Source organism: Neolamprologus brichardi, chromosome 5 (assembly GCF_056152115.1).
Source record: "Neolamprologus brichardi isolate AB-2024 chromosome 5, ASM5615211v1, whole genome shotgun sequence".
In the NCBI taxonomy this organism is placed as follows: Eukaryota; Metazoa; Chordata; class Actinopteri; order Cichliformes; family Cichlidae; genus Neolamprologus; species Neolamprologus brichardi.
In genome coordinates, this window is record NC_142108.1 from 5,987,165 (window position 1) to 6,051,362 (window position 64,198).

Genomic DNA, 64,198 nt, shown 5'->3' on the forward strand with positions numbered 1-64,198 from the left:
GCTGTCAAAATTATGTATGTCATGAACACGCAGATCACTTCTGATTCAGCCACCTCTGCCTCTGAATCATAAACCAGTTAAAACCAAGAAGCTGATCTACATGTTGGGAATTCAGCACCACTGACAACAAAAGGATGACCTATTACAATCTGATTGGACATTTCTGTGCTCCATTCTTTACAACACAATAGGGATGTGTTACTGTAGGGAATTATCTCCAAAGAGTCAAATCACATGACATAGCGCCAAGCTATGGCATCATTCAGTGGACTTTTCAGATGTGGAATTCGGCTCTGTCTTATCAGCGAGTCTCATCTGGTACTCTGCAGCTCAGAGGCAGGAGAGTCATTCTCTGGATAGCTCCCACAGTGAGAGCTGTCGGACAGTGCCTGCATTGTCAGGAAGGAAAAACCCAGAAGTGTGAGAGGCAGAAGTCTGGCACGAAACTGTGCTCTTGTTCACAAGCATCCTCCTGAGGATCAACGGAGCAGTATTAAAAACTAAGGCCAGTCTGTTCGAGATAGAGATGATGAACTGACAGCAATTTAAAGTCTCTTTCTGGGACTTGTCATAAACGTGTTAAAGAATTCACCTCTAAAAGTATCTGGCAGTTTTATTTTACACAGTATTTTGGCCTTTGTAAACTGTCAGCCGTCGTTTTGTCAGACCTTCGTATACGCTAAACACAAACAGAGGACGCTCAGGGGAAAGTGCGAAACAACCGCTGCAGACAAACAGCACCTGTCAAAGTAAAGCAGAGGAATGGGAGGGAGCACCACTGCTCTCTGCTGCATCTATGCAATCATAGCAGGGGTCCTGCTCACACATGCATTTCATGCTATCAGCCAGCAGGTGGCATGTTGTCATCAGTACTGTTCATGGGGGATCAACTTCTTAGAAAATAAGTAAAAACACATGACACCTATAACACTTTAACTTATTCTATGATTTTATGTTGCCTGCAACATTTACTGACTGTGGTACTCACACCAAATCCCCCAGTGCTACTTGAAGTGCTGGATTCCTAAACCCTATAATTAAATAAGGTATTATTGGCTAAATCTATTCAATAAAAAAGTATCAATGCTACTAATATAACGATAAACTGTTAAGGATGTTGGAGTGGTCAAGCTGAGCTACTGTTAGGCACCTTAGTTTATTCTTGGGGCTCTTTGGCGTAGTCCTCCCAAAAATTCAGAAGGACAACATAATTAAGTGTATATTTGTGTATAGAATAGTTTGTATTTAAGGAGGGAAACTGGATAGTTTTAACCTATTAGCCTCATTCACTCATTCACATATAAATAAAAATGAGTGGGAAACATAAAAGGAACATGTTGTTTAGATTTAGCTTTACTCTCTGTTTAAAATGCATTTTCATGAAATACTAATAGTTAAATAAGATAAATAAGAGTACACAGAGTGATTCACGGCTCCAGTTACATTCAGTCAGTTTATCTTTGAGTTTGTCTACTGACAAATATCAGTATTTCAAAATTAACTTAATTGAACTTTATGTTGCATCCTTATCACTGTTTAGCTCACACATGCATGTTTGTATGTTCAGGTAAGGAACTTCTATACTGCACTGTATTTTAATGTGAGCATATGTATTTAATGTTTGATTTGCAGGCATTTTGCTGTTCCTTCCACTGATGTGACTGCTGAGAGAAACAAACCTGGTCACCAGAGGGCAGTGTCAGCTTTTCTCTCATATACCGTACCAGCTCTCTACAGCATGACTGAAGTATTTGGAGTGAAGTGTGGAGACTGTTTTTCCACTCCAGGTATATTTGCATTTGTAAATGATTGCACTGTTCGTGCTCTCTTTCTTTCGACATCCAACATCATCTTTCTGTGATTAGACCATTGTTGAACATACCTGAAAATCCATATATTTTTAAGTCGGTACCTCAGATCTTGTGCTTCATGTAGATCAGTCAAGCACTGTGAAACAATAGAACCATAGATGTGAAACAGTACACTGGACAGCTCAGCAACACCGAAATGTCTGAAAGATCACAGAAGGCAAAGTTCATGGTGGCAGAGGAATTTTGTTGGTTAAGAAAAACAACCTTGCATCATCTAGCAAAGTCAAGAACACTGAGGTAGGCCGGTCATTGTCAAGATCTGCAGTCCAGAGATACCTTCATGAATGGAAATGCAGAGGATTTACAACAAGGTACAACTGGTTACACCCTAGAAAAAGAAGAATGAGATCAGGCTTTCCCAGAAAACTTAAAAACAACAGAAAACAAACAAAAAAAGATGTTATGTCATGAGCATGTGTAGCTGCCACTGGAACTGATGGTTACTGATCATGCGACTGCTCGTGTGAGCAGCAGGATGAACTGTGAAGTGTAGAGAGCTGTGCTCTCTGCACAGATTCAACCAAATTTTGCAAAACTGAGCAGACAGCACATCACAGTGTAAAAGTGATTGGTGCAAATAAAGTAGCAGTAAAATTCTGGAAAAGCATCTCAATGAAGGAAGCACAGCATTTGGTGACGTCCGTGGGTTACAGATTTCAGACAATCACTTACTGCAAACAATTTTCATCAAAGTATTAAAAGCAATCTTTGTATTTAAAACTAAACTAAATTTAATAGAGAGAAAATGTATGTGTAAATATGTGTAAAAACGGCTGTAACGCCAAAACTATCAGTGCAAACTGTGCAGTCTGTACTGATTTAAAGTCTACTGTGGTGGTGTACAGAGACAAAACTAAAACAAATAGGTCTTTGTTTAATAAGTTATGGACCTAATTTGTAAAACCATGTCTATAAGAAGTATAGCACTTAAGTGAAAGTGTCTATTTTTGACAATATTTAAATATGTATGCATCAATTATTATTTTTAAGATTGGGGAAACCTACAGTCAGCTGAGACTGAAGAAGTCACTTGGATGAGTGACGAAACGTTTCTCCCAGAAAACGCTACGTCCAGATGAACAGAATCAACTTTTGGAGATATTAATTATTATATATTGCCATTTGCCATTTTTTTTCAGTATATATTTGATTCATCTTGGAAAAATACCACAGATTATACTCAGCGTCCTTATTGCCCTAGAAATATTATATATAGACTGTAAAAACATATTACTATAATATTTCTTGGCATTAATTTAGATGCATTTATAAAAATTTAACATTATTCATTGTCAAAGTTACACTATTATAGACTGTTTACAGATAATAACAACTGAAACATACACGTGTATTCTGTAGGATTTTAGAGTGAGAGGGAGGTAAGCAAGTTCATATGGGAATGATTTGTTTTGATTTTCTTTTTAACCTGCATGCCAATAACTGTGTCTATCTGTTAATCACTACCAGATTGAGGAAGAGGTAGTAACATCGACAAAAAGACCATCGATAAAAAGAAGAGATTCATTCTTGCTTGTTGCTGTAATTGCACATTAATTGAGCAAAATTTAGTTCACAATGTGCAGTTATTGTCTTAGGTTTTAGCTTATATGTAAGCATTGCCCAGAGGAAGAACATTTTTTGTATTCCATATCAATTTCTCTTCTCCTCTCAGCAAGGACAGATTCTGATCACTGGCATTTCATCTCCGCGCAACTGCTTGAGAGAGTGAGGAAAAAGACGCTTCTCTCATCCTACCATTCTTAATGAAGTCATCCAATGACAAAAAGACAGAGTTAGGATCCCCTTGAGCCCCGATGGCTCAATCAATGGCTGCATACTATTGCAGAATGGGCATTAAAAGGAGAAAGTCTCACTAGAGGAAGCCTATTTAAACCCCGGAGGGCCTGGAGAGTGAGCTCTCTGCATTATTATTCCAGTGCGATGCAATTCAAGTGTCTTGGAAAGTGTCACCAAATGGCACTGCTGGGATTTTTCGAAACACGAGTTCACACCCCACGAGGATGGGTGCTAAGCTGGTGCTAATTGAGCGCGTGTAACACAGATGCTCTCCTCCGGGTTAGGGGGAAAGCAGAGTGTAATGACGCAGGCTCTTTCCCACATTTTCTCAAAATAATCTTCACTGGTTTGAAAGATGCTGTACACAATCTTTGCGCTTGGATGAGAAATAAGAGCTGATCGCACATGGATAAACAGATGAATCCAATTTTATTACCATCAAAGTCATCAACTCAGTCAAGGAGTACAGTACAGAGCTCACAAATGCAGGACAGGACCTACAGATGATCACTGGTCCTGGCAACATCACATCTACGAATACACCTGGAAGTGCTCGGCAAAATGAACAGACATGGGTTATTAAATACAGGGTTTATGAGTATGTATTGGAAAAAAGCATTGCTTCAAACTGTGCAACAGTATATGAACAGTATTTATTTGCCATCTAAACAAAGAGAACACACTACATGAAATAATCTATTCACATTAAAAAAAATCTGATATCTTTCTGACTAAGCATCTTCTTAAAGATGAAATATTCATCCTAAACAATGTAAGAAAGATGGTGATGCAATCTGAACGATGCTTCGACTAATCTACTTTAAACACATTCAAAGAGATACTTTTATGAGTAAACGACTGTAACAAAAAAAGGTCGAACTTGAGATTCTATAGTAAACCTTTTCTTTTTTCTTCCCATTTAGTTTCAAATGGAGAAATATATATTTTTATTATATAATTTGACAGGTGTGGACAGTAAATATTCTTGACAACAGAGTGGGGAAATCAGACAAGCTGGCTGTGCATAAGCCATGACATACTACACTTGAATTAAGTCATAGCACTGGCAGAGTGGCTACTGTCTTCATGTGGCCCGTGTTTCGGGCTCAGGGGAACTTACAGTCCACCCATCGAGACACATATGAATTTGACAGCAGCCATATGTCAGTGTCTATGTAGGTCAGTGGCCCTCATGGGCCTGACAGCTGAGAAAGGACTACAGACTTCTTCTTACAGGTATGTGGACTGTATCGAAAGGACACCAGGAATCACAGTTTCTGCAGCCAGTCAAATATTGCTCTAACTCCACTAGAGTGATTACAGAGGTTTCCTTCTGTAGCTCATTATTAAAACTCAAGGGGATCAGTGATAAGAAAAGATGAGATTGTTATTACTGTTTATCAAGTATAAGCTGAAAAATCTATGAAATAAAAAGAGAGAGTAAGAGCCAAATAAATAAAAAGAAACATAGAAAAAAGCAAAATGATCATGTACATGATCAAAGTTTTAAATAAATAGATAATAGAAATAGTAAAAAAAAAAACACAGTGTAAATATGTGGTTGCACATCTCAGTACAATACAGGTCAACAAAGAGTAAGTGATGGTGCCCTAATTACAGCAAAGTCACCACAGTGCATGAAGTATTTTGAGTCGGTATCTGAACGCAAATGTTTTGAACAAGTCAAAGATGGCGGGATGTCACGAGGGCGTCTAAAAAAGAAAAGCTACAAAAAAATTTGGATGCATAGAACTGCTATGTAAAAATGGGAGGAAAAGAGTGGTGGGGTTGTTTCACATTAACAGCGGGGGCGCCAAAGGAACAGCAGCAGTTGATAGCGTAATGTACAGTATGCTTTTGAAAAGAACATTAGCCTTCACATGGCTTGTGGCAAGAGACGACAACGCTGTGGCCTGTGATAAGACGAAGCTGGCTGTAGCACATCTTTATCCACCAAGTGGGTGTAAAATGAACAGCAAAAGTGAGAAAGCATGCTGTTTTGGCTACTTCTACAAAGGTCTCTATGTACAGAATCTTTACACTTACAGCTATGAGGTTCTTTCCTGAGCAGGAACTTAGCAAAGAAACATAGTGTCTGTGTGTGCTTATGTGTGCAGCTGCCTCGTTCTAAACACAACACTGGCTTAAAAACTCCCAGTCGCTGATTAAAAGCCCATTAACTGGTAAGTGGAGAATACAACAAACGGTAAAGATAGCCATATGTGTCAAGTGAGAGAAGTGCTCATGATCTTATTCAGGTGCGAATATTAAGAAGCAAAACTTTTCTACCGATTCTACAAACAAATACTGGAATTGCAAGGATAACTGCAGGGAGAAGTTTCCCAAGTCGGCTCATTAAAGAGGAATCAAAGCTGTTTTCAGCACAATTATGTCTTCCATTATTCTCTTATCACTATGAGAAGAAATGGAAAGAAAAGGTTAGCTGCAAGCCACAGCTTGACAGCAAATTGTTTCAGCCCTAACACTAAAGATTTTGAAGTTAGTGTTTATATAATCTGATGCACACTGGGGGAGGTCAGGGGAAAAAAGCACCGTACATGGGTAAAAAAAAAAACAGAAAAAGCCAAGGCAACGTAGCAGTCAGGCTCAGGAAAGGTAGCACACAGCTTCCATGAGATGATACTAATGCTGCAAGTGAAAGAGAAGCAGAGTCAGTGTCACCATGCTAGCAGCTAATGTACAGTGTGCAGGAGTTGGTGGGGACTGCAGAAGTCAAACAGGGGGCGGGGGTGGGAGGTTGGCTTTTAACCCTGCTCATCACCAGCTTCAGCAGGTGTGTGAAGGGCAGCTGAAGCTTCACCGTTGCAACGCGATGTGGGCTCGTCCCCATGTGGAGCCGGGCTGGGCTGCCGTTGGTCTTCGGCTGAGGGCGCCACCCCGGCCGAGGCCTCTGGTGCCGGTTGACTTTTCTCCGCTCCGGCGGGGAGCTGTGTGACCGGAGCGGTTGAACCCTCAGGTGCTGTGGCAGATGAAGGAGCAGGAGGGTCGGCAGCAGCCTGGGGAGCTGTGGAGTCTGCTGGGGCCCCGGCTGCAGGGTTCGCCGGCTTTGCGTCACTGTGCTCAGGTGCTCTCAGTCTCTTCATGATGGTGGTGACCCGAACAGCTTTCTGTGGGAGAATTAAGATCAAACTGAACTCAAATTGGTGCTATAACTCCCCTAAAAAATGTAACTCACAGTTACACAACACTGTACCCTGCTGCTGTATATACTTGTTCAAAGACAGTAGAACTATTGTCGAACTTTTTGAAAAAGAAAAAAAAAGCTTCCGGAAAGAGAGAACAAAAGGGCTCACCTTCCATTTAGCTCTGGCAAAGTTCTTTTCTATTTGTGCGCAGACGTTTTCCTTGATGTTTTTATCTGAGGCTGCACCACCAGAGATCCTGTTGCACAAAACAGGAGAAATACAACTTCACAACAGAGATTCACATTATCCATACCTTCGTGTGCCACGGGCTGCTACACACAGTATAACTCAATTTGCTGTTTGTTTTATCGATTGGCAAACTCTTCTAAGGACAAACTAACCTTTAAGGATCATTTTTATCTTGGCTATTTTTCTTCAGGAGTTTGGCATTGACAGTCTATTTGTGTTCATAGGTTAGACGTGTGAAATATAAATAAGCAGTGGTAACTGGGAAGCTAAAAAAAATGCTGTATACAGGTAATGAAATCAAGTTGATAACATGAGATTATATTTATAGAGAAATGTTACAGGTAACTCCAATTAAAGCACATTTAGACATGCAAATGGGATTCAGAAGAATGTTAATCAATGTATTTTCAGGGAACCAAGTTTTAAGACTGTTTGTGCCTGATCTTTGTCTCAGACGCAGCCAATAATAATTGGCTAACTGCTAATAATCCTACTATAATGATCGTAGTATATATATCTGTCTGTACCCTATCTGCTCCCTAATGGGTGGGCTAATCTGAATCAAACTTTGCACAAATATTGTTGCACCTATAGTGAACATCTATATGCTTAAAAAACATTTATAATAAATATTTTTGCTTGATGTGTCGCTGTCACCTGTGCAGAATTTGACTGTCAGAGACTGCACTGAGAAAGTGCAATTAATGCTCAGGACAGTAACAATCCTGGAAATGTTAACTGTTTCTTTGCATGATTCTACCAAAAAACAAAATGAACTTCTGAGAAGCCTTTCAGGTCAAATTAATATGGTCGGATCGGAGTCCTCTAATTTAAATGCACAATTTATCAAAGCTCCGTTGCCTACCATTCATGGTTTATAGCCTCCTGGGCTGTCAGTCTCTGGTCTTGATCCACCTCCATCAAACGAGCAACCAAACTCTTTGCTGTCAAAGAAAAATATCGTACAGAAGAAACTCAACAAAGAACAGGTATATTCCCCCGACAGACGAGAACATAAATATGACATATGTTTGAACACTCTAGCGGAAAGAAGAGGAGAAAACTCTCCAAATCTGAAATGTTTACCGAGCAAGCTGTCAGTGTGTCGCTTCACAATGTTATCTTTATCCTAAAAGTACCTGAATCAGAGATTTCATCCCAGTACGGAGAGTCAAACTCATAATCTCCTGCTAGGATCTTTCTGAACAAGTTCTTGTCATGGTTTTCATAATCATCATCATCAGTTTCGTCGTAGAAAGGTGGGTTGCCTGACAGCCTGATGTAGGATAGAGTGAAAAAGGAGTGAATGTGTGGAGTCCAAAAAAAGCCTTCATCCCATATTTAAACAAGCTTATGCTGTAACAGAGCATTACAGATCAATCAAATTTCCACATGTGACTGTGAATAAGCCTTTAAGTCTCATAAACATAACTTACAAAATATACGTGATGACGCCTGTTGCCCAGCAGTCCACAGGTCTGCCGTATCGCTGTCTGCCAACTACCTCTGGAGCTGCACCAGAAAAAAAAGACATTCACTAAATTTCTACACGTCTGTAAACCAGAACAAGCACTGCCTCATTTGCATGTTGTGAAATTTAATATTCTCACCCAGATACTCTGGCGTCCCACAGGGCTCTTTGATTAGTCCGTTCTCCAGCTTGGCAAGATGGAAGTCACTGATGACTATTTTTGAGTTCTTCAGGCGGTTGTAGTAAACCAGGTTCTCCAACTGTGAAAAGTGACGTTTTGCAGCTGATGTAATATTCATATTTAAGGCATTAAAAAAAGCGAGTTTAAATTTCCAGTGGGTTTCAAAACAAAAATAAAGAGAAGACTTGAATGATGTAAATGTTTAATTATGTATTACGAAGTGGAATTTCAACAGTTTTCACAGCATTTGTCACTGACACACATTTAAAAGTCCAAAATCATACAACACCTACCGTTCTCTAATTGTCTCAAATTTGCATACTAATAAGTTGCAAGACAGTGGTTTTTAGCTACATGCTAATGCTATCCCTCTCACTGCTCATAATGATAACACTGGCTAATGTTTGCCATGGTTACTATATTGTAGTGTCTTAGTTTTATGAAGCCTATAATCATTGTTTTTGGAGGTATTTGGTGAGAAATTAAGGTGCTGCTATCTTGCTATCATGGTGCAATGATGCTATCTTGTAGAAAAATGCTAACTTTATCAACAAGAGGTTACAAAGACTACACATTATCTCATATGGTCTGAGATTTATGATAAGTAAGACAACACAATTAAACTAGTGAGTTAAGATGAAGAAGAAAAAGTTGCAATGCTTAAAAGTGAAATTAAAACAAACAAACAAAAAATTCAAATAAAAGAATAAAGACAACAAAAGCTTTAATAACAATAAAAGACGACCAAAAAGCAACATTACAGAAAAACAATAAAATAAAAAGGCGTTATTGATCCTGAAAGCCTTGTTTCCTTAGTGTTATCTACAAATGAACACATTTGTACCAGCATCACATGGAGGTGGCCTATGTGAATTTGAAAACTAGTCAAACATAGCATTGGTGGGAAAATAATACTAGATGTTTGTGCCTGCTCTCTGCTTTCTATGCTGTGAAGGACATACATAACCCATGAGATGCTCTCTTAAGAAAACAAACCTGAAACTCATCATTTTTCAGTGTAATGAGATTAAATACGTCATTTTTAAGAAGTGGTGTGTGCAACATCCCGCTGCAGGAGGCAGCTGTCAGAGGGTGGAACAATTTTCGACTATGCACAGTAGGCAGGTAGCCTGGCAGAAAGGGAAATTAATTCCAAGAAGCAGATGTTTTGGATTGCACATCTTTTCTCTAAGCTGAGGTTTGTTGTTGAGAAAACTGATAACGGTGCAGAAATGTCTTTCGATTTGGTTTTTCAGGGAAAAGTCATTTAGCCATTTAGTAAAACTGGACTGAAAGTTGCTGGAAACCTTTTTACATCGTACTCTTTATTTCAATGTGATGAAAACAGCTTTTAATTGATTAACTGAGGACATTTAGATGTGTTTAAAAATTATATTCTTTGTATATTCTTGTCTCATTTAATGAACTCCAGTACAGTCATGTTGTTTTGAATACTTCTGATTTGATGATGCGACTTGATATCCTGAAGCATATTACCTTGAGATTTCTGTGAACAATGTGGAGTGAGTGGAGGTAGGCAACCGCCTCCAACACTTGGCGTACCACATTGCTGGTGTCCCGCTCTGAATAGTAGCCTTGATCCAGGATCCAGTCAAACACCTCTCTGCCTGTTGCACTGTGGAAGTTGTTGGAAATTAGGAATGCAATTTCATTTCAGTAGTAAAAGCTTTAACGAACAGTTTAAATTTAAGATTTACTAAAAACTTTTCTGTCTTGGCCTATTCTTTTTCTTCCTTTGCTCTCTACTATTAACAGTTTAGGAAAAAGAAAAAAAAATACATCTGTAATTTAAACTGAAATAAAGGCATCCTAATTTGATTATTATTTAACAAGATTGCATAAAAGATTTCCGTATAACCAAAAGCTTTTTAAATCACAAAAAAAGAATCCCATGTTCTGGAATTCCATGGAAAACAGTACATAAGATTACAAAATCATGGAACAGCTAATTTCACAATGAATGCCAAGTGACTGGAAGTCCGAGCTGTTCTTGTATCTACAGGACCTTGGGCTCATTCACCACAAGTATCAACAATGTAAACAGATACATTTCAAGTTTAAGTTACAGTCAAGACAAGCAGAAAGCTTTTCCCTTTTCCCTTGGCTCATCAGACATCGGAACTCACAGTTCAAGGAAGAGGAAGTACTCTTTTTTGGTCTCAAAGACATCCACCAGTTGGAGAATATTGGGATGCTTTACCCTGGAAAGATGTGTCAAAAAACATAAGAAGAGAATCAAGTCAAATATCAGATAAGATCTGAGTCATTCATTCTTTTAGAAGGCTAATGTAAATACCTTTTAATTTTAATGCACATAAACAACATGCATTCTGAAATCTGAGAGAGGGAACAATTAGAAAGGAAAAGACAAAAACTGCAAGACATATTTAAATTCCCATAGATACGCAGATTTGTGTAATCTGATGTATCCATATGGGCATATATCTCAAACATTTATATCATGAGCATTGACTATGCCTTCAACAACCACAGCAACATGCAAGAAACTCTGAAGGACATTCACGAGCCTACTGGTTATTTTCATGATCATTTTTCCACAGTGCTGACTGTGGAAGTCTGCTAAAAAGCTCTGTCTTTAATTGCTTCCCTATTCAATCACTCCAAGCACAAAGTAAATTTTGTGAATGGAAAATTGAGATTTGGGACATTTATGAATGATTTTCATCGTGCATCACAGGTGTTGTGTTTCGTAACCATAATTTACATGTCTGAATCAGAATCCAGACACGAGCTGTGAAGTACTGGAGAATCTTTAAAGAGCACATACTCATTATGTGTTATATAAATGTTCTTGTTCAAACCTGCCATGAAATAAATGGCAGAAAGTAGATGCAGTCCAGCATATTACAGACCAGCTATTAGCTACTGTAACAACTTATGAAAGCAGATAAACACTATTTTTTCTGTTGTTGTTTAGGACCGGAATATTTCGTTTAGTTTTAAAATAATCAATGATGCCTAAAAACTGCACTTCCTGGAAGGGCTACCTGAGGTTGGTTCCAAAAGTGAGTCAATCCTCAAACACTCCCAAATGAACAATGTCCAGCTTCATAGTGACAGTTTATGTTTTACAGTATGATACAAAAATATTTCCAGTAGATACTAAGGTGTATGCTGTTTAGCATTTCTGGTAAGGAATTTTAAGGCTACAATTCAGTGGCAAAAAATAGTATATAATATTTAAAAATGATATTGGATCATGCAAATCTAGGTAGCTATACCCAATGTCTTGATGCAAACTCAATCATCCAAGTAAGAGAAAAAGAGAATTCTGTTTAACTGGATTTAGCTTTTTCAGTGGGAGAAACATTTCATCACTCGTCCAAGTCCAACCTTATAAACAGTACCTGAAACTAGCACCACAGAATGAACAATGGCCTGTGAGGTCAGTTCTTTGATCATTAATACCTCTTTAATGTTTCCATACCAAACCAATTAGATGTGTACTAGATCTACTACTAGATCTGTTACTTTGCCCGTGTTAAACTACGGCTGCGTTAAACTGAGATTTAAATCTCAAATCCAGGATATTTACAGGGGCACCAAAACATGAAACTAAACAAGAAGAAGCTAAACTGACAGAACATACAACTGAACGTTATCTTGAGTAACAACAAAACAAATGGAAGAAGGTAACTTGAAAGAGTAATCTTTTTTTTCCCATTTTCATTCTTTTCTTTTGTAATGTCAGCCCGAATTTGTCTCTTCAAAATGTAATTTGATGTTTTGCCAGCGATTATTCACAGGCTTTGACACTGTCGTCTTACTGCTCAACCCCCTTCATTGATGACTACAACATGAAATGTGGATGCAGTGCACATCCCTGTTATTAAAGTCTAATTTTGAATGGAATAATCGGCGTTTTCAAAGGCTCCTTGTAAAAAAAAAAAACACTTTTATGGTAATCTCACTCTACTGCTTTGCTTGCTGACAGCAACAAATTGTTTGATAAGGCTCAGGTTAAATTAATGTGAGCTTTACCAGAAAGTCAGATCATCAAAGAGAAGCTGAAGGAAAATCTCTGATAATAAAGGCTTTAATAAGTGACTGCATATGATCACTCAGCAGAATGAAGTTCACTTTTCTGCTTTCTTAAAGAGCACTGAACTGTTTCTTCTTCTTCACAAAAAGATGTTTTCTGTGAAATCATTTTCAGTAAAATTACATATAAAGCAAGAGTCACACAGCAAGATGAATCAGATGAAAAACTCACATCTTCAATATGGCAATCTCGTTTTTTGCAGCCTTACGGACTTTCCTCCCATCCTTTTTCAGGAATTTTTTACATGTGTACATCTTCATTGTAGTTCTGTCCTTGGCCCTGAATATCTCACAGAACTCTTCCCTGAAAAGATTTTCACAGCACTTCAGTTTTTCTTAAACAACAAAATGGAATTAAGCATAATTCAAGTTCAAAAGCAAAAACCTTCCGAGATACTTACGATTTAACGATCTGACCCAGGTCATATTTATCTGTCACGTCTGAAGGACTGTGGTAATCCTTCTTTTCCCCGATTGTTAAACAGCCAAATGGCATGGCCACTCCTGACCTGTGATATAAAAAAAAGACAGAGCGAAATAAATAAGAATAAAGATTAAAATCATTTCAATCTGTCAGGTCATTCCAACTACTGCTGATTTATTCCCTCCCTCTTACACTGGATGATGACTCGGCTGCAACATATCCCTCCCTCAGCCATAAAATAATTATTCCAGTAATGCTGAGAGAGCATTTCCAAAGTGTGAGCACTAAAGAGTCACCAGAGGCAGTATGAGTGCAACAGATTGTTTTAAACTTGCTAAACAGAGCTTTCATGATGCAGCATTAATAAGAATAAAGGCATAGGCATAACTGCTACACAGTCCTACCTTTATGTTACATCTTATAATTTTGAAAAGTCTGCACTGAATATACCAGCACTTTTCCGTGGGCAGAAACTTACATAACACAGGGGTCAGGGAGCAGCAGGAGTAACGGTTAATTCAAACACAGAGCCCAGTAAGGTGAATCCCGCAACAACTGAAGCATTTCCAATCAAGCAAGGGAACCAGCAATTACCGGCAGAGCACCCAGAGAGGGTGTTGAGGGAATTCAAGTATTTTCTAAGCTCTAAATCAGCACTTTAATATCTAATTGCATTACAGTATTTCTGGGACTCTCTTTAACAGTTTCAATTTCAAACTCGTGTGTTTGGTTTTTTTTTTGTCTTTTTTGTTTTGTTTTGGGGGTTTTTTGAGGGGGGGGGGGGGGGCGTGCATAACATAATTCTATGTTAGCGAGTTTTCACAGTTTTCTATTGCTATTTTTAGTAAAGGATTCTGTGATTTAAAAAATCCTCCAGCACTCATTGTCAGCTAATGATACATATTTTGATGATATCTATTGAAGTAATAATATTTTATAATTCCTCTGCCAGGAAGGAACACAGAAAGATGCAAGGCAGGCATCAGAAAATCATGCACTTTTTAAATGTGGTCCACTTTCTTAATAAAAAGTGATGGAAGACTTTATTTTATTTTGTTTATTTGTATTTCTCTCTGCTTGCTTTATTACAAAAGTCACAACACATCACTGCTACACATTAAAGGTTTTATTTGCGGCTGAGGTGTTATAATTATTGTAGAGTTCAAAGGAGAAATGACTTTTTTCTTTGTAATCTTCTCTCCGCACAGTAAAGTCAGAAGCAGCGAACCCAAGACCAAGACCATGACAAGCTGTTTCTGAATTTTCATGGTTCGCTGCGGTTAGCATGTGTATTTTTGTTTATGGCCAAATGCAAAATTGTGTCTGAAGTCAAAAATTCCCAATCCATCTTCAAACTTCAAAGCTTTTTACGTGTCTTTAATTATCTCAAACCTCAACTCTAACTCTTCTCAGTAATCTTCATAGCAAATCAGACACAAATCAAACAGATCAAACACAAAAGAGAAAGCTGTTACACACAATTAATAAATTCACTAGTTTAACAAGAAATGTATCTCTGCGTCGTATGAAACTGGTAATGAAAAAGAGATTAGTCACAAATATAACAGTGTATCAAGCACATGACTCAGAGTTTTAGAATCTAAGGCCAGGCATCTAATAACCTCAGTCTAGTCCCTCCTATCACTCAACTCATTCAAAAAGACATCAATAACCAGACAACAACAGCATTCATTCCACAAGGACCTAAACTCAAGCAAACTAAAAGCCATACATGATGCTCAGTGGCAACACACTAAAAAGTCTTCTAACTGTTGTACTTTTTAAATAAAGTTATGCAGCAGTAAATGCTTATCAATATTCCTATCAATCTGGGAACACATTCACTAGTTTTGGGGTGCCAGAGAATTTGGGCTAAAAAAGCTAAATTAAAACTAAATTATTCCAAACAAACCCAACGGTTTCCAGACTTCGTCAGACTAGTTTCCTCATTTGCTCTCCATGCATAATGCTTAACACAACCAGAACTTGCTCAAAACGACTCAACACTAGAATTGGGGCAAAAAGTGGACCACTTAAAAACCATCGTATACACACAACCGTGTTGTTATTCATTCAGAAAAGCCTTTAATCTTACTGAGTTGTGACTTGGTGCTCCAATAAGGAAAAACCACCTGTTTACACCCTCGGTTATGGACGAAGCATTTCACGGCTGGCTGGAGTGTGGGATGCGGTCTTTCAACAATTTGTATAAAGATAAGAGGTTTGTTCCTTTTGAAGCGCTGTCTCAAAAAGTTTACGTTGATTTCAGTTTTTTAGATATTTTCAAATTAGATGTTTTGTCTCATCTAATTCTGAGTGTTTCCCTATGCACCCTTCCACTTCTCTGCTGGACCTGATAATTAAAAACAAAATGGACTCGAAAACGATTGGTAATTGGTAAAATGTATACAGTGTTTAATGACCACAAGCTGACTAGCTTAGAGGGCCTTAAGCATAGATGGGAAGGGGAACTAGGAGAAACAATACCAGAGACAACTTGGCTACAGGTTTCAATGAATATCTCCAACTCATCAGTGTCTCTTAGACGATCTGTTATACATTTTAAGGTTGTACATCATCTCCACTGATTTGGACCCCACATGCGGCCTGGGTAAGACAGCTCATCCCACTCTGCTGCACGTGTTTTACATGTTTTACACAAGTTACGTGGATGGAGCTCAACCTTTGAGACTAACTCCAAAATAACAGGACAAACGATCGACCCAACCCCTCTGATTTAAATGTTTGGTGTGTTTCCCTCTGAATCATCCCTGAATAAACTTGCTCTATCACCTCTCTGCTGGCCAGAAGAGTTATTCTCACCAAGTGGAAGGACCCTCGGCCCCCAACATTTGGCCTGTGGATTAGAGACGTGATGTTCATCTAAGGAAGATTAAGTCCACCATCAGAGGGTGTGCTGAAAAATTTCATCCTTCCTGGCAACCAGTCATTAGTTACATTGACAAAATGTCATCCTGTGATATGGAATCATGATTCTGTTATGTTGAATGTATATAGCCCAGTGGCCCATTGTCTTACATGCCTATAGTTTTGTGTATACTCTGAGTATATATATCACTATTTTATTTTTCACTTGAGATCTGTTATTGAGAGGTGGGAGCAATGTTGTACATTTATCGGTATATGCTTATGTGTTTAACTGTTGGAAAAATAATTTTAATAAACTACCTGGATCAAAAAAAAGTGGACCACAAATGGAAACTTCTTTTATCATTATTTTCCCCATTCCCTATAGACTCTATAGATTTATGTGACGGTATCTGCCTGAGTAATACCCTCTATATCACATAATAGTAAATCTTGTGAAAACATAAGTAGTGTTGTGTTTCGCACTTTATTTAGCACCTTTAATACCCGAGAAATGAAGACGCTTAAAGGACTGTGCTCATTGATTGGCAACACTGCCTCCAGTGGTTAAAAACAGTGTTAAAGAATAGCTCTCTGCATCAACTTAAGTCATGAGGATGCCTATGGTATGAGAATCCTAACATATTGAGAAATGTGATTTTATTGTGTTTTTAACAACCAATGCGAAGAAAAATGCCCGTCCAAAACCCAAAAGAAATGGAATCAGCAAGACTGTGGATCAAATCCCTTGATATATTCAGGAAGTCCTGAGAGAAAACAGTGGCTCTCTCTGTGTCTACTAGTGTTTTTAAAAAGGAATCATACTACTTATTAATCCAGTGCAGATACCTTGGGGCCAGCAACCACAACACTGCATGCTTGCTGACTGGACTCACATAAATATTCTCTTTGCAAAACTAGGAATGTAAAGCAGTAGTGGAAAATGCCTGAACAGCATTTTCTAGAGATGAACATACGGTATAAAATATATATTTCCTATCCATGAAGCAACCATTTGTATTGTCACTTTGTGACGCAGGGTAGTAGGGAAAATGAGAACCTTTTTACTATGTAAGAAGGAAATATCTTCTGCAGCTTCTGATATCCAATCTAAATGAACAAGGCGCAGCTGAGAAAACTGTGAAGAGAAAACTTTGTGCTCACTTCACTTCCTTTTCTTAACTGAAGCACAACACTGACTTGTGCAGTCAGTGAGAGGAGCTGACCTTTTTTGGCTCCCTCTCTTTCTCTCACTCTCAGTACATTGTATATCAATGCTGTGGCTCAGTAAAATTGCGCTGCAAAGATGAAAGGAACGTTCTGCGGGGATGGTAGTTTAAATGGAGGACATTCTGAGTAGGTTTAGCAGACAGAAAAAGGCCAAAACATGTCCGAAAAATACATTATGCTAGGAAATATTTACGTTCAGCAAGTAGCCACAGTCGTGACATTCTAGGAAAAATGCACATGAGAGAGTGGGCACACAATTTTGAGAAATGAATTGCATGAAGTAATCCAGAAAATTAACCTTTGCGGTTTTTGAAAATCTTTATCTTGAGCCTGCAAAGCCATAAGAAGCACAAGGGGAGAACATACGCAAAAAACACCAGATAATGTAAATTTTCAAAGAACTCATGAAGCAATGTAATGGAAGCAGAACTTGTCAAGCACTTGAAGCAGAAATAGCAGGATGCTTGCTATATCAAATAACAGAGGCTGCATAATGGGTCCATTTCAATCGACCGGCATCAGCAACATTCAAGCATTATCGCCCAGTGTTCTGACTGTTATCTGCCTCTGGGGAGCACTACTCAATGGCTCTTAATGCTTTATGTGCCACTGTGTGCTGTGACACTGCTGTGGGCCCACCTTGGGACACAGTGCCATATCACCAAGGAATTTCTGCTAGTGCTGTGAGGATTTACAGGACAAAAGATGGATAGTGAAAAAAGATGGAGGCTTATTAAGTGCAATACCTCCTTCAGCCAGGCAAGGCCATCAGGAAATGAGTCGTTTTAGTTCTTTGTGCTTGATGAAACTCTTGCAGTGCCTGGAAAAGCCAGGGATTAGACTAAAGGCAGTGCTGAAAGTGCTTTTTGAAGCACGTAAGGGGGGGATTATTTTAGCTGCTATTGGGATATAATGCAGGGTTACTCCACAGGGAAGTAGGTGGTATAGTTAGCTTACTTAAGTGAGCCATTTTTTCCTTGTTTTTAAGAAATGTTTCACTTCTTGTTTAGTTGTTGACTCTCTGTGCGGCGTTCTTTCACACCCTTACCCCCCCTCTGCCTCAGTAGCTACTAAATGAGGATGCACAGTAAAGATCAGATCCCATACATTACGCTTGTGCTGACTGTAGGCCATTACATACTTCACTGAAGCGAACCCGAGCAGTGCTAAGCTGCAACAGTTATGCACAAACCACATTTTACACACATAACTGCTCATCTTATATAAGAATAACAGCATAACACATGATTGAAAACCGTGTCATATCTTTTTAATATCACACATTTCTCATTTGAAAACATTTTTCAGGATCAAGAAATATAAAAAGCTTTTATGTCGCACCTAAGACAAAAGAATTAGACTAATATACTAATACTAATACCTTTGGACAAACAGAGAGGTTTCACTCAAACAGCAGGAAAGTTCCCATTCTCCATTTAGCCTTCTTCTACAGCTGAGAGATCACAGGCACGCTTTGAGGGTAACCCAGAGTTAGCCACCAAAACGTGGCAGAAGGAAACCAAAGGATAAACCGTTACATGCAGTTAGCTGCGTTTGACTGGTTAAATGTGACATAGTTGAACACTGGTGTGCCAGCGTATTAAGCCAAAGCGCAGCCAGTGTGGCATATCAGACCTTGAACGAAACACACTGTAGCTTTATAATGTTTCACTGAAGCTCTGCAGTCACAGTCCAATCATTTACTATTAATGCTCTTCTGAAGATTTTAGATAGCAAACATAAGCAGGAGATCACATGAATAAGTGGTCAAAATTCATCTTTCACACAAATACCATCCATGCTGAGTCCCTCAAGCACACTACTTGAGTGTTTTGGGCAAACTACTGATTCTGTTTTGACAAGGCTAAGATAAAATATCATCTCTCGCTGTGTTCCTAAAGACTGGTTGGAGCCTGAGTCTAAAAAGACTTTGGAAATAAACATTCCTGACCTTCGTTGTCTTTCATCCTCACTGATCTCCTCCTGGGATTGCCCAAAAGACTGCGAGAGCACTTTGCTTTCAGCTAAAAAGAGACAATAAGGGCAGCACAGATGGGCACAGTGACAATTGTGTAAGTCTTAATAAAGCCTCCTTCTGAGCAGAAAGGTTCTATTGCACGCACAGAGTGCAAGGAAACTATTCTTTTTGCAGTGAAAGCTAATAGAAAGCACATCTGTTGGATTGCAGCAAGTCAGGTCTGAAAGCCCTCGACTTTAGCTGTGCCAAAACAATGGAAAACTAATGGGCTTATAAATAACACTCTGGCTACAGTTAACTTTGAGTTTCAGTAAGAATTTATCGACTCCCTCATGTTTTCACGACTTTCAAACAATGATTTCAAGATTCTTTTCAAATCCTACCTTCACTGAGATTCACACAGACTGTCAGCGACAGGCGATGGGATTGGTTACTATGGGGGACATAATACGCAGAACCTCTGTAGCTTCTGTTGTGTAATTGTTGCATGTGTACTACAAAGACCATGGTGCTCTTCTATTCATTCCTGACTGACAGTAGAACAATATAAAGCACTGAAACAGAGAGCACATTTTCCAGTCCTAAGCAGTGTCTACAGACATTCAATTCAGCATTTAACAACCTGTCTTTGCAACTCACATCGATAACTGTATCAACATTTTTACTAACCCAGGTGTTGTCTAATCTTATGCTCCTTGTTATGCCGACCTGTGGCATACACTGTATTCTGTTTCTGTTTATGATGACATCATATACATGTCACATGTTAAACACAATCTCAGAGGTCAGACGAGTGCTATATTAAAAAAATGACCAAGAATTGCTTTGTAAATCTCACCTGTCACGTCTGCTTTCTAAGTGAAACGTTACTAATTCAAAAAAGAAACCTGACTTTACTTGCAGGTGTGAAGTTTTGAAGGTGCAATAATAATTTTAAGCAACACCAAGACTGTGAAGCAGCTACTTTTCAAGTCGGGTGTAGACACATAAAACAAAAGGAAGTGTCGGCTGTGAAGGGTGAGCAGGTGTATGAAAGCTACAGGAAGTAAATCGTTAAAATGACATGAAGGCAGTCCAGCCGTGGTACTCTAACTCAAAACCTATGTGCAATTTTACCCTCGTAGCTATTATGAATTAAAGATACAGGCAAATATAGATACTGCGCTGAAATCATTTGCTATCCATTAATGTAAAGCTGCCCAACTCTAAGTGAACTTTTATAAACAGTTTCAGCTAAGAGCCGACACAATCCATTAGTGTGGAGAGTAACTGAGAGGCCAGCAGACGCGGTGGAATACTGATGGTTGCAATAAATCTACATCGGCAGTAAGTGACCCCAGCAGTGCCTCTGTTATAGAGGCCAGAATAATAGCTGCTACTATTCCCAGAAAAAAAGCCAACCAAGATGGAAACCAGTTCAAAGGTATTTTACAGTATACAGTTCAAGCCGCATTAATTGAGTGGCATATGAGTGCATTCATAAAAGAACTTCTCCAAAACTCACTTGGAAGAGCATCAGCAACATCATCGCTCTGCCTCATTACTGCACTGCACAAGAATTACATCTTCTTTTTTTCATTTTGATTAAGGGAAATGAATTCTTAGAAATGTTGACCAAAAAAAAAATTTGCATGCTATGTCTCTGGGGCTTTTTACTGCACTAATTAAAATTGCAAGGCGGCGTATAAATCTTGCTGTTTCAACCTTTAGAGAGCTAGCTGAAGAACATGGACGAGAGAGCTCTATAACAAGAGGAGGGAGGCAGGGTAATAACAGCAGACAGGGAACACACGGAGGGACTGGAAGTTGCATTAATCCGCAGCATGTGTAGAGCAGGGTTAGAATAAAAAGATAGTGGCAAAGGTTTTAAAAAGCCGGCAAATTCACAATTGAATTAATTATTCATGGCTGGCAGTATCATTTTCCACAGTGTGTCTCACTGGGCCTGTGATCCGTGTGTTTCTTGTATCGAGGAATCTCTGTGTCCTGGGGCACTTGCTAAACAGTGTGCTAGGAGCAGAAGCATGGCAGGTCTGGCAGTACAGTAATAATTACAAGCCTTCTCTACTCAGCCCTCTTTTAATCCTAGTTCAGTACACAATACTGCTCACGGTGTCTGCATCAGTCTCACACAGGGCCAGTCTCTCCACTACATCTCTCGTTTGTTTGCGTAGCATCACAGAGGAATGAAAAGTTTTTGAGGGTTTATTGAAGGCCCTGGATCCTAATCACTCCGTCACCTTTAAAGTAGAGATGGACCGATCCGATATTACGTATCGGTATCGGTCCGATACTGACGTAAATTACTGGATCGGATATCGGAGAGAAATAAAAAATGTAATCCGATCGATTAAATATCACAAAAGTATGGAGGACCACAAGAGCCACGCGCATCGAAATAAAAAATCCTGTGCTTAATTAATGAATTGTAGAATAAAATCTGCATTTGTAAATTCATTTTTGAATTCCAATTTAATAAACTGATTTTTAAAATGCTTTTTAAGTCTTCATTTCAAAAAACATTTTCGAATTGCACTTTAATAAACTTCATTTCAAAAACCTTTTTCGAATTGCACTTTAATAAACTTCATTTCAAAAATCTTTTTCGAATTGCACTTTAATAAACTTCATTTCAAAAACCTTTTTTGAATTGCACTTTAATAAACTTCATTTCAAAAATCTTTTTCGAATTGCACTTTAATAAACTGCATTTCAAAAACCTTTTTCGAATTGCACTTTAATAAACTTCATTTCAAAAATCTTTTTCGAATTGCACTTTAATAAACTTCATTTCAAAAATCTTTTTCGAATTGCACTTTAATAAACTGCATTTCAAAAACCTTTTTCGAATTGCACTTTAATAAACTTCATTTCAAAAATCTTTTTCGAATTGCACTTTAATAAACTGCATTTCAAAAACCTTTTTCGAATTGCACTTTAATAAACTTCATTTCAAAAACCTTTTTCAAATTGCACTTTAATAAACTTCATTTCAAAAACCTTTTTTGAATTGCACTTTAATAAACTGCATTTCAAAATCCATTTCCCTTTCCTGTTCGCTCAGGGATTAACATGTGGATTAGCATTTGGATTAACAACTTCATTTTAAAAATCCTGCTGCTATTCAAATGAGCCACACCGTGGGATGTAAGGAGCTCTCTGATTGGTTGGTCAGACACAGGCTGTCTACCAGCCTGGATGTTTCTAGCTCATAGCTTCGCCCTGCTAAGAAGCCTGTGTGCTTGTACAAAGGCCGTTCCACCTCGGGATTTACACTCGGTTCGACAAGGATATGTGAAGAATGAAGGGACCCTGCAGCGAAACGGAGAGCCCAACCTCTGGCTGAGTGCCTGTTTACAAAGTCTGACCACCTGTGAAGGTAACGTGCTAACGTGGCTAACGCTAGCATCACCGCACGTAGCCCCGTTATTTTAAGGTCATCTTAGCTTATGAAAGTTTTACGTCGCAGCAGTACAAGCTAGCTACGTGTTTTGTAAGCTGCTGTGCTCTTCACAAATAAAGCTGGAAGCAGCTCAAACTATTAGAACCAGCACTGAGGCCTGTTACATTTATACAGTGTTAGAGCAACGGCTGCAGCCTACAGCCTTTAAACTAGCGATTAAAATGCTGACAGTAAACTCGTCAGTCCAGATGTTACCACATTACTTTGTGATACTTGTGAGTTAAAACAACTGAGACAGGCTGATTAAAATAACAGCTTTCAGTTCTCTCATTCAGCATATAAAGACTGGAGATCACACTACTGATTTCAGCTCATTTAATATGTGAGTGCACAGATTCATTCTCAACTGGACATAAACGATGATCAAAGGTTGTATATATGATGAAGTCATCAAACCCCAGCCTGTAACACAGTGCGCTGAATCTTAGCTTTGAATGTCCAGTATATTCTAATCAGTGCAATCTAAGCATTCACTGAACCTACAGTATCTACACCTGTGTGGTAAATGTGTGGTAAAGATACAGATAATGAAATTTAATTATTAATACAATATACGTCATGAGAAGCGAAAGCTGAAATTGATTCAGTTTAGTACTTTTCTCTGTATGCTCTGTGATCATAAAGGCCTTAAATTCTGTGATATATACTGTAAATGATTTTCACAGAGGTCTTAAAGTACTTAAATCACTGCTGATAGTCTGGTTGTTTATATTTTCACATTTTTGTGTCTGTAGGGCTGTTTGATGACGATTTGGACTCCTCTGGGAGATGAGGACACACCCACACCTGTTCCATACTGCAGCCATTGATGGTACAGCTCTGAGTCAGCTTTGGGCCATCAGACGCACACACTGGAAAACCAGCACCTGGACTTCATGCAGGAGAGATGGCCTCAGTGATTTAGGTTCATAAGCAAGTTCAAACATTTCTGGCCTATTATCACTTAGATTTCTTAATCTTAAAAGCGAATGCATTTAAAGCAGGAACTGCACACCTAGCCATCAGAAGTGTGGCAGCATGAGTACTGTAAAGTTTTGTAGGGTCCTTGTTAAAAATTCCACAAGCACCACATATTTGTCATATAAAGTTCCATTTTTTACAGTACAATGTTGAAATTATAAACTATATATTCTAGTTGTCCACTTGTCAGTAATTTTTGAGTAAATGGATGTCATTGATAAATCAGTGTTGATTCACCTGCAAATGTTTTTAACAAACTTTGTTTTTTGTAGAATTCATCAGCAGCTGTGGAGAGATGCATTTGAATATCTTCTGGTTCCACTTCTCCTTACCTGGAAGCTGAGCATTGCTCATTTCTGACAAGGACATACACCTCAGTGCTTATCATGGGTGTTACATCCTTCGTGCAGCAATTCCAGAGAAAACAAGAGAGCAACGACCACTCATTAAGACCAGCCAGAAATCTGTCCCTTTCTGGCAGCTGTGGAAACTTCCAATAAGAAAGTTTGCAATCTTAGAACAATGCTGTGATGTGTCATATGAGGATATTACATTTTGACTTAATTCTGCTCAATGTGTTTTGATCGTTGATCCAGTATTTCAGCTTTGTGTTGTGCTGCAAGTTTAAAACCCATTGTCCTCATGAGCACAGCATCTAACAACTCTCCTTGAAAAAGTCGATTGACTTTAACTGGACACAATGGTTTCCAGTGGGAGATATTTTCATCACTTATCCGTGACACTGGAGAAGTCACCTGAGTGAGTGATAAAACAATTTTCCATGGAAAATCCAGAGGGACTAAACTTTGTTGTTTCTTTGGGCTCTATTTCAGCTCTAGCAGCATCTCTCAGAAGAAAACTGTTTTCCCAATAATCAGATGAAAAAATTGAACCAGGTGGTATTCTCTGGAGTTTAAGACCAAGACTGAACTCAAACAGTGAATTGACATTAGACTGGAATTCATAAGATGATTAGAAATACTGCTGAAGCTGAATGATTCATTCATATATGATTTTTTTTTCTCCAATTCACCAGGTCTGTATAGTTCAGTATGACTGTGGTACATGATACAAAAGAATAAATACAGAAGAATAAAAACTTTGTGAATAACTTTACTCTTCTTAAAAATAACTAATAAAACAAGTAAAAGTACAAATGTGTACAAGTTAGAGACTTCCTCACTAAGATTTTAATTGTGTGTTAAAGAGAAAGAGATTAGGAGGTAAAATAGACGATGCAGAGTCCATCATCACTGAGGCCGTCTCTCCTGCATGAAGTCCAGGTGCTGGTTTTCCAGTGTGTGCGTCTGATGGCCCAAAGCTGACTCAGAGCCGTAACACCATCATTGGCTGCAGTATGGAACAGGTGTGGGTGTGTCCTCATCTCCCAGAGGAGTCCAAATCGTCATCAAACAGCCCTACAGACACAAAAATGTGAAAATATAAACAACCAGACTATCAGCAGTGATTTAAGTACTTTAAGACCTCTGTGAAAATCATTTACAGTATATATCACAGAATTTAAGGCCTTTATGATCACAGAGCATACAGAGAAAAGTACTAAACTGAATCAATTTCAGCTTTCGTTTCTCATGACGTATATTGTATTAATAATTAAATTTCATTATCTGTATCTTTACCACACATTTGCCACACAGGTGTAGATACTGTAGGTTCAGTGAATGCTTAGATTGCACTGATTAGAATATACTGGACATTCAAAGCTAAGATTCAGCGCACTGTGTTACAGGCTGGGGTTTGATGACTTCATCATATATACAACCTTTGATCATCGTTTATGTCCAGTTGAGAATGAATCTGTGCACTCACATATTAAATGAGCTGAAATCAGTAGTGTGATCTCCAGTCTTTATATGCTGAATGAGAGAACTGAAAGCTGTTATTTTAATCAGCCTGTCTTAGTTGTTTTAACTCACAAGTATCACAAAGTAATGTGGTAACATCTGGACTGACGAGTTTACTGTCAGCATTTTAATCGCTAGTTTAAAGGCTGTAGGCTGCAGCCGTTGCTCTAACACTGTATAAATGTAACAGGCCTCAGTGCTGGTTCTAATAGTTTGAGCTGCTTCCAGCTTTATTTGTGAAGAGCACAGCAGCTTACAAAACACGTAGCTAGCTTGTACTGCTGCGACGTAAAACTTTCATAAGCTAAAATGACCTTAAAATAACGGGGCTACGTGCGGTGATGCTAGCGTTAGCCACATTAGCACGTTACCTTCACAGGTGGTCAGACTTTGTAAACAGGCACTCAGCCAGAGGTTGGGCTCTCCGTTTCGCTGCAGGGTCCCTTCATTCTTCACATATCCTTGTCGAACCGAGTGTAAATCCCGAGGTGGAACGGCCTTTGTACAAGCACACAGGCTTCTTAGCAGGGCGAAGCTATGAGCTAGAAACATCCAGGCTGGCAGACAGCCTGTGTCTGACCAACCAATCAGAGAGCTCCTTACATCCCACGGTGTGGCTCATTTGAATAGCAGCAGGATTTTTAAAATGAAGTTGTTAATCCAACTGCTAATCCAAATGCTAATCCACATGTTAATCCCTGAGCGAACAGGAAAGGGAAATGGATTTTGAAATGCAGTTTATTAAAGTGCAATTCAAAAAAGGTTTTTGAAATGAACTTTATTAAAGTGCAATTCGAAAAAGGTTTTTGAAATGAAGTTTATTAAAGTGCAATTCGAAAAAGGTTTTTGAAATGAAGTTTATTAAAGTGCAATTCGAAAAAGATTTTTGAAATGAAGTTTATTAAAGTGCAATTCGAAAAAGGTTTTTGAAATGCAGTTTATTAAAGTGCAATTCGAAAAAGATTTTTGAAATGAAGTTTATTAAAGTGCAATTCGAAAAAGATTTTTGAAATGAAGTTTATTAAAGTGCAATTCGAAAAAGGTTTTTGAAATGCAGTTTATTAAAGTGCAATTCGAAAAAGGTTTTTGAAATGCAGTTTATTAAAGTGCAATTCGAAAAAGATTTTTGAAATGAAGTTTATTAAAGTGCAATTCAAAAAAGGTTTTTGAAATGAAGTTTATTAAAGTGCAATTCGAAAAAGGTTTTTGAAATGAAGTTTATTAAAGTGCAATTCGAAAAAGGTTTTTGAAATGCAGTTTATTAAAGTGCAATTCGAAAAAGGTTTTTGAAATGCAGTTTATTAAAGTGCAATTCGAAAAAGGTTTTTGAAATGAAGTTTATTAAAGTGCAATTCGAAAAAGGTTTTTGAAATGCAGTTTATTAAAGTGCAATTCGAAAAAGGTTTTTGAAATGCAGTTTATTAAAGTGCAATTCGAAAAAGGTTTTTGAAATGCAGTTTATTAAAGTGCAATTCGAAAAAGGTTTTTGAAATGAAGTTTATTAAAGTGCAATTCGAAAAAGGTTTTTGAAATGAAGTTTATTAAAGTGCAATTCGAAAAAGGTTTTTGAAATGCAGTTTATTAAAGTGCAATTCGAAAAAGATTTTTGAAATGAAGTTTATTAAAGTGCAATTCAAAAAAGGTTTTTGAAATGAAGTTTATTAAAGTGCAATTCGAAAAAGATTTTTGAAATGAAGTTTATTAAAGTGCAATTCGAAAATGTTTTTTGAAATGAAGACTTAAAAAGCATTTTAAAAATCAGTTTATTAAATTGGAATTCAAAAATGAATTTACAAATGCAGATTTTATTCTACAATTCATTAATTAAGCACAGGATTTTTTATTTCGATGCGCGTGGCTCTTGTGGTCCTCCATACAAAAGCACCTCACAAAACTTGCGACACGGCGTAACTGGGCTCATATCCGTAGCACGTTGGAGCAGTGTGGTCACGTGATAGAGCGGCTGTGTGTATTTGGAGCCTGGCTACCAAACCAGCATTTCATCTCCGAGGAAGTTATCCCAGAGAGAAGCCACAGTAAAGCAAGTGTGTAAGTTCATCTCTGAATGTTTGTAAAGCATTCCCATGTTAAACTTAACAACCGATATATGTTGCGACTGCCTCTTCTCTCTCTCTCTCTCTCCTGCTGCTACTTCAATCATGAAACTGATTAATGATCAGCTGATCGGCTTTTCTGTTGCGAGTCCGTCTCTCTTCTTAGTTTTTGGCCCACTTTGCACCAGAAAGAGGAAACCAGCGGCTGAACAACAGCAGCACTTTTAAGCTTGATAAGCTGTTGTTAGAATTTATTTAATATTACTTTCTACACCAGGATCTTTTTCTATGCAGCTGACAGCTGGTAACTGTGCAGGGGCGGATCTAGCAAAGTTTAGCCAGGGGGGCCGATAGGGCATGAACAGGGAAAAGGGGGCACAAAGACATACTTTTCTTTCTTATTCTTATTTAAAATGTCTGGCTTTTAAAAAATAATTATCTGAATCTTACACCCAAAGTTTTAATCTGATGTAAAATGTATAGAAGTCCATTACTGTATATAGTAACTGTTAAGTCTAATATAACCTAGTAAGCTGTAGTACTTTTTCCTTTGGGAAGATACCATCTGTGCAGTCTGCAGTTCTGTAGAAGAAAGATGTTGAATCTATTTAATTATTCTTGAAAAATTATTTATTTCTGTGCAATTTTTTTCACACTGCATCAAATTAAATTTGATTACATCGGTTAAGCATCACGAGGAAGAGGGTGGTTCCCTATTTTTTTTTTTTTGCTGGGAGTTTGCAACCCTATTAGTTAGGTTGCTTAATATTTCTGCTAAGTACTCTTTAAAATACCAGAATAGGGAGGATGGAGTAAGTTTAAGTTTATTAGATTGATCAGTATGAGTGGGTGCAGTGTATTTTTTACATACTGGTATATAAATTTAAGATATCGGTATCGGTATCGGACATAAAAAAGTGGTATCGTGCCATCTCTACTTTAAAGAATAGGTGACGATGTGCTTTCATTCATTCAAAACAAAAGCTGTGCATCTGACTCACACTGCTGCACTCTTCTCTGAATGAGAACACTTTGCAGCGGCTTCATCAGCACAAGAGTAAGCGCACTTTTGCACTTCACTTCCTTCCCACTTCCTTCTGTCATCCCGTGCCATCTCTCGCAGCCACGCTTCACGGCGAAACACTTTAAGCAAACAACAGCACGAGCTTAACTTTGCACCTTACGAGAGTCACATGACAAATCAGAGTACAGTTGCTTCTTATGGAAGCTTCTAGAGAGGAAGTGAGACAACAGGACTGTGTCACATACAGCAAAGAGTCACAGTTATATGGTCAATGTATTTCCAACCCTTCCAGGACCGGCAAACAACCCTTTTTACATCTGATGCCCACCATGTACAAAAGAAGCACATCCATCATTACACAGTATAGACCATTTTGTTGTTTTTTGTCAATAATCTGTATATTTATATTGTACAGCAAATAGACCTCTGAGCCGCAATGCTAATTTAAATGGCTAATTAATTAAAATTTCTCCTGTATCTCTGTCATGAAGACGGTGAATATGAGATACTGTGGTTTGGTCACAACAATTATTTAAAGGATTCAAGTGAGTAGATGCTGACTTTGCTACTAGTGCTTGAATAGTAATTGTTGGCTCTATTAGTTTGCCAGAGGGGCGGGTTCCTTTCCTGCATTTTTATTTGGTGATTTCTAGAATACAAGACAAACTGTTATACTCACGATACATGTTCATTTACAAGTGTGATAAACTTTTGAAGTGTTTTAATACTCAGTGAAAACTATAAAGAATTTTTAAATAGGCCAGCTTTGAATTAAAAGTAATTTAACCATATTTCCCTAAAAAGTGGGAACCTGTTTAGAATGTACTTAGAACGCAATACCTGTTTTACTATATTTACAGTCTGTACAGTGATGTGCATACTTCAGTAAGGTTTGAGCCAGCCCTCATTTCTTTATTTTTTGTTAGGACAATGGGAAATAGGTGGAGCACTTCATTAAAATGTGTAAACATTCAAGGAAATGCAGCATATAGGCCAAAAACAGCTTGGACAGTTCTAAAAAGCTTGAAAGTCAATATTAGGCATGACCACTTTTATTCTTCAGCAGAGCCTGAACTCTCTAAGACAGTTTTCTTGTCAGTGCATTAAGTAGCTTTCAGGAATAGTTCTTCGAGCCTCTTGAAGAACACACAAAGCTCTTCTTTGGATGCTGACTTCAATAATGATCAGGTTCAGGTTCTGGGGAGGCCATCCATGATTGATAGTGTTTTATTGTATGTTTTTCTTACATTGGCAGTGTGTTTGAGATCATTCAAGAATGTTAAATGAATTAGTTGCATATCAGATGCTTTCCACATGGTAAATCAAAAGATTCTGTGTTCATAATTTCATCAATTTCGATCTCCAACACCACCCGGGTGAAATGCCTCCCCAAACCATGACAGAACCTCCAACACGTTTTGTTGAAGGCTGTAGACACTCAATGTGGTAACTCTCTCCAGACCTCCTCCGTACATATTTACAACAAGTTGAACCAAAAACTTCAAATTTGGATGTGTTGCTGCCACAACTTTTCAGTCAAGTTCTTGTGTAATTTGGCATATCTCACTTTTCCCCCTTGTTCACCTCATTTGAATGGTTCTTTGCAGCCACCTTTTGCAGGCCATTTCAGTAGCCTTAATCTTGACCTATAAAAAATGGACAGGTAAAAAAGAGCCAAAGACAAACAAGCTTCAGAAACCCTGAAAAACTGTTGCTCAAGACCACTTTTTAAAAATGATAAGAAAGTCTGACTCCTTTGGAACAAATTATAATGAAATGAGGGGGTGGCTCAAGACTTTTGTACAATGTTATATATTCTACTAGAAAATGTAGAACTGTCCCTTGCAGGTGCAGTTTCTCTAGTGAAACTAGCTCAATGAAACTGCAAAGTAGTGAGAGTTGTGTTGATGGCAGCTGTTCCAGTAAAGCATACAGCTAAAAATGCTGATAAAAGCTGATAAAACTGATTATATCTCTATGATGCGTAGGTAAAGGACAAAGAGTTAGATATCATACATAAAAAAATTAACTTCTATATCTACGTCCTACTGAGAGGATCAAACTGTATTATTAGAAATGCAAATGGCCACTTTTGACGTCCAATATGAGTGTACGGTATGCACAATAGTCTTCAGGTAACATGGCTCATAAGCACATTCCCCATGGACAGAGTGCGTGAGAAACAATGTTAGCTTGTTTTTTATGAAACAGCTGCAGACAATCCAACCTGAAGGAGAATAGTTTGTTTGTATACATATGAGTTCATACCTGAATACACGCCTGCCATTGTGCAATGCACGGTGAAACCATATAGTGCAATGCTCTATGAGAATTTGTGTCCTTTCGGATTTCCATTGGAGACAGCCACAATTTCTAATTTTATCCCAAGAAATGTCTCTGCTGTCAACATTCCTGTACCTTTATGTCACTTGTAATTCAATACACAAAAGTATTGTGATTGTAACAAATCACAACATATTGTATGTGTTCTCCGGCTGTACTCTTTGTAAATACACATCAAAGATTATATGAAGAATACAAGTTTGAGGAGAATTTAAGGTTGGAAGGCTAATGAAAGAGTCTTAGCAATACTATCACAAATAATTGGTGATGTCTAACACTGGTGCAGGAAACAGATGTGCCTGAGTATGCACACAAATCTGCACAAAGTAGATTCACAAGAAGATGCGACAGTCAGGGACAGTTTTGACTACCAATTCATTTCCAAAATAACTATAAAGATACTGGCTGTCGCCCATGCTAGCCCTCAGCCTTCTAGTAAATGCACTTATGGTATACATTATGAAATCTTAGGTGCCATCTTTCTTGAGTTATCGTGTTCATAAGGTTTTCAGAAAACATGACTTTTGACCTTGATCATCAAGATTTGGACTCGTCCAAGATTTTTAGTAGATGTTCCCATGGCATCATTTTGAAACTCGGTGTCCATGCCTGGTGATGTGACAGCAATACCCCATTAGACTTTTATGGCTGACGGGTCACAGCGGAAGGAATTAAGAACCCTAACGTGATTTGTCTCGGGGGGCAACAGCCTATTTTTGAAAGGGTTTCCAGTCCAGCCACTTGGTATCTGATGCAAAACCTCTAGCAAGATTTTCATTGAACCAAAACCTGCTTAAACATCAGTCGTCAGTAAAACTAAAGTCATTAATAGGACAGCGAATGTAAACCACAACACTCCCAGTACCAAAGATGTTGCCTGCAGATGTCAGCATATTCATATATATTTAAACACACATTCATGTAAGCACTTTTTTCTACCTACCTAAGCACTTTCTAACATTCCCGACACTCACTAACACTCCGATGGATTCACTGAGGGCAACTTGTCTTGCCTTGACAAGGATACTTGTCTTGTCCAAACATACTTCACGATCCAGACTGGAGTAAACAAGGAACTGATCCACCGACCTTCTGACTGGCAGAAGCTGTACTCTACCTCCTGACTCCTGCACCCTTAAAGATATCATAAGCTATGATTGCTGTATGATTTCCATTAAAACAAAAGTTATACCACTTAAATTATTTATTGGAGGATAATCATCCATCAATCCATCCATCCATAATCATGCAAAAGATAATTACATGAGATTAATAATCATGACTGCCAATTCCAAACAAATTAACTTTAATAAAGCTGTAGTGCCTTTTGGAGACTCATTGGGAGATTTTTCCTCTCCTCAACTTCTCCTCTACAACACCCAAGTCTTTACTAAGCCAACCTCATTAACTGCTTTGCTCCTGCAAGCTGCTTCATGGGACAGACACTTTAATTGCTACCCATAAAATCGACATTACATGAAAAATATCATCTAGAAGCAGTGATAAATAAAGTGGACTTGTTTTTAATGCCGAGCTAACACTAATTGAAAGTCCCTTTAGAGTGCTGACTGTGAAATTAACAGAGCAAAAGAGACACAAATTGTGAACAGTAAATTTATGATAGGACATGAATAAAACTGACCGGACGAGACTGTAAATTGGTCACATTTAGAGCAAACAACTGTTAAAAAAGAAGAAGAAGAAGAAAGAAAAGAAAGAAAACAGTGGAAAAAAATAACTTTCTATGACAAACACAGCAAAAAATCAACCTCAGGCTGATATTCATGACATTTCTTTTTCTACATAATATTGTTTTGTTTGGCAACATAAAATGTAGATTAAAGTCACAATGAAGCCACAATTAAATAGCATTTTATTAACACAGCCAGGTAGTCAGTTATATGTTTCATAACGCTGCTCCTGCTACCTGGCTTCCTTCAAAAAAAGGAGAATGTTGATCAGTTATGAGAGACTTCTTAAAAACCTGAAATAGCAGTTCCTTTTCTTGAAGTTGGATATGTAACAGATCAAATTAGCTGAATGAAAAACTGCTATTTCTTTGGCCCAGCACCCAACACACTGTATGCCCCGTCTTACTCTCATAGTCTCAAGATCCATCAAGTCATCACCAGGAGCGACAGCCGCCCCTGACTCTAATCTCATCCTTTTGCTAAATCTACTTTCACCTGTCTTCAGGAAGAAGAAATGCTAAAACCAAGAATGTCAGTACTTTATGAACTCTAGGAGTTCCAGCAGCTGATTTGTTTTTCCATCAAAACTGAAGCTTTTTATAAAAAAATAAAAATAAAACTTCAGTTTTAGCCTGTATACAGTATAACAAGATGGTGCATACAGTCCATGGAAAGACAGTAAAGACATGCATATATAAGCACCCCGCCTGGGGCAGCACAGACAGAAGTGAAGATACATCTGCAGGAATTAAAAAATGCTTCTAAATGACTGGATAATTTTCTCTTAACCTGAGGCTTAATGAATCTGCCTGATAAATTGACAAGAGGGGGGAAATAAAGAGAAGTGTGGGGAGAAATATGAGCAGCTGAATCGGTGCAGCCCTGAGCAGCCCTGAGTTTATTCAAAGGCGAGACTTAAAGCTAATGCCTGTACAGTTCCACATTAAAGACATAGGCAAAATCTTTTTGTCCTACTTTACTAACAGCTCTTCAAGGCTAACCACCAGAAATCTATTTAATATCTGCTGAGACATTTCACTAAAGACTCAAACCATCAATCTCATCATAGTACAAAAGGAAGAGTAAGGGGATCACCAAAGTCATTAAGGGTGATCTTTTAGGAACCAAGCCTTCCAGTTCAAGACAAATGTGCAAACGCAAATTAGCCTGGAGCCCTCCAGTTCAGTTTCAATTTCCAAGGGGTTTTCATCAACGGACAAAGACTAAAATACTCCTACATACAACTTTATTAATGCACTGTGCTACAATCCTGGACTGTACTGCTGGCATGTCTCTGTGACTGATATCATGGTCTTGATAAAAAGGGGGAAAAGCCCAATATTTCTTTTTGTCTTATTTTTTTTTCAATCCAATTCTTTCCTGCACCACCCCGTGTCCTCTCACAATCTGCTGTTTCCTCTACTGAGTGTAAGGCGAGTAGTTTGGGTCTAATGCTCTCATTAGTTCCTGCTCTATCTCTGCATAGCATTGCATGCTGGCTTCATCTTTTATTCTCTGTTCTCATTCAGTTTGAACAGCCCTGTTCTCCCATCTGGGAGCAGAGGATTCTTTTCCTCCCATTATATCATCCTTTCACTGAACTGGATAAACTGTAAATAGGAAGTTTAGAGCCTCTGACGGGGGATGGGGAGTACTGATGCTCCTCCTGCTACACCCAGAGCCTGATGGTTAAAACAAGGATGATCTGGAGGCTTTTGTGTGAAGTCCTGCACATCTGAAACTGAATGCCACATGACAGCGTGTTGCTCAAAGGCAACACGTGTGATGAGGATATGGGAATCTGCATGATTTAGAGTCATTATTATGAATTTGATGACAAAATAGCATCAATCCACAGAGAGTGCAGACACTGACATTAAAATATGCTCCTTAAAAATACATAAAGATCACATACCATCGTGATAATATATAGATATATAGATATATGGCAACATGATATATAGAAGCATGCTAAAAATAATACTGTATACAGCTGCAAAACAGGGCTAGGCTGCGAAGTGTTTGAATGCATCTGAGCAGTATGGATTTGCGTCTAACTGCCATAAATCAGCTCTGCTGAAATAGATTTAGGTATTCAGCTAAAAAAAAGTGAGTCAGCAAAAACAGGAATGCTGCAGTGGGAAGTTTAACACTGTTGTGTAAAAGGAAAGCAATCTCATAGGTGTGAAATCGACGTGGCTCACTCATTTTCAGCAGGAAACCATCATCAAATCAGCACACACTGCAGTATAACGGATGAAAACCAACCCAGCGATAATGATTCAGTCTCATAAACAGGCCTCCCTCATTCTTCTAGAATTAACCAGTTTTAGATTTTGTTAGCTCTCCCTCCAAGTCCAGCCTTAAAAGCCATCCACGTCTTCATTTAAATTCTCTTTAATTTGGAGAGAGCAAATAAAACTCAACAGCATAAAGAGACTTTGTGGTCAGGGCACCATGCCGCTGCTTGTTAGAAGTGTGCTACTAGGTTCTTGGAGGGAATAGAAACTGATGGGGATGAGTGTTACAGAACTGTTGTTTTCTGAGGCTTTGGTGTGAAATCAAAGAGAAGCTTCTAACGCTCGCTGCTTTGGAGAAAAGCCTAGAAATGGAACGGGGATATTATATCAGTTAATGATGACTATCTACAGCAAAACTCCTGCAGGGAGATGTTAAGTACAGTAAGGACAGTCAGAGCATATCATTACATGAACTCTAAATGTTTACCACCTGAAATGGAATACACACAGCCTTCTAGTTAAGGTTTGAGGTTTTATTTCAGTCACGAACCATAAACTTTTTTCCCTTTATTGTCACACAGATGAACCTGCCAAATTTTTAAAAAGCATCTGGTTACAAAAGAAATAACTGTTCCAGTTTTCCTTCATTATTTAGGCTCAGAGTCAGTGAGCAGAGCACACTAGCTTTCACTAGTTTGACATTGCTTTTATTTGAGACAAAAAAACAAGAGGACAGGAAGACAGATTTTGGCAGGGTGCTGTTGCTTTGATGATTCAGCTCAAAATGAACTCTTTGCCAAATTGTCTGCTTGCTTTGTAACAATGTTTAGCTGGGTTGTGCATGTCATCCACGTGGATGCCAGGACCCAAGCAGTATTTTGCATTGTGACAACAATAAATGAATGCTGTCACGGTCCTGGGTTGGTGACCCAGTGTTTTGAGTTTTTTGTGTCTCTGAGTTTTTGTATTATGCTCTTAGTTCTTTGTTGCCCCAGTTTATTCTATAGTCTAGTGTCTTAATTTGGCCTTCTTGTATTCTGTTTAGTTCTCCGAGTATTTAGTAGCTGCCCTCTGTGTCTCTTTGTTATTGTTCTCTGTGTTTCTTAGTTGCTCTGTCTCCCCTAGTCTAGTTTGCGTCTGTGCTACTTCCTGTTTTACTTTGAAGGTCTGTGTCTCATGTGAGTGTATCCTACTTTGCTCCCTTGTCTCGTCAGTTCTGATTTCTCCCAGCTGTGCTCCCCTCCTGTGTCTCATTCCCCTCATTATTTCCCAGTGTATCTGAGCCCTGTGTTTCTCTGTGTCAGTGTCATGATCTCCCTCATGCTGTGTGTGAGTCTCCCCATGTCTCCTGGTGTACATTATAATTAGCTTTTCCCAGTTTAGTTTTGTATTGTTTGTGATCTGTTTTCCAGCAATAAATCTGTGCTTTTGAGTTCAAGTTGAGTTTGCGTCTGGGTCTAATTCCTGCCTGCCACACAGCCGAAACATGACAAATGCATTCCCTTGCTGCATGTTCTAAGGGTACTGTTGTTGTCTGGCATCCACATCCAGAGAATCTATAGCAAACGATTGATTTAGGAATGATCACTGATGTTTTTGAAGACTTGTGAATCAAGTACAAAACGTGTGCACCAAAAGGAAACAATATTGATCAGTATCAGTCACAGTATCAGTTCCACTGTTCATACATAATTTGGTTAAAAATGGTTCATAGCCTAAACATTTTCAGCATTTATGGTTTACAGCTAAAAAGATAATAGGGGGCTGGTGATTTCATGATGATATCTTGTAAGAAATTATATGCCATCCAGTATAGGTACATGTAAATGTACCTATAAATGTATAAATTATGAGTGCAAGAATTTTAACAATGCATAAATTCCACAGTCAGTGCTATAAGGATATGTGGTTAATTAGCCAAAGAAATGAGAAACGCTGTGTGGGAGTGTGTAGCTCAACTCACAGTTTAAAGAAGTGTAGGTTTCAACAGATGCTGATACATTTTCTTAGGGTAATTAAGGTAATGTTAACCCTCTACAGTCTGAACCATGAAATAATTGCTAGAGAATTCAAATTTTTTGAAAATGAGTGTTTAGTTCTTCTAATGAAATAATTACGATTCATATGTTATTGCTTGCAAGAAGACAAATGAGACCTTCACCTGGAGCACAACACGAATGGATGGACAACAGACGCCATTTAATAATGATTAAAATCAACATACCTGGCAGCTACGATAGTTTTGTGCACAGACAGGCAAAACTGTTATAACAAAAATGAAATAGGATCATTATTGTCCAGATAGCAAAAACTGTTTCTTAAAATTTTCTTTTGAAAAATGATTTACATCTGGAATCCAGGAATCATCCAGGCAGCTCAAGGCAGAGGCCTTATTAGTTTGCATGTACAGTACTTTGTTCTGACAGTCACACCCAACAAAACTATGCACAAAGGAAAGCATGACTTTTTCAAACAGGCTGGTGTACTTTCTGGTGGACAGTAGATTTATCAGAATGGAGCTTGTGAGGATAATTTATCTCTACTGAAGATAAAAAGCGGGAAAGTTGCTCAGCAGTTATAAAAAAAAAAAATGGCACGATGGCCTAAGTGGCAAATTTGTTAAAGAGAGTTAGTAAATTACCACAAATTCAATAATTAGATCCGACATTGCTGCAGTCATAAATATGCAGAATGTCTGCCGAGGTCTTTAAAACATTGCCACAGAGCAGATTAATTCAACCTTCATGTCCTATTTGAGAGAAATCGCCTTTATGCTTGTGCAAAGACTGTTTGTTAAAAAGCTTTTCTGCAGAGTCAGTAATCACTAGTGCAATGTAAACTAGGGATAATAACATTTTTGTCTTTGTCTGTAAAATATCAAAGATCCAGTTCGTAACACAGAAACCTACATACAGTGTAGTGTCTAAGTAGGTCGTTTTTGCAATGTACACCACGGCGTCATCATATTTACCAGCTATTCTCTCTGGGGGGGCAGCAGGATGAGGAATGCATAATCTCCCTTGACAGAATGTTCATGAAAATTAGGATGGTGTCACTGCTGTATGCTTTTGGATGCTTAAAAAGAGAAGCAGACTCGCACTGAACTTGTAGCTGCTTTACAAATGGCAGCTGAGTGGAGCAGCTACATTTCTCACTGTGCGCAGGTAAGCAGATGTTTGAGACACCGACTTTAAGAGAATTCAGTTGCAAACAGAATCACAGTGCTGTGGCTTACAAGTTCCACAAGAGCTTAAGTGCAGTCTCCATGGTTACATAGTACTCACATGGGTGAAATGGAACAAGAGCTCGATCTGTAAGAGATGACATATTCACGGTGGAGAAAGAACTTTGCCTTCTGGAGGGAACACACTCTAACACCTCAGACTGGGTGTTGAGACCCACCATATGGACCCAGTGAGGGATGATGAGCTGTGTCTCATATGGCCTTGATAGCCCCGGTGGAGTCGCGCCTGCCCACCAGCCCAGGCCCACCTGGTCCTTGGCAGAGCCAAAAGCAAAACTCATTCTCTGCTGGCGATACTTCCTGTTGCACACAGACAAGCGCTGAGCCACCCAAGAAACGTCATTCAGTTTGCATTTCCGCCAATGCTTAAATTGTTCTAGGCATTCATGCATGTTTCACACCCACAGTGTGATCACATTTGTCCTTCTGAAAGGAGACGAGAGTGCACTCCAACCACGTCAGATCCAGCACAGCACTCCAACTTAGCCTTACTTATTTTATTGTATGTACCAACGGATGACCCAAAAAAGGAAGTTCATTAGATCAAACATATCTGGAAAAACCTTGTTAATTTAAGCAGATTCCTCTTCCATTCTGTGTACACAAAAGTCTGCAGGTCTTGAAATGTGGAATTTCCGCACAGCATATTGATACAAAGCAACACAATGAGCAGTTAATTCACACCACGTTTTATTCATTTAACCTTTTATTCATTGTTGTTAAGTATTTGCTTCAATTTAACAATTCATAAAGTAAATGATCGCATTCCTTTTATTAGCAAAAACCCATTCTTAAAATTTTCATTCATGAAGTGAGGCAGAGACTGAGCGAATAGCTGCTAAGAAACCACTACTAAGGAAAAGCAGCAAGCAGAAGAGATTTGTTTGGGCCAAGAAACACAAGACATGAACATTAGATCAGTGGAAATCTGTGCTTTGGTCTGATGAATCTGAATTTGAGGTGTTAGGTTCCATCCGCCGTGTTTTTGTGTGACACAGAAAAGGTGGACGGATGGCCTCTACATGCATGGATGTGTGATGGTGTGGTAGAAAGGCTGGCTAGCACAGCATCCTGCAACAATATGCCATCCCATCTGGTTTTTGTTTAGTTGGATCATCATTTATTTTTTTAACAGGAAAATGACCCCAAAGACACCTGCAGCTGTGTAAGGGCTATTTGACCAAGAAGGATAGTGATGGATCGTCACATGACTTGGCCTCCACAGTCACCTGACCTAAACCCAACCGAGATGGTTTGGGATGAGACGGATTGCAGAGTGAAGGCAAAAGGACCAACAAGTGCTCAGCATCTCTGGGAACTCCTTCAAGGATGTTGGAAAACCATTTCAGGTGACGACCTCATGAAGCTCATCGAGAGAATGCCGAGAGTGTGCAAAGCAGTAATCAAAGCAAAGGTTGGTTATTCTGAAGAATCTAAAATATAAAACATGTTTAGAGTTATTTCACACTTTTTTGTTTACTACATAATCCCATATGTGTTCATTCATAGTTTTGATGCCTTCAGTGAGAATCAATGTAAATAGTCATACAAATAAAAATAAAGAAAAACCATTAAATGAGAATGTGTGTCCAAACCTTTGACTAGTAGTGTATATATATCGATAGGCTCATTATAGTAAGATAATAACTTAACTTGGTTAAAGCCTTGTTTACCCAACACTGTCACTAACAATGTCTTCATTGTACTTAATGTTAAATGAAAAGAGATTTTTGCCAAATACGCTGAACACATATGCGCACACAGACGGAGTAAATCTGTAACCTATGAGCTGATGATACAGTAACATAGTGCAACACACTTACTGGCTCAGAGGAGGCCTTTGTAAATGACTGGAAAAGCACTACTTCTACATGTGCTGGTTAAAAAAACCTCCTGTCTATTGCATTTGAAATTGACACAGGCACAATGTTAATTATAAGCAGATATAAACACATAACACCAACTATGGGAAAGCAGCAGCACACTAATGCTTTGTTACATTGTATTGCAATTGTAATAACTTGCCCACTGAAATAGAGCAGACTCGATAACGCTCATGTAATGTGACTAAAAGCTTCTGAAGAGTTGCAAAGAGGCCCTTGAGGTTAAAACACTTCTTCATCCGGTGGCACTTTTTTGAACATGTACGGCAGATTTAAGTATTCCCGTTGCTGTTGCTATGTATCAGAGTCCTTTAAAAGGATGCATGCTTCTTGACATGTGGCTCTCTTTTAATAATGCTCTCATGACGACAATGTTCCTGGCAGAAACAACATGCAACTGTTGAGGCACAACAAAGCCAGTCTGAAGGGACTGACTCATTTAACTCTATGATGGTTGGTGGCAAGTGAATGTATACGAATGTGTGCTGGGAAAACAGGAGCGGGTACACTAAAAACCCATGGGGTCGGTCCTCCTATGCTTGCTTGGCCTTTTTTGGTATAAGTTAAGAACAGGCTAACTGCAAAAAAAACCCCTAGAAATGGTGCTTCTTTACCTCCCACGTGAATGAAGAAAGCCTACCTCTGAGGCCTTTCTCCAGTCAGTAGTAGCTGTCTGTACCTAAATATACTTTCCTCTCTTTTCTTGCTCGGTCCAGGCAGTGATACAGTTAATCTCCTCTCTGTGTGCTGCGGCGCTCTATAAGAAGAGAATGAAAGGGAGAGAAGCGTATATACACGCTGAGAAAACAAGTAGGGAGGAGTGGCGAGGGGCCAGGTGACTCAGAACATGTGACAGGGGGGTCATTGCGGTGGGAGGCAGTGAGATGAATGACTGAGGTGTGAATCCGAATCGCTAATGGAGGCATCCACCCCCACCAACCCCTCTTTTCCTGAAGTCTGCGATTAGCTCATCTCCAGCCTAATGTCAGGCTATGGGGCTTCATCTTTTGAGCCAGGCGTTTGAATATTCCTGTTTTAATGTGAGAATCTGCAAAATTTCCAGATCTTCTCTGTGGTATTTGTTTATGCAACAGAGAAAACGAGATAAAGTGCACACATGGAAATTGTTCATTTCTGCTTTTCACGGGCTGTTTTGATGTACGACCATTTTGCTTTATGTAAAATCTGAAACGCTTCCTTTTCACACTTCAGCAGCTAATCTGACCATTCACTCTGCCTGTTGTTAGTTGCCTTGGTTACACAGTCAGTGTGGCATCATAGTACAGTACCGATCCTGCTCAATGCAGAGAAGCGCACTGAGCAGAAGGGTGTGTGTTGCACGCTGCATATTACTAAAATTGGAAGACTTTTTTTTTTCATCGTTTGGATGTCCAAGACGTTTGTTTTATGTCACCAAACAGCGAGTAGAGATAAAATATTCATGTACATTACAGCGCAGATAAGTGCTTCTGTTGTTGCCTTTCGTGCAAGAAGAGCAGGAACAGTTGTTTTGAATGATTTTTTTTTATTAGATCTGCTCATTCAAGTCTACCACCTGCTCCCTCGGCTCAGTTTCCCTCCTCCCTTATCTGTAGTCGAGTGGGATTCATTCAATGTGAGACTTCTACTTCTTATTAAAGAAGAAGGTTGTCAAATTAGCAAAGGATACAAATTTGCTCAGATATGGGGCAGAGTGAGACAAAACTACTGTCTGAAATCTTGGAATATGGCTGAATCCATCAGGATGTTATTATACAACAACATGTATGAAGGATAGATGGGTCTTTTGCAGTGATGATCTTAGAACTATCACCTAAATGTGCAGTCCTGTTTGGCATATCAAAACTTATTGTTGAGTTCGGTTCATTGTTTACCTAAACACACTGTTTTGGGCCATTGTTAGCAGTCCTACTGTTCCACTGTTCACGAACATCTAAATTTAGATTTACTTTAAACTTTTAAATGGAAAAACAAATATCGAATTGTAGCGGGAAATAAACATAAGCACAAGACCACAAGATCAACCCAAACCAATCTAATACCAGAGAAAGAGAGCTGACTCCAGCTGGGATATGTGCTGCAAAGCCAGCAAGTTCGGGATATCCTGGGTTTTACTCAACCCAAAATTCACAGTCCCATTAAGCGGTGTCATGAGGGTGTTGTCAACTCTGTTTGTGAACCCAGGTGTTCTGAATCTAACTGTGAGAGGTGAAAGAGGCAAGTGTAGCTGTGTATTTCTCTCAAGAACTCAAAGCTATATGCTGCATACAAAGCAACGAGAGAAAACTGGCAAACTGTTCCATCAATAGGGCACAAGGGGAGCATCTAACAATAATTACACACGTGTATTCCAGTGATTAAATATGTTGCTTTGATATATTCTTGTAGTGCGTAAGTCAGTTTTAGCCTCATTCTTTGTGCTGGAATCCTGACAGTATTAAATGATCCTGGGAGCATAATATATAGTCATAATTCAAAACAGTATGAAGGCTTACTTGCAGGTCTTATAGTGTCAACAAATGCAAGGCTTTAAAGCCCTAATCGCTCTGTCTTTTAGGATTATATCACCATACAAAGACCTTTAGAGCAATGAAATGGCAGCTGCCAATGCTGAGAATTTCTTTCTTTTATATAAGATAAGTAGGCGCTCATCTGGGAAGGACATTTTTTTTTGTATTTTTTGTAAGAGCCCCTCTCACAAGCTGTCCACCGTGCTTCACTGGATCTTCTATGCAAGGCGGTGCTTTTATATGCATTGATATAAATCACTGCATGATATAAATCATCTCGAAGATAACTTTTCTTGAGAAGGTTGTGTCGTCTTAAACACTCTGAGAATAAGGATAACAAGGTTAATAAGGATATCAGCCATTAAATGACTTTCTGCTTTGCTTCTAAAAGTAAAAAGCTTGACTCCACCCACACAAGATAGGCAAACATGTACATTTAGCACCTAAAAAGAGTGCTAATTTCCTCAAGAAATCAGAGGTAAGAGAGGGAATAGTGGCCTTTTTTAGTGGTTTTAGGTTTCTGTTCTGTAACCTCCTTTTATAGTCCTGAACTATCACTTGAGCATCACCCCAAGCTTTTGGCTTTGGCCCTCTGCTTCTGGGGTCCTGTTTTTCAGGCCCTCCTCTCCTGTGGTTCATTATACAGCTTTTTATGAAGTTGCGTAACAGCTCGGTGTCAACTGTTTGCTTTAGCTTTCTCTCTCAAGGTGACATCTGGTCAGTGTTGTGTTCACAACCAGTTTCCAGGGCCCCCTAAGTGGTCAACAACCCCTCAGATAACCCAGGTTTAATGCTCTGTTTTATTGAGGCAATAAAGATAATGGCAGCTGCATACAACTAGCCAATGCCAAGCTATTTGAACAACAATTACGAATCAGAATCCTACTTCCATTTGGAAATTACTGATTTGAGAATATACAATGAGACAATAGTGATTAAGCCTGCAGTTCACGTATGATTGAAGTTTCCTCCTTTAGAAAAAACAAAATCCTTGCCCTCCTTTAACATTTCTGATTTAATTGCACACTGTCTTAAAAGCTGCCAGCTCTATCACCGAGCCTTTCCTCCCCATTCTCCTCTTTTCTGCCAGAAGCCAAAGCCGCAGTGTTGCTCTTCTGAAAACTGCAAACTGACAAATCTGAGCTTGTCATCTCGCTTGAAATCCAGAGCGAAGTCAGAAAACACACACAGACAATACAGCCTGCTCGAGCTGAAATACGCCTCCGTTTGAAGGTGTCTAAAAAATACTTTCTATCCCTCAGGCTGAATTCAGACTCTCATTAAGTCCTGATTCAGGGGGCAAGTCAAGGCACATCTCTGCCCACGTGACCATGGTGACAAACGACCAGAGCGCCATTGATTGTAGTCATGCAACAGCCCCGATGTATTCAGGTCCTGTCATACAACTTTAATGAAAACAGATTGCCCCTGTCCTTCAACTGTGCAACATGCAACAGGGACCAGAGCCACACGTAAGACAGTATTAAAAGAGACAGAAAAACCAATAACATTCCTCATGCGCAGAACACAACAAACATGAAAGTGCTTCATTTTTTTTGTCCCAGATAATAATCTTGTTACATCGACAGTAGTTTTTTTATTTAACTGATTTCGGAAATTAAAAGGAAATATTGCTAGAAATTTCAACACATTTCATCAGCGTTTTGTTCTATAGGGCAGAAACATACTGCAGACATGCACTGATGTGCAAAAATGTCAATGTCTAAATTTTCTTTAGACCCTCAAATATTAATGGAAACAACACTTTGTTTCAAGATGCAACACCACAAATCCACATCGCTTTAACCTCCCTTTTTCTTCTCACTACTGTGAATGAGAAAATAACAGAGCAGGCAAAGTAGGGTGACAAACTGCCAATGACAGCAATAGGTAGCCTGTTACTTCTAATGCAGTGTGAAAAAGAGGAGATGTGCCAGATCAGGACCACACCAACGTCACTGCCTGACTTTTGCATAAGCAACTCACTTGCGGATGAATATGTCGGACAACGGCAGAGCGAATCAATCCTGAGGTGAAATATTAATCTGCTTCAATTTAAAATTCCCCTTTAAATTTTCTATTTGTGGATGGCCTGGCAGGGTGGCTCTTTGAAGCTTCGTGGTGCTGTGGTAACCCTTTCTCTAAAGATGAGGTTTGAGGATAGAAACAACTCCTTCCTGCGTGATTTCCACATGGACACACTCTCTCAATTTATAAAACCCTTAATTGTTTCCTCTCCGTAAACAGAGCCGGCAGCGTGACATGTTACAACACAACCACGCTCCGTGTCTTCCCCTGGTACGACCCATAATGACTCATGTCAACAACTTGTCCCAAGTGCCTGCAGAGAAGAAACCAGCCTAATAAGAAAGCAGCGGCGAGAGACTGACAATCCACAGCTGATCTGCTCTGCAGAGCGTGCACTGGCATCTTTCTTTTTTTTCTTTTCCCGTCAGCTTCCGCCTCCCTCACAACACCAAATTACAAAACACGTTGCAGTAAATAAGCGGAGCTGCAATACTAAGGAGAGAAACAAACAAAGCATCTTAAAAAAGTAAAGGTGAGAGTAAACAATGATCCATGGGAGGCACTGCACAGTCAGTGGTGTGTGGAAGTTGAAACATGGACAAAAATAGTTTCCTGATACATATTGCATGTGCAACTACAGTCTGTAGCTAAGTGCTGTGGAGGTATCATTATACTGAACAACTCTTGAGGCGTGCAGATGTCAGAGCCTATTTTACAGCCTCTGAAAACTTGATCTCTGATATTAGGCTAGGATCTCACAAGTAAAAAGACATTAGCTGAGGCAGATTTCACAAAATATTTTAAGTTCCATTTATTTATTTATTTTTAAATAAACTCATCTAATGTATATCATTAGAGCTCTGTGGGTGTGGATTCATTGGATTTCACTGATTGTATATGAAAGATGGACGTAACTACTGTGACTTTTAAAGCCTTGGTCAGAGTAACTTGTAATCGTTGCATCTTAGTTTCTGAAGCCAGTCAAACCAGTCTGGACTCCAACATCATGTCATGTAGTAAGACTTGAAGAGATCAGGGAAGAGGTCTTTTGTGAGGAGTTTCTCACTGATTAGTAAGAATGTACTGAGTTCACTTTTCACAGAAGCTATGTCCATCTTTCATACAGAGTCTATGTGAAAAAGAAAAAGAACATAATTAGATTCTAAATACTGGATTGATGCACAAAGAGGTTTTTTTTGCATCTGCGTTTTCAAACAGTCGCCCAACTTCAAACTGGATGGAAGGACAGAGAAAAAAAATACATGAAATGTCCCGTGTGATTAAAAACAGAGGATGATGCTCAGTGCAGCTGACAGTCCACCTGACTGATTTTATATTTTATTGATTTTATACATCGGTGCACAATGCCAGACGCTGACTGTTGCATGCCACTCGTGAAAGTGATGATGGTCAATTCCACAGATGTATTTTCTTCTTCTGCTTTTATCAGCCTCCCAATGTATAATAATAAATCAGTAATAACATTTATTATTATAACTGCTGTGAGGTGTTTTAAGAGTCAGAGGATGATCTGGAAGGCTGTTTGTATTGAAAATGCATTACTATAGGAGCTCTACCGTAGGAGCTTACAAGGATTCTGACAGTCAACCCGTAATGTATGCATACACTGTATGCTCAGTGTACTCATTTTAAATGCAACCTCCCTCTCTGTCACAAACGTGAGCGTCTTCTCTTTCATGTTGAGATTAGCAGCTTAATGTTAGATGCTGCATTGCGTGAGTGCTTAACAGCTGCCACAGGTATCACTGCAGGATTTTTTTACTATAGTATCCCCCTTATTTTCCTCTCACTCACTTGTCACAGCGGGGTATTGATTCACTGTAAATGGAGTGCTACAAGCACGGATACAGCAGCCGCTGTGCACTTAGTCTCTGACTTGGTGGTATCACTTATTCCTGCTTGGCCGCTTGAGTCATGTGAGGCCAGCTTCGACTTCAATTTGATGGGCGGACAGGAGCCGCAGCAAAATTAGGAAAGCCGTCAAATGAAGCATATTAATTTAAACAGGGCACCCTGAATCAGAGATAATAGCGGCAGCATTTGACGTACGTGGAAGTGGAAGTCAGCGTGATTTATTTTGTTTACAGTATATGGTTTACTGTGAGCATCACATCATATTTGCATGGCACCACATTTATGAAACTAAGGGTCTGCAGGCTGTTTGGAAATGGTTTCTAATGAGCAACAATGCATCATGCAATTTAAAATTCTCTCTGCTGAAATGTAGCATTTAATATGTTTGGCATGCTTATTAAGACTAGAAAAATATTTTTTTAAGTGAAATAAACAGTTTAAATGGTAAAAATGTGTATCTATGAGGCATACCTCACATCTGTGTTATGTAAAGTCAATACAACAGTCAGCCTCTGCAGTGGCTGAGTATCCACATGCCTTTTGATTCCGCTCTTCAAAAGGAGAGACCGCACTCACACGCTATAGTCCTCATGAAAACAGCCCGTCCCATCTCTTATTACTTTATCTCTAACCCTGCCACACTCGGTGGATGTTTCTTCTGACTTAAGTCATTAAACTCCCCTCGCCCACTATGTTTATTTTCTCACAACACTGAAAACAATGTAATGAAAAATACCACACTGGGAGCATCTGTGTAAGCAGCACAGCCTCCTCCAAAATGAGCAAACTCCTCTGCTCCTCCTCATCACTGCATCACTGCTTCCACTTGTTAGAGCAGAAAAGAAATGCTATATATATATGATAATCTCACCGGTCCTCTGTGTGATATCTCCCTGCAGTACATACCAATTTATGTACCAATATTGTGGCTCACTCTGTGTTCAGATCTACACACAGTACAGGCGCTCAGCACAACTCAGCTTTTTATGTTGGTCTTGCACATTAGTGGCTCTCAGCGGTCCCACAAAAAATTTAATGAGCACAAATAAACTATCTCAGAGACAAAGGATACAGTGTAATATTACATAATTGAATGTGCTGCAGTACTTTGGGAAAAAGCACAGATCTGAATGAGCAAACCTCGTGAAAGTGATCCCACAGCTACTTCTACAGACCAGGGGAACCAGCTCTGCTCTTCTCCCAATTATTTCTATTAATTAGCAATGTTACTGTTGTCTTCGTAGATAAACCGACAATAACAGATTCGTACATTTGCATTTGCCTTTTTCAAAGCAGTCTCCGCACCTTCCACATCTATATTGTGCCAGAAGCTCAGGCAGAGTCAAGAGCAGTTGCAAAGCAAAGTTGGAGCAGCTCTCTCCCCGGAGATCTAATTGTGTACAAATTGCGAGGCTAGGTGGTAATCTGCTGCACTTTCCTGCTGCCACTGGGGCCACATGGAGTTAAGCGGAGGTCTGGACCTCTTCTGGGACTAAACAAATCATTACATACAGCTCACCAGTGCATCACCCTTCTTAAAGTACCTTAAGGACATGAGTTAATGATGAATAGCATGACTCTATAATGGAAATGCTGTAATATTTATTTTCCTATGTAATTCTGAGTGTGACTCAATCATCTGGCAAGGGTACGGCTTCTATCCATTGCTAGCTGTTCCTGAGAGATCCTGATTTCAGCATAAAAAATAAAAAAAATCAAAAATGGTTTAAATTACCACTACTTAAAACATTTGCCCCTCAGGACATATGTGAGGCATAATGAAAAACATGTCATTAAAACTTTTTGTTGATTAATTTGACCCGATTTGACCCGAACACGACAGGAAGGTTAAGTCAGTTTTTTACATTCACATCTGGAAGTTTTCATCTGCTTCTGAGCAATGACAAAATGACTTAAGGTAAACCTCATTCAACAGCAGGTCTCACAGGAACATTATTGACCTCTGACATGTCACCGTTTGCCAGCCTTTTTTCCCCCAGGGTGAAAGTTTGCTCTGCGGCGTGGCAATCGCCAGCATCGTTTTATGATTTAATTTATCTGGGTGGTGTGAGAGCATCTCCTGCACGTTCAGCATCAGCACGTACTGTGCATGTGTTTGTTCATGGGAGCCAGTGAAGATAGAGTGCTGTAATAAACTCTGGGAATAGAAACTAGAGTGAAACTTGCTGTTAAGAATAAATAAATAAATAAACAAGGATTAGAGGTGTTAAGGATTCCGGTTCATTCTTCTATATTCTTATTATTGACGGACTTTGTTACATATTCAAATCCAGTTTTTTTGTGGATGCGATCACTAATGAAAAAGTGGTAATGATGTCAAATAACTTCATATATATATATATATATATATATATATATATATATATATATATATATATATATATATATATATAGTCAAAATCGTCAGGTTGCAATAGTCAGTTTATTCAGCACATTCTTCAGAACAAACCCAAATGTTTGGGTTTACTAAACAGATCGATAAAATAAAGCCTGTACGTGGTCGCTTTTTTTCTTTCCCATTCCTAAATGTGGACGGCTATTCAGAAAAGAAAAAAAAACACCACAACTTACCTTGACTCCAAATTCCGCCACTAAACGTAGGATCCAGTGCCTGTCAAAGTCGAGTCTGTCCTCACTCCCCACTCCTATTACACTTTACGTCCCTGTGAAGTTCAGAGAAATAAAAAGTACTTCTACAGCCGATTCTAGCGCTCCTGCAGCCTGTGGTACTGTACCATCTGTTGTGCCCGTGTGCGTCGAGATCTGCACGGAGAGCAGGAGAGGAGATAGGAGGAGAAAGGAGGGGAGGAGGGGAGAAAAGGGAGCGAAGGGTCCGGAGCGCACGGCACAGCGAATAGGACACAGTGGGTACGGAGGAGGAGGAGGGGGGCGCAGAGACAGGAGTTAATCTCAGATATACTGATAAAACTAAGAAAAGCGGAAAGAAAAGAAGTAAATTAAAAGAAAAAAAGTGATTTTAGGGTTAACGGATTCAGCGAGTTGAGATGTAGCCTTCAGATAGGCTCACTCCGTTGTAACCTCGAGTGATTGATTGACACATAAAAGCGGTGTGAACGTATTATGCGTGTGTAAGTTTGCTACCAGCAACTGTGTTAACAAACTTAGCCGTCAGAACGGAAGGGAACGCCGGGTGTGGGTGATGTAATGACACGAATTGAAAAAAAAAAAATGACTCTGACCGATGTGCTGGCAGCAAATCAGAGCCACGAAGCTTCTGCTATGGCTCAGTGTGATGGACTGATTTACCTTGATCTACCGAGTACGGAAACAACTCTGACAGATTTAATGATCTTTATATTTTTAGTGCATCACTTAAATACAGATTCAATCAGTTTATTTTGTAAAAGCCTTCTTAATTAATGTTCCAGTGCCTCCTTTCAGACTCCACACCGTTTAGGTGAAGTAAACTCATTCGTACCATTGTTTGTTTGCTTGTGTCTTGTTCTGTGTTAAAATGTTTTCTCCTTTTCTTCTTTTTCCTTCTTTCTTTTTTGAAAGAGAGGTGTTGATCCAACTGTGAGGTTACAGGTTGACTTTTTTTACAATCAACAAATGCACTTCATTGAGACCTGCATTTATAACCTTTAAAGCCCATACAGGTATATGAGCACATAAACGAGGAATTGTGAAAAAGAAAAAGAAGTCTTACACGAATTGTTTTTAAATCTGTAAATAATGATGATAAATAAATAAATGATAAGTATTGTACAATCAGGTGCACCTCCAGACATTTTTCATAAGTGTGGCCATGTGGGGAGCGACTAAAAGTGCTGGGATGGCACACCAAAAATACAAATTGCAGTTTTATTGTACTGTTGACAAATATAGATTACTTGAAAAATATGTCCAAAAAGAAAGGATATGCCTGGTTAATTTCCTGCTATTAAAGATGATATCACTGAAAATGGGTACAAATGACAACTAAATAAGATTTTGAAATCCATGATAATCTGTTTCAATAGATTCATTGACAGACTGACTGAATGGAAGTCCCAACCATCACTTTAATGATTCTCAGCAGAGCTGAGGAGAAGCAGCTGAAGTTATAGTAAAATAATGCCATCACATCACAAAATGATCTTTTAAAATCTCTTAATTAGAGAATGAACTACGATCTTTAGTTAATTCCCATGATTATTCTGTATGTTCAACCGTTTAAAGTTATTGCATTTTAACATGTGGAGTTTTAGTTAGATCTTTATAATCCCTTTTTGTGGCTTTTTTGTGACACAACTGGCAAAGTTTTATGTTTTATTCAGTAGGTATTGCATCAAACCATTTTGAGTATAGTGCTTTTTGTGATTATATGACTATATCTTTAGTATAAAGGAGTTCCGCTGACAACCGTACAAAGGTGATGGCAGAAATCTCTCTGGGTCACTGCCATGTCACAAGTACATTTCTTCGCTGGGATGGAGGAACCTATATGAAGCTAATTCAAGAATCTGACTGTTATTGGAGATGAAATGTTGCTCTAACATTCTAAAAATCCTGAAGCATCCTAATGTCCACACACATTAGAAATGAAGTGTGGGGGGAACATATAGGCTAATGGAAAACCTGGTACTGGAAGCAACAAATGGATGGCGACTACATTCAATACTCCATATGTGCTCACAAATAAAAGGCCAAAAGAGTCCAGAAATTATATTTAATAGAAACAAAGATTTTTAATAACTAATCTAAATGAATTACTCTAAAGACTCCCAACAAACTGTTTTACAAACTGTTCTACCACCTCATGGAAAAAGAAATAGATCCAGCCGAAATCTGCTGAGCCAAATAAACCTGATGCTTCCCACCCAGGACGAACATTTTCGCTGGGTCGCAGACAGACCGTTGACCGCGGTATTGCTGGGTGCCATCTGGAAATACTGAGAGAAGCCAACATGTCATACTGGTCATTTATAACTAGTGCCAACTGGGATCACGAGTTTTCAGCTGTTCACAATGTGCTCACCAGCATCGATCACTCTTACGATGGCGTGGCAGAGGAGCTTTGCAGCAAAGCGAGGTCATTTATTTCCAGGGATCGGTGCACTGTGTTGAATAGTTTTACCTCAGCCTTCTCAGAAACATGTGTTATGAAACACTAATCTTTTTTAACCAAGCGTACATGTTGATTTTTATACTTAGAGGTGATAGTAGTTAAGCTTGACCTCTGGATACACCTGTTACCTGTTACTTCCTCTTTCTAGCAGACACGACACTGAGAACAGTCTAGTTACTGAAATTTTGACAGGAAAGCAAGCCAGGAGCATTATTTCCTGAGCTGCTACAAAGTTTACCTGTTTAAGGAGATATTAATATACTTCTTATCTCTCTCTCTGAATGTTCACAAACAAAGGAATAAAGCAAAAAAAGATAGGATTTATAATGCTGAGTGGCACAGAGCAACATCTGACATGTTTAACAGTTAGTCACTTTGCTGTCAGTCACGACTACACCTGTGATGTAACGAGGCAAAGCAGTAGTTAGTGCAGAATGTAGACTCAGCTGTCATCTCGACTCAGAGACAGACGAGAGTCTCGGGGATCTGTCGCTACAACATCATGTTCTTCCTCATTGTGCTGCAGTCTCAAAAAATGTCTTAGAGTCTACATCGTTTCTTTTTCTGCTGATACTTTTCATTGTAGTGCACACTTACTGACACATGTTCTTAAGGTAGAGGACCAAGTAGCCTTTTAATTCATTTACAGCATGAAACTATGAAGGGTTTGTCCTGTATAGTGTCCACATGAAGCGTGATTATCATATTCTGTGTCCTCCCTACTCACGCTTTTTTCTTTGTTGTATTTCTGTCCCTAATTATCTTCTCCGGTCGTTATTCACGGCGTGCCAAGTACTTTTGCTCACAGACTGTGCTGTTTTGCCGCAAACGCCTGATATCACCACAGCATCCGTGGCCTTGTAGCATCACGGCGCTAAAGCTGGAGTTGCTATAGCAACGGGTGATCAGAGGGGTTATTTTTCTGTGTTTGTGAACATATTGAGGAGATGATGGGGAAAAGATGATTTTTAATCAGTCATCAGCCTGATAGCGTTGTGCAAGCGCAACCCCACAGCACGCCAGGCATTTTAAAAGCCGGCAGAGTAATAAATGTCAACCTGTTATTGTTCCTTAACTCCAAAACATGCCAGGACACTGAATCTGATGTAATCAGTATAATATGTTGCTGTGATTTTTTTTTGGTAGCCATCCATGATTAAATGGTTCCTCTGGCAGCAAACTGCCACGGAACAGATTCTCCTGAAACAAGCTTTTCAGATGACGCGAAATCATGAAGGGCGCAGCGGGATTCGGCATGGCCCCTGCGGAGGGGGTGCTGCTGTCACTTGTAAAGGTCACAGCTGCAGGCATCAACAGCAATGTAAGTTTTATGTGATTATTTAGCAATTGAACATAAGCACTGAAGATGTTAAGGTGATTGCAATGCACTTTGAAATGCAGTAAATTTAAGATTTTTTTGCCAAATGTTTGAGTGCAGGGAAGACTGTGAGGAACAATATGGTAACAAAACAGTTTATAAGTAATTTTGTCATAAATGAGTACTATAGAGTACAGTATTACATTTTTAAAACATTACAAACAAATATGATGCAGCATCATAAATATATGATAAATATGATACAGGCTATAGTATTAATGTCAAATCCAGTCATAGAAGCTTTAAGGTCCTCAGTTTTTCTCTCTGGATAAGAAAGCATTGTTTTCATTATAAATCATTGAAAGAGCAAACCATGTGAATTTAAACAATTCTGTGGATCCTGTCATTGCAAATCACATATCTCCAGAGGAAAGCTGATCTTTTTTTTTTTTTTACCTCCTCCCATCACAGCCCATCACAGCACTTAGAGGACTCTTTGCAGCCAGTGGATTTATCCACTTGCCCAAGATTTTTTTTTTTAGCATCCTGCATCATAGCTAATGGTGAAAAAGAAATTAAAATTAGAACAACCAAAAGGCAGCAGAGGGTAAATATGGGATCTGGTTCTCACTGTGTTACATAAGGATACTCTTGAATAACGTCAATGGCAAATGATTTGAGTTGCAAAGAAGCAATGAGAGAACCTGCTGACCTCAAAGGGCTTTTTCATTTATTTTCAATGCACTCAGCCAGAGGTGCCTCTGCCACTCATGTTAAAATGCACAAATCAAAATTTGAGACTTTGCAGTGTGTCTTTTAATCCTTCGAAGGGGTTCAAAATGGTAATTTTTAAATTTCTCTGAGTACTAAACAAATCCCAGTGTGCCAGGCTAGATCTAATATTTTATCAGAAGCAGAGAAATTTTAACTTACACTGAGCGATGTAGTGTAGAGTTTAATTATTAGATAGCTGCAAAAGATGCTTTTTGTTTTGTTTTATTTTTTTCTTGCTAAAATGAAAAGCCGATCACAGGGAGCCTTATTCACCATTCCTCTCTCGTAAAGCTGATTACGCTCCAGCAGGTGAGTGTGCTGGCATCAAATGTTTAAGTGCCAGAGCTCAGAGGGGTTTTCAGTGCAGGCACACAGCCAAGTGGAGAAGCTGTTCAGCATTCAAATGTCTTCATGTCTGTTTATTTATGGCAGGTACTGTATCGGTACTTGCCAAGAGTCTCTGTGCTATTTCTGGTTCCCCTGAAATAACAAACAAAGGAAGCTCTTTTTTTTTGCGAGGTGCTTTGAGGGCCACATTTAGATTATATGAATGGAAAACTATGGTCACCATAGAGATAAACGCTCAACATACTTTATTACACAAACCTGTTTCAGGCATCAGTGCACCCACCTCTTCTTCCCTGGACAGCTGGATGCATTGCTTTGCCCTGTTTCTGCCACTTGTGTTCAAGTTTAACTTTCAAGCACCGCCTTTTAACAAAAGCTGTGTTGGCTTTCCGTGAGAGTGATTTATTAAGTTCTTATCAGAATCGTACCAGCATGGCTAACACAGAGAGAGTTAGACAAGCATTCACAACACTCACATTCACACCTATGGGCAATTTGGATTCACCAATTAACCTAACACCACTAGTCTTCGGTGTGTAGGAGGGAGTACCCAGCGTGAACTCACACAGGCATGGGGAGAACATGCAAACTCCACAGATGGCACAATTGAACCCTGGACCTCCTTGCTGTGAGGCAACAGTGCTAACCACTGGACCACCATGCTGCCTGTAATAGATTCATTCACTCACTCATTCACTCATTCGCATTTATATTCATAATTTGCAATCACCAATGAACTAAATAAGCATGCATTTCAACTGTGGGAGGAAGCCTGAGCACCCAGGGGGAATTTGGATGACACTCAGCATCATGTTTGGAGGCTGAGTTTTAGATGGTTCACAGCAAGCATTTATATATGTCTGCAGAGGCATTCCTTCAAAGAAGCATATACTCCAACAAGAAGCCAGCCTCTGACACAAGTTGTGCTTTCCTTAGTCCTTATGCATGTATAATGTATTCACTTTGGAAAACAACAGTTGTCATCACAAAACACCAGCTGTGGACATCTTTATATAGGCAGAGGCCCTGCAGCTGGTTTCTTATTTGGCATTCGTTGTCCTTGGGCTCTCTTTGTAGGCAAAGTCCATCAAAGTCCAGGAAAAGTGGTTTGAAGTGACAGCTTAAAACAAGAATATAGATGCAACATAGGATTGAATTGACACAAAAAGTAAAATAATGCAAGTTTGCCATGCAGGGGCATGCAAACTACAGGGAGGGATAGTGCGCTTCAATTGTTTTTATCATAACAATGGTGTTTCAAAGTGACTTAAGATGTGTCCTGTGTCTGCAAAAGACAGAGAGGGAGGGAGAGAGCATCTGAGGGTTACTTCATCATGCATTAATTATGATAGGATTTACTTTTCAGAGTAGTTTTTATATTCTTTTATTTTTGTTATAACCAACTGCCAGGGGTTAGAGGCAAAATTCAGTCAGTGAAAAGCTTTCTTCCCAAGAAATAGTTTTTTCTCAGCTATCAAAAATAAAATTTAGATGAACGTGATTAAGTTTTCGGATTCAAAAGAAAAATTATTCTCTGTTGGAAATGTTTTAAAGCTCATCCAGCTTGTAGGAGCCCTAGTTTCAAAGCTCCTTCTTCAACAGGACCCCCCTCTATATCCCGAAGTTTGCTGTCAGTGATCAATAGGGATGTTAATAGCTAGCTATTGTTCTTGTGTCCTTTTGAAGGGAACAGGGCTCGATGAGTCACATTCAGATTGTTAACAGTATCCTGCAATTCTGCTGAGCTACAGTAAAAGTCACCAGCAGTTTCCTGTGCCAGACTCTTCGGGTCCATCTGTCAGACTGATATCATACCATGAGATCAGAAGCGCTGCCAAACATTGTTGTAATCCTGTTTTGCACAAGGAAGTAAAACGGTGAAACAATCCTCTGCCAACAAACCGATGGATGTAAATTATCATAAAAGGATGTTTGATTGTGTTATACATCATCTTACTGTATACTGTTTTTGTGGGATAAACCTAATAAAGGCCAAAATACATAGCGCTCTACATCGTCATCTTTTGAGGGCAATCAAAACTGTGCAGTTATTTGCAGCCAATGAAAAGAATGGCCACTCAGATCCTGATTAACAGTCATTACCAAGTCAGCTTTAACTGAAGGACTGAACCACTCAGAACACCCTGGATTCACACATTTCCACTATTACCACTCGTGTTCTGTTTTGACTGCCAGGATCTAGTTAAACAGCTTTCCAACACCGAACTTTCAGACTATGAAGAGTTCTTTGGAAAGGGCTAGCATGTGAGAAGGATGTGGCACTCGCTGCTTGGAGCGACCATCTGCAGGGCCTCTGGTGAAGAGCAGGTCATCCATAGTAATAGCTGTTTCTCGGTGCCATGCTGCTAAAGCCCCTCTCAGCCCCTGGCATCATCAAGCAGAAAGAGACATCTTTGTGGTCCATGTGGTTCGTGGGCCAAAGAGCCACCTATCAAGTACCTCCAGCCTAGTTTATTTAGGAATACCACTGTTAGTGCTTGAGAAGTAATGTCCTTCTCACTGGATTAGCAGGTATTTAGTCAAAGTCCATGTTAAAAGAATGCAGTAAACTATGATGGTGAGAGTGTGCTGATTCAGGCTGCAGTGCAACACGAGGTATAATCCATTAAGTCCACTTTGAATGACAGATCAATGAGGTTGAAGCTTTCTCAGATGCTCAAATTTGTACAGACACAGTTAATACTGTGAGACAGGATTTCAAAACACGTCAGCTGTGGCAAACGTTCAAACACATTCCTGTTTGTTTGTTTGTGATGTTAACACCCGATTTGCATCCCAGGAGACAGAATGAATGAAACAAATGATTCAAGGTTTAGTGCAACTTTAATGATTTTTTTTTTCTGAAAAACTTTCTAACATCACTGACCTCAAACCACCATAATACTCTGTTTAGCCTGATGCTTGTTTTATGGTATTGCAAAGGTAATTTGCCTAAATAACCAGTATGCAACCAGCGCAAACGTGACTGGCATGTTTGTTCCCTCAAGTTTTTCCACTTCTTTGCACATTCCCTTACACCCATTCTAATAGTTTTTGAGGTCCCCATTGAAGAATTTGCAGACATGTGGGAGTTCTTATATTGAGGTGATTTGTTATTATTCTGTCACACTGAAATCAAGGAAATGCACTGGAGGAATCGACGCTACTGAACAGGCCAATCAGAATAATTGCGGGCTGTGTTGACACATTTCTAGGGAGGTGCAATCATGTGATGAGCTTGGCTATAGTGTAGGTCATGGCATGGTTTTAGAACTGTCTGTGGCTACGACGTACCTACTGCGTAGATTTTATGCAGAAGCATGAATCCCCTGTAATGCTAACTTTTGCCAACCCTGACTCTACTTAGAATAATCGTTTTCCAAAAAAAGATTACATTATTTTCACATGCTCATTTCTAAGCTACTTATTTGTTTGCTAACATACAAAGTAAGTAAGCTCAGAACCAGATATTCTGACCATGCAATAACCAACTACAAGCGACATTAACGTCAATTATTAGCCCTCAAATGTATTTGTATTATAACAGAGGCTGAAACTTAAATACATCTCAAGCACAATAATGAAACAGAGAATCCAAAGATAGGAGCTACTGTTGTCAAACTGGTTTTCAAGACAGCGTTTTCTTAAAGACAAGGAGGGGGGTGGGGGACTGAATACTCAGTGCATACAGGATTGTAGCTTTCAGTGACACTGAATCTGCATATGCTAAAGGACCTGCTGGGCTTTGTAGTGCCCCCAAGACAATAGTGGTGCTAGCAATGACAAAAAGAACTGCACAGGGATCTTAAACAGTAGGAATATACAAATGGTTGTAGTCCTGACCTGATGTGCAGCGTTTCAGGGTTGAACACTAAAATCTGCTTGTTCTCTGAGTGTAGCCATAGACCCTGTTTGAGCAGAGCTGGAGGTGCCAAAGGAGATGGCCAAGTATATATTAGCTGTGGTGTTTCTTGTTATTGCAGAACATTTATGATCTTATCCCGAACATCTATTGCAGCCTTTGCATGGCAGTGTACTTAGAAATCAGCCTTTTGCTGCCACACTAGTACCCTTATGTTCTGACGATTATACTGTTACAGCAGAATTATAGCTGCTGCTGATGTAAAAGAGAAACACGATTCTGTTAGCGATGTAATTATTCCATTTGGAGAAAATGGACTTGAGTCCAATCAGATGCATCTCTTATAAATCAAATTGTAAAATTCAGAAAAGAAAACTCCAGGGGAATAAATGTCCTGCACAGTTGCAGCTATTACAGTGAGTCATGCTCACTGTGCTGTGTAATGGCAACATTATAAAAAAAAAGGTGTCATTTTCAAGCTGAAATAGAGGTCAGGTTCTGATAAAGCTTTGAAAGGCAGGTGTAATTTATTACAGTCTATAAGAAGGCTGAACAGTCGTGAATCACCATTTTCAGGTCGTGAGTTTCTCCTGATACAACCAATCTTGTTATCGCGCCTTTATTTTCTATTAAACTCTGATCAAGTCTGCAGCATGACAGTTTTGGGCTCATACCTGAGGTCATGTCTGAAATTATAGTTAGATGATCTGAGTTGCCCTACTGTGAACTACTTCTGAATCACAGCTACCTCGCCAACAGGGGTGCTTCACAGACAGATGGTTTCCATGGCAACATTATTTGATAAGCTCTCTCAAAGCGATCAAAAGGGGGAATAAAAAGCCACCTACTTAATAAGTCATAGACTGGTGAGTGCGACTCTATCACTGCTTTGTGAAATTTGGATGTCAGTTTTTGCACAATGACAGCGGGTTTATTCAGGTGGAGGGCAATTATGTCGCTGTGAATCAAAATCCAATTGCATTTGGTGTACACAGCTTTCATATCGAGGTGCTTCCACTGATGCGCCGCCAAAAAAATGCCACAAAGACTAAAGTTATCAGAGTTATGAATATGTGAGATAAATGATAATCAGAGTCATTTAAGTTTGCTAGATGGAAAACAGCAGTTTAAAAATACTTTTTTTTTTTTTATCTTTCTGCAGCTTATTATGTTTTCACTTGAGGGGCTGAATTTCAACCTAAAAATGTATGGGTCAAGATAAGTTTACCAGGCAGCTGCAAGGCTGTGAAAATCGTACATTGTGTCGGTGTGTGCTCATGCACCCTTTGTCTCCCTATCTCCCTTCCTCTTATTTACCCTGTCTAATATGATTTATGATCTTTCATAGAACCGAGAAAATGTTTGCATTAGATCACTGAAAGCATGACCCACATTTATATGTATCTTTGTGATATCTGCCACAACAAATCACTCACTAATCCTATATATACCAGCGTTAGACATGATTCATAAACACCAACAATTAAATCGAATGATTACAGATTGAATGACACAACTTTATTTATGCATGCATGGCGACCTACAGTACAGGGCCCAGCATCATTATGATGAAGTTGGGTCTCGACAGCCTGGTTGCATAATGCTCATCGTTATGTCCCAGTACCTGCAGAGCAGAAGTGATTGCAATAAAAATGGTGGGAGTGGCAAAGCAGGCACAGGGTGAGGTGAAAAATCAAGCTCCATCTCCGCAGTCGGCAGTAATCTGCACGTAAGATCTGGATTCCTTTTTTCCAGCACAGTTTTCCATTGCACATGCTGATTGAGGGCATAGAACCCAGCCAGGTAAATGTGATAACTGTCACCACAGAAATTTGTTTGTGTTTGCATGCATGGCAGATCAGCCCAAAAAACTTTGTAAAGCACTTCCATGCAAGCTTGAGCAAAAGAGAGTTTAGCTTCTGTTAAAGCCATCTGGCGCCCCTTTGATAAGATGCGATTGAAGTGTGTCATATTTTCTTCAGCTGGCTTGTCCATTAACACTACAGACCATAGAGGAGACCAAGACAGAGAGCGGCACACAGTGTGTGTGTGTGTGTGTGTGTGTGTGTGTGTGTGAGACTGTGTGTAAGAGCTGGTGGCTGTGGGTGTGTGGGTAGGTGGGCGGTGTGGGATAGGGGCACTCAGAGAACGACAGGGAGAGTAAATGTCATTTCAGAACGCAGCGCCTTTCCGCTAACATGCCACCCTCCTTTCACCCATTTAAAACCTGATTATCGTTTTATTCCTTTTTCAGATGCAGTGCGAGGATTTCACACTAAAGCATGAGGAATTCCTGAAAATGACAGCTAGTTTTACACATTTTCATCAAGTCTCTTCAAATTCTTCTTTTATGTGTATGTAAAGCTTACAAAGCAAGCGATGGGGGATCGAGTTTTTAAGAGGCTATTTTGCTCGTGTGTGTGTGTGTGTGTGTGTGTGTGTGTGTGTGTGTGTGTGTGCGTGTGTGTGTGTGTGTGTGTGTGTGTGTGTGTGTGTGTGTGTGTGTGTGTGTAACAAAAGAGATGAAGAGGGTTTATTTGTAAGAAAGAGAAAACAAAGGAGCAGAGGAGTTGACCTAAGGGGAGGACACTTTTTCTGCACTTAATTGCCAGCAGTCTCCCGGGACACAGAAGATGATCGTGTGGGCCTGGTTCAGGACAATGTTGCAAAACCTCAGCCTGTTTGGCATTTTCTCATTTAATAATGCGACTGTGTGAAAAGTACAGGAATTTTTAAGACAAACAACTTCCAGGACTATTCATGAATTTTTGAGCAATATGTGAAGTTATGTGCCACATTGACACGATGTGTCCATAGACACGATGGATCAGCAGTTCTTCTCATCCCCTTCAATTCATGGTTCAGCAGCTGGAGAAGGCTCCCCATCCCCAACCAAGCTGCCGTTTAGCTGTCAAAAGTCTAAGTGAGCGGAGAACACTGGATGAATGATGTGGGGAGTGATCGGTAATTTTATTGACGGTGAGATGAAGTTCAAAATGATTCCTATTCCTATGAGATCATCAAATCTGTACTGTACTACACTGCTTCTTATCACGAGCATCCCACGGTGCCCGATGAGTCTAATTAGAAAGCAGATACAGACGGAAAGCAACGTAAACATGTGCTTGCAGAAGGATTTGGATGAATTTCAGCTCGTACTGGGTGTTCCGGAAAGTGCCAACCTTGTCACACAACACATATTTCATACTTAAACAAATTCAATATGGCCCTAAGTAGAATCAGTGTGTGAGCAAATTGCACAGAAGATAATGTATCAAATAACAGGCTAAATCCAATTTCACAAACACATCCCCTGGAGTAAGATTCTGATAACTTGACAGCTAATCCTTGCTTTCATGCACTCATTGAGAGTGTGAGAAGAAAGAGGCAGCAATCCCTTATTGTTAGATGGAAAACATGAATTTTTTATGGAAATAAGAAGCTTTTATTTTGTCATTATCCATCCACCAAGTTCTGCTTGCAATGGATTTTCTATTTCCAAATGTACATCTTTCAGTAGGAGTCCAGGTTACACAGGTCACCTACACTAAAATGGACTTACGCATACACTTACTGACACGCACATATTAACAGATGAGTTTCCCATTTATCTTTGAATGAGTGGGGGTAATCTGCATTTAAAATGTATTATACAGATATCATTTTGATTATTGATCCAAGTGGTTGATATACAGCATATCTATAGTTAGCAGTGATAAACAAAAAGTAAGTGCAATCACTTTACAGATGGAGCTTTCTTACATATCGTCTTGATGCATTCTCAATCATCCAGGTAAGTAAATCGGCTTTCTTACATACATTGTTGGATATTTTGTTGGCAAATAAATCTTGTTGCTGTTACACATCTGCTTGAAATCCACAAGCTTGTCTTACCCTGTGTGTATTCTCATTGATTGTTCTGTCCTGTAGAAGTCCAGCATGCGTACCTGTTCGCAAACTGTATGGTGAAACTTAAAAGTACCTCAAGCCAAAGGTCTCAGTTAGTTACTAAAGTTATGTACTTTTCTGAAAACAGAAAACCTTGAAGGGACGCAAGAATAGGGAGAGGCATAAAAACAGATGCTTTCAGTAACGCTAGAGTTAAACAGTTGAACTGTTATGGAAAATGGATCCTAATATATCCCTCTAGTTTAGGGGTGGGGAACTCCAGGCCTCAAGAGCCGGTGTCCTGCAGGTTTTAGGTGTGTCCTTGATCCAACACAGCTGATTTGAAGGGTTACGGAGACTTTTTAGTCACACCATTGAAAAAAGCACTCTAGAGCCCTGTAGAGGGAATGATAATCTTAAAATGTAGATTACTCAATAAATGCCCTTAAAATTCACTGGTAATATTTTATTGACTTATTCAAAGAAAGTTTCTATCTCAAAATGTATTTTCGCGTTTATTCACAAATATAAATTCCCCAAACAGGAAGTTTTTACAATCAGTTTCCACACAACACAAAAGGTGAAAAAATGGACAACAATCAGAAAATATAAATGAACAATATGATTTTCTACAAAAAAAAATGTATTCACACTATTAGCATTTGTTTTAAATTAGCTTGCGTCCTCCCATTGCTTCTTTGTTAGCTTGACCTGCGTTGGTTAGCAGTGCTGAAGACTGCTTTGCAGTTGGCTAGGATTTAAATAGCTGGCTCACTAGGTAGATAAGGTAAATTAAAGTTTTAGGCAGATAAAGTAAAACTTATTTCAAGATGTTTATTCAAATTAAAAATGGGAGATCAGGATCAGACGGTGATTATATTTTCTATTAAGTAGTTCCACTCGCTAATTTCTCCTTTGCTGTCTATAAGTCGGAAATAATCCTTTAAGAAGAGAAATGTGTTCCTACCCCAGCTGTGACAACTCTATTATTATTTTTATGTGGGCAAGTAGCTCAGACACACTTTTTCATTAATACACATTTTCAAAAATATTACAGGAAAAAGTGTGAACTTCTATTCAGTTAAGTAAGACAAAGGACAAAATGGGCCAGAACGACCTGGAATAAAGTCCCACCACCTTCAGCTAATGAGAACTTAAAGGCAGTTTAAAAGAAAATACTGTCAAGTGAGACTGTTTATTATAGAAAGCAGCCTGGCAGTCCTCCCAGCTGATGCCTCTGAGGTTGTTAAGGAAGTGGTTTACTCTTTACATCCTTTCTTTCTTCTCATGCTGTTGTGCGTTCATGTTGCAGAGGTTTATGAGGACACATGTGTGGTACTTCAGTATCTAGCTGTTACTACAAGATGCAAACATAAATGGAGTAAATCTTTTTTTTACATGCCAAGTCATTTCAAACGCATTGGCTGAAAATGGTCAACAAATATAAAAAAAACACAAACTGTTTTACAAGAACCGTTTATGTTTTTTGAGAACAGTAATTATCAAATATTTTATCAAATATTTTTCCAAGAAGAATAAGAAATAACACGTGATTTCACTCTGAGTTGGAAAAAGACGCAAAGGAGAAATGACATGAGAGGAAGATGAGAAGTTATTGTTAATGCCAAGTTGAGCATGTGAAATTTAATAGACTGGAAAAGGCTGGAAATGTAATTAAGTAAATACACATTAACCTAGGTAGTTTGCATTATTGTGATACACTTTGTAGTGATGGAGTGCACTAATCCAGGGCATACAGTACCAAAATAATAAATATCAAGTTATATTTTATAGCTTATTGCAGAGAAGATGTACGAAAATGTCACAAACACGGACAATATTCTGCAGTACTCTCCAACAACTACACTCCATCTCGATCTGTAGACAAGTATTTGGCTATTTTTGAGGTTCAGATCCAGTGTTGTAATTGTTGGTGGACAAACACAGTTTACATATTTAGTTCTGAACTGATTTTTACAATGTATACCTTGCATTTAAGTAAATGGTGGTGGGATAAAACTGGATTCCTGTTCTCAGTTCATTATGGACATTCTAAAACAGCTGGACAACTGCATCAGTAAACACTGCAGCCACTGTCGAGTTTTGTATGGATGAGGTAAGTACTGGGTCTGCAGTACTTTCAGGGAAAAGGCACTGTCCAGCATTCTGGTTCTGACACTGACAAAATCTGACAATTTCCTCTGGCTACTCAGCTTTCATATTTTACCTGACCACCTGCAAGAGAGAGGAAGCATTACTTGCTGCAGAACTACTAAGACTGCGCGGAATACTGTCCAAGATACTGCTTATGGAATCTTTCATACACTGTGCTACTGTCAAACCTCATTCTCTTTATATTTTTACTGGCTACTACAGTCGCACAGTTTCGTCAGACTCAGCAGTGTTGCTTAGATTATTTACCAGAAAAGTAATACAAT

The 64,198-nt window shown here is 39.0% G+C and overlaps 1 protein-coding gene and 1 long non-coding RNA gene across 2 annotated transcripts; both read right to left on the reverse strand.

Annotated features, from left to right (window-relative positions):
* Positions 1-4,080: 4,080 nt before the first annotated feature.
* Positions 4,081-49,346, reverse strand: LOC102778568 (caM kinase-like vesicle-associated protein). Its single transcript, XM_006784725.2, has 11 exons — positions 49,071-49,346; positions 13,200-13,307; positions 12,971-13,102; positions 10,863-10,937; positions 10,213-10,351; positions 8,674-8,794; positions 8,500-8,575; positions 8,203-8,339; positions 7,929-8,007; positions 6,983-7,070; positions 4,081-6,796 (listed from the first exon to the last, which is right to left on the reverse strand). The coding sequence occupies exons 2-11, from the start codon at positions 13,292-13,294 to the stop codon at positions 6,434-6,436; spliced, it is 1,305 nt and encodes a 434-aa protein (XP_006784788.2). The 5' UTR covers positions 13,295-13,307; positions 49,071-49,346; the 3' UTR covers positions 4,081-6,433.
* On the reverse strand, positions 24,819-26,257 carry LOC148102705 (uncharacterized). The gene is made up of 2 exons (XR_015719028.1): positions 25,958-26,257; positions 24,819-25,139 (listed from the first exon to the last, which is right to left on the reverse strand). It is a non-coding gene; the product is annotated as an uncharacterized LOC148102705 (long non-coding RNA).
* Positions 49,347-64,198: the final 14,852 nt, after the last annotated feature.

What these genes read in the sequence shown, in the direction of transcription:
- LOC102778568 (XM_006784725.2), bottom strand. Translation starts at nt 13,294, where the DNA reads ATGCCATTTGGCTGTTTAACAATCGGGGAAAAGAAGGATTACCACAGT. An exon ending in TTGTTCACAGAAATCTCAAG is followed by an intron (nt 8,795 to 10,212) that starts GTAATATGCTTC and finishes CACTTTTCACAG; the next exon opens with TTGGAGAACCTGGTTTACTA. An exon ending in GGATGAAATCTCTGATTCAG is followed by an intron (nt 8,008 to 8,202) that starts GTACTTTTAGGA and finishes TTTCTTTGACAG; the next exon opens with CAAAGAGTTTGGTTGCTCGT.